The 72,089-nt window shown below is 43.4% G+C and overlaps 2 protein-coding genes across 3 annotated transcripts; one reads left to right on the forward strand and one right to left on the reverse strand.

Moving 5' to 3' along the window:
• The first annotated feature begins 7,210 nt into the window (after nucleotides 1–7,210).
• On the forward strand, nucleotides 7,211–29,636 carry mllt6 (MLLT6, PHD finger containing). Of its 2 annotated transcripts, NM_001016795.3 has the most exon segments (20): nucleotides 7,271–7,455; nucleotides 12,691–12,770; nucleotides 13,074–13,128; nucleotides 13,833–13,942; nucleotides 14,036–14,139; nucleotides 14,407–14,515; nucleotides 14,875–14,973; nucleotides 16,254–16,349; nucleotides 17,637–17,763; nucleotides 19,564–20,007; nucleotides 22,572–22,720; nucleotides 23,587–23,689; nucleotides 23,849–23,915; nucleotides 24,602–24,729; nucleotides 25,136–25,297; nucleotides 25,689–25,765; nucleotides 26,130–26,452; nucleotides 26,575–26,659; nucleotides 26,746–26,955; nucleotides 29,096–29,636. In NM_001016795.3, coding segments are annotated over 20 exon segments (2,679 nt in total). In that variant the 5' UTR covers nucleotides 7,271–7,346; the 3' UTR covers nucleotides 29,138–29,636.
• Nucleotides 29,637–38,581: 8,945 nt separating this feature from the next.
• Nucleotides 38,582–52,195, reverse strand: pcgf2 (polycomb group ring finger 2; the record flags this gene model as incomplete). Its single annotated transcript, NM_001030402.1, is given in 10 exon segments — nucleotides 38,582–39,321; nucleotides 40,061–40,141; nucleotides 40,360–40,458; nucleotides 40,869–40,911; nucleotides 42,373–42,478; nucleotides 43,691–43,741; nucleotides 44,733–44,788; nucleotides 45,600–45,696; nucleotides 46,013–46,155; nucleotides 51,973–52,195. Coding segments are annotated over 9 exon segments (954 nt in total). The 5' UTR covers nucleotides 46,125–46,155; nucleotides 51,973–52,195.
• Between the last annotated feature and the right edge of the window lie 19,894 nt (nucleotides 52,196–72,089).

Genomic DNA, 72,089 nt, shown 5'->3' on the forward strand with positions numbered 1-72,089 from the left:
CAGGACCCCCTCTCTATGCCATTTAATCAGATTTAATTTAGATGTAAATTGATACTTGTAGGAGATCTGGGTCCTAACAGGGACTGGGGCAAGATATTTTGGAAAATGCTCCTTTGATTCATCACGGCAGGCCCCCTGCCTCTTAGGAGAGAGAGGAGGTGTAGGGAACGGGCGATGGGAGGGAGGGCAGGCAGAGGGGGTGGCAGAGGGTGGGGGAGAGGGGCTCTGTCTCCAGCCTAGATTTGGTTTTGTCCTGAACACATACAGGTCAAGTCTACATTAACCTCCATCCCAGTGATTTGCATGAAAATCCCCACAGCCCCTCTCCTGAGTTGAGCTCCTCACAAAACAGTCAGAAAGCAGCATTTCTATGTAACAATGCACATATAGAGAGAGCGGATCCCCTGAGATCAGCCAATGGGCATTCTCCGAAGCACAAAGCCGAGATTTATCTGTGCACCCAGCTGGGCACCTCTGGATTTTATCTGCAAACCTGAAAGCTTTATCACACCCTGTGTTTGTCCCTTTGCTGTAAATAAATTAACATTCCCCCCCACCTTCCTGCTCTGTCCTCCCCCCCCCCCAGCCTATAGAGTAATGAGCTGACCCCCAGATAGCACAGGCATATACACATTCCCATTCATATCCACCCCTATTCAACACCAAACACATGGCATGGGGGGGGGGGGGGACATAGGACTAATCATGTTATCTTATTTGCAACCTTTATTTTTTTTGAACTGCAACTCCTAGAATCCTTTGGCAGTTAGGGGTGCTGGGAGTTGCAGTGCAGCCAGTGGAATTAATGGGGCATGGGGCTTATTATCTGGTATATATATATATATATATATATATATATATGTGTGGCTTGCTCCCTTTGTTCAATAATTGATTCGCCAGTGATTATTTTATTTGGCGACACGGGGAAGTGTTCTCGCAGTCTAACTAGAATGGATGACACTCGGTTAAATAGAAGCCTGAGCTGCTCTAACCCTCGGGCGCCTGACTGTTGTCTTGTGGTTGGAGGAGAAAAAAAAAGAAAAGGAAAAGTTGTGGATTTCTGGCAGCCACGTGTGTGCAGAATTTATATACATGTACAGCCAATAAATCTCCTTGTCACTTGCACAACTCGGCAAGGAATTCCTGAGGCTTTTTTTTTTTGAAAACCCCTTTTCTAACCACTTTCTCCGCCTCCATCTCTGCTCCCCCCAACCCCTTGCACTCACCCCATACTACCACTGCTGGCGTTCTTCCATCCATCCCCATGCCATACTCCATTGCATCTATTCTCTTTGCCGGTCTCGTCCTCCCCCTCACAACAAACTTCTACCCCCAAGCCTCCTCAGTTTCTCCTCTTATCCCCCATCACCCTCTTCTAGCCCTCTGCTCCTGACACAAAGATCAATTTGGCCTTTAATGTCTATCTAGACCCCCCTTCCCACACAAACAGGCAAATTATAGTATTTCCACTTCTAGTTACTCCGATTTTAGTTGAATCCATTATATATATGCTTGCCCCCATGTTATTATATAACATGGGGGGGGGACAAGCAAGCATAACAGTGCCAGGGGGTACATACTATCCCACTCCCTATAAATCTCACTGCCATAGGAAAGTTAGCTGGTCACGGGACCTTTCCAAAAAAAAAGCAAATTTTAGCACCATTTTTCAGCATTTCCTGACAATATAATAATAGAAAGTGTAGAAACAACATACAAAAATACTCTTCACAAGTAAAACAAGAAACATAGAAAAATAAATACTCATTTCTCTGATTGTGAATATGTGGGAATGGGGGGGCTTGGTCAGTTTGTAGTGAAGTTTATAAAGACATATGCCTCCCCCTTTCTTCCTCCTTGGTACACACCACACATACAGAGCCAGTGCAGTTTGTTGGATACATTCCTTGGGGTAGTATCACCATGTGGTATAGTCCGTGTGTAAATATACTATCGTTGCACCCAAGGGTGCACAGGCACGGCAGTAAAAAGGAGCACCGAGCAATGCCTGCTAAAAGGTGTATTATCCTACTCTATAAACGTCAGCAGAACTGCAGACTGCGCTGCATTTATTCACAGTCACCCCAGGGGAAACTTCTGAATTTAAGGCTGGGGGGTAGAGGGATGGCACTGCCTCCAGGATGCCAGTCCCACAGAGGGTGAGACCTGGGGAGGGTTGCAGGGTCCATGGCTTTTAAGGAATAGGCTGGACACAAATCCCCATCTTCTCCTACAACCAAAGAAGCCGGAGAAGGAAAATTGTCCAAGAATCGGAATGGAGGTCTGCAAGGGTGACTGGGGCCACTGTTTACCCGTTTATTGTGATGGACAGACATTTTTCCATCCGATGTCTTTCGCTTGCGGTGCCTGAGCTTTCCATTCTTTTTGGCCCCAGAGGCCACCTTCCCTTTGTGGGATATCCTGGGATGTAGATCCCTCATGTCTGTCCTGAAGCCGCGGGCATAGCACCAGAGCTTGGACTGTCTCACCAGTCTGTCAAATTGCTGGGTACGGGGTTCCACATCTGGAAGTTGGACATTGCAATCGGATCCTGAGGCATCTAAAGCAGCTAGTGGTTCCTCTGATTTTTGGGAATCCTCATCTTCTTCACAGGTTTCTTTTAGCTCTGCTGGACTCTCTTTGTGCGCCTTTTCCTTATGGCAATCCTTGACCACTTCTTGGAGGTGGCTATGGCCATTATTTTGTGGCACAGGCCATTCTTTTTCTAGTTCTGGGTCACATACTGAAAATGACTCCAGGGACTCACCAGACTCTGCCTCCGCGTTCCTACACTGTAAGGCGACCTCTCTAGCCCGACCCCGCGGTACTGATGACTTTCTTTTTGTAGGGATCTTGGCTGCCCGATACCTGCCATTCTGCACAGATACTTCACTACTGTCCGACTCAGTGTCTGATGAACTGCTCTGGTCAGGGTTGGAATCTGAGGGACTGGAATACCCCAGAGAAGATGCGGGGCTGTGCCCAGTGATAAGGTTCCGAGAGGTCCCTGGAAATAAATTGGCCAGACCAGATGGAAAAGTGGCTTTCATCATGGAGGGGAGACATTCCTTCTCGGGGCTCAGCGTTGCTCTCCCATTTTGCCGAATTTCATCCCCTGGAGTAGCAGTTTTAGGGCCCCAAGATGAGGAGCAAAGCACATGTAGATCCTCCAGGGAGATCAAACAGCATTGCACTGCCCGGCTTGGAACGGATCTCAGGGCTTTTAGGGCCCGCAGCTCCCACAAGTCACAGCGCCGAATTTGAATCCTCAGACGCTCCATCCTCCGACAGACCCGCCCACGCGGAACCCCACGTAAGGGTCCGCTCAACACCTGAGCCAGGGCGAAAAGTTGCCTGCCTCCCACCCGCAGGTAACCCAGCCTAGTCCCTGCTACCTCCTCATATCCTGCGGGGGGCTCCATCATGGTCCATGTGGATCAGAAGCACAAACTTGCCATTATTCCATTACCCAGACCTGGGGGCCATTCGATGCTTGGTATGATACAAGGTTTCCGAGCAGGCTAAGCTCAACGATTTGTCCAGTGCAAATGCAGTAGTGCTGCTACTCTCCGAGTTAGTGCCTACAATCAGTACTGGGGGGGGAGCATGGAGGTATGGGGGTTCCCAGCAGAGTCAGTTGTAGAATAGCATCCAGGCTGGGCAGTTGGTCCGGTCTCCTGAATGCAGCCGGTCTCCTGAATGCAGCCGGTCCCCTGAGTGCAAAGTGCTAGCAGGCACTACAAACAAAGTGTCAGCAGCAGCGGCAGCAGCAGCAGCCAGTCCCACGACCCGCCCACACTACTACAGGAGAGCCCTGCCAATCAGCCCCCTGCTCTCTCCCTCCTGCCCCTCCTGCCTGTGACATCATCAGAACTCAAAAAAAGCCCCCCCTCCCCCCCAGCAATATTCTCACAAAGAGAATAAACCACACAGTTGCATGCCGACCCAACAGGACCTATAATAGCGACTGGGAACCTACACACACGCGGTACTCGCCAGCCCCATGTATAGCCCTGAGTATTACATGCCATGGATATACTTGTTCATATTAAGCTCTTTTGGGCAGGGCTCTCTTCACCCCTTGTATCGGTTATTGATTGCTTTATATGTTACTCTGTATGTCCAATGTATGTAACCCACTTATTGTACAGCGCTGCGGAATATGTTGCTGCTTTATAAATAAATGTTAATAATAATATTAGTTATACCACTCACTATGCTACACAGCTATTGTTACCACTGAAGAGGCATAAGATCTCTTCTTTCAGCTGTTGGACTACATCTCCCAGAATCCCACCTTAAACCAAAATGTGTCCAGGGATTTTATTAGGGGTCGCCACTTGAATGCATTTAGGGCTGCACAGAAATCAGTGTAGTCTACATAATTGTAGTGCTCCAAAAATACTTATATATATATATATATATATATCACACTAATATAGTGAACTATAATATCTTTCTTTCTACATGAGGCCACCGACCCCACTGTGCAGCTCTGCACTGGGGGGTGACATGTAAATGACCATGGGGGGATTTAGTTCCCCCTTTCAACAACTTTCAACAACTTTGTGGCCCTCAAGAGGATTCTTATGGCCCCTGTCTGCCCAGAGGCTCCATGGACTTCACTATATGACCGTCATTTTAATTGAATATGGCCCTCCAAAATGCTATATGAGACATAACTGGCCCACTACATGTAATAAGTAGGATAGCACTGTCCTAGGGTGGGAGGTTGTTATACACAGTAATATATGTCGATTAATTGGATCCACTTCTTGCAGCAGTCTATTGCTGGTCAGAAGCTGCCCGGTTGATCCATGTGGCAGGGGTGAGCCACTATGTCCACTTTATTGCAGGGTTGTGTCCTTTTACAAAGGGAGATCATCTAAATGAACTTCAACTTGCCCCCCATGACCTTATGCTCACTTGGCTGCCAGTAGCCACGCTGTAGTGGGTTTATTGCCTGATGGCCAGTGCTAATGGCACTGCTTTTGTTCTTGGGGCAGTTCCAGGCCATGTAGCTTTATGGCAGCTTTTGTACGGGAGATACCATGTCAAATGCTCACTATGTAACGTGTGGGCTAAGTCACTATTCAGTGTGTTTTGGGGCTTATTTCATTGTGTTTAATTACTATAATAGCTTTATGGGTCGTTAAAGGGTAAGTTCACCCCTAGATGCAAAAGGAGGAGAAAACAAAGAATGATGTAGAGGGGTAGGCCTGCCCAGTTCTGGAGTGGGCGATGGGTCAGTGTAGTGAGTACAGCCCTTTTAGCTGGATTCGTCACATGATCTGTTTGTTGTATGCTAAACCAACAGAGTTTATTATCTATTTGCACTGAAAGTGACAGTGGGATTAAACTTGTTTTATTCTAAGGGCTCTGGCACATGGGGGAGATTAGTCGCCCGCGATTAACTCCCTGTTCGCGGGCGACTAATCTCCCCGAGTTGCCTACCCCTGCCATCCCACCGGCGAACATGTAAGCGCAAATCGCCCCGCCGCGTCTGCCATCCCGCCGGCGACTTACATGTTCGCCGGTGGGATGGCAGGGGTAGGCAACTCGGGGAGATTAGTCGCCCGCGAACAGGGAGTTAATCGCAGGCGACTAATCTCCCCCGTGTGCCAGAGCCCTTAAGGTGGCCATACATGGGCAAATTTTAGCTGCCGATTATGACTCAGCAGCTTTTCTGCCCGTGAATGGGGCCCTCCAACAGGCCTCCCCGACCAATACCTAGCCAAAATTGGCCAAATGTCCATCAGACAGGCTTGATTTTTCTCATCAGACAGGCTTGATTTTCCTCGCTCTATTTTCCCCTTAATTGCCCCTTAGGGCCAAATGATCACATTAACATGATATCGTCTACCCAAGGTGGGCATAATGTGGAAAAAGATTTGCTCTTTTGGCAAACTCGCCAAACTAGCAAATCTTACAGTGTATGGCTGCCTTAAGTTCCCATTGAAGGTATAATAAATGTGGGTGGGGGGGGGGGGGGCTAATTAAATTGCTTACCTAATACTCTAGGTTATTGTTCCTGTTAACAGAAATCTGCACTGGCTTGGGGTATTTCTGTTGAAGATGATCTGCAGCAATCTTCTTCTGCTTCTGTCTGGGCAGGGGCATTTGCCCAGTGTTGGACTGAGGTGTCTGGGGCCACTTGGGCTACCACCTCAGGGGCCACCCATGCCAGTTGCCAACTCCTCTACTGCCGCCAGCGTTGACCCTGTGCCCATTGCGTACCTCCTCTATCCAGCCATAATCGAGATGAAGCGCCCAAAGTTCCTGGGAGAGAGCAGAGTAGAGTGTTAAGGGTGGCTTTTGGCTTCTAAGTACAGCTTCCATCCGATTGCGCCTACGTGGAACAAAGAGAAGACATGAAAAAGCTGAGCTACAATGGACACCGGCCTAGGGTATCAGGTATGTGATTATAATCACTGGAGGGGGCCTAACATTTAGCCAGTGATTATATTTTTAATTCTCGTTTTAGCCCTATGTATTGGGTTTATGTTACCTACCAAGTCCACCACCAGAACTCGTGTATGTATAACTTTATTTATAAAGCGCCAAAAGGGTACGCAGCGCTGTACAATCTTACAATATACACAATTACACACAGGGAGGACAAGTATAATAATAAATACAATAAATAAGTATATATACACAGGGAATAAGTGCCATGTGGTATGAGACACAGTAGGAAGGAGGTCCCTGCCCCGTAGAGCTTACAGTCTAAGTGCCCATAGGGCCCCATACTAATTCATTAGCGGAGCCCTCCACTCCAGGAGCCCCCAGTTATTAGTCAACTGCCAACCTGGGCCCCTGGGCAATGGACTTTGGCAACTAAGTAGAATAGGGGTCCAAAAATCAAAGAACAATAACTTTTACACCAGGCTCATACCCAACCTGCCCACTTACCCCCTATTACAAACCCTGAATCTGGCCAAATCCTGTATGGCAAGGGGCATAGTTCAGACTCTATATCTTGGGGGGGGGGGGTGGTCTGTGTAACGTTACACAGAACATGTGGTGGAAGAGAATAGAACGCACTCTGTGGCGCAGGAATGGCGCCATCTGCTGGCAGTTTTATGGATTAGTTTTACCTACACAGCTAAGAACACACGGCGCGGCTGAGTATTCGAAAAGCGCAGGCGTATAAGAAGGGCAGCCGACGCATGCGCAGTCGCATTACTAACGAGGCATGAATCCATTTGCGCATGCGCTGTCGGTCTGTGCTAGTACATGCGCAGTGTCTTTGTTTCCCCAGGTTGAGTGGAGTGGGTCACGCATGCGCAGTGACCCCGGCTGGTCGGCCGCCCGGCCCCGGGAGAGATCGGTGGCTCCATGGGAGGATGAAGGAGATGGTTGGAGGCTGCTGCGTGTGCTCGGATGAGAGGGGCTGGGCCGAGAACCCACTTGTCTACTGCGACGGACACGGGTGTAACGTGGCTGTGCATCAAGGTGAGGGGGGCAAGCCGTGCAGGGGGAGGGGCGCAAACTGACAGGAGGCTACAGGGGAACAAGTGCGGGGCTGGGGGGCAGCTACAAAGCACGGCAGGCGGGGGGGCAGGCTGCTACTCCATCAACTCCAGCGGGACTGCAACTCTCTGCCCCTCACCACATACACGGCGGCCCGGATAGTAACATATGGGCACCAACAGCCCTCACAGCCAGCGGGGCTGGCAATGCGCACACTCAGGGGGAGCAGCATGACATGTATTTCCCCCACTATCCTCCCATTGGCTGGGGCCCCCCTCACTGGCACTAATGGGGTGTCAGGCAGCCTCAGCACCTCTGCCTCATTCTCTGTAACAGTGACTAACAGCTCCTCATTCATCACTGCTCCTAACCAGTCCCTTATGCCAAGGCACACTGCGACCTAGTGTCATCTACAAGCCAGTTGCCAGTGTGAACAGGCCCATAGAGTTTAGTGCTACTTAACTTTCCAGATGTTGTACCTGCTCTTCACCTTCATTGCTTGAGCATAATGGATAATGATATAATGAATATACATTCTTATATGGGAAAAGCACAAGGAAAGTGATCTTTATTATGGGGAGGTGATTAAATATATATATATATATATATATATATATATATATATATATATATATATGTATATCAGGGGAAGCATAGGGGAAATGTTTATATGTAATGTGGCAGGGGAGGCATATAGGAAATAATGATATATGGTGTGAAAGTGCAGGGGAAATGATTATATACAATGGGGAATGAGAAACAACATAGAGGAAATGTTTATATATAATAATGTGAAAGGGGAAGCATAAGGGAAATGATTATATATAATGGGGAAGGAGACGCATAGGGGAAATGATTACATATGGTGGGGAAGCATAGGGGAAACGATTACATATGGTGGGGAAGCATAGGGAAAATGATTACATAAGATGGGGAAGCATAGGGGAAATGATTACATATGGTGGGGAAGCATAGGGGAAATGATTACATATGGTGGGGAAGCATAGGGGAAATGATTACATAAGATGGGGAAGCATAGGGGAAATGATTACATATGGTGGGGAAGCATAGGGGAAATGATTACATAAGATGGGGAAGCATAGGGGAAATGATTACATATGGTGGGGAAGCATAGGGGAAATTATTACATATGGTGGTAAAGCATAGGGGAAATGATTACATATGGTGGGGAAGCATAGGGGAAATGATTATATATAATGGGAAAGGTGAAGCATAGGGGAAATGATTACATATGGTGGGGAAGCATAGGGGAAATGATTACATAAGATGGGGAAGCATAGGGGAAATGATTACATATGGTGGGGAAGCATAGGGGAAATGATTATATATGGTGGGGAAGCATAGGGGAAATGATTACATATGGTGGGGAAGCATAGGGGAAATGATTACATATGGTGGGGAAGCATAGGGGAAATGATTATATATGGTGGGGAAGCATAGGGGAAATTATTGTATATGGTAGTAAAGAAATTATAATGTATAATGGGGAAGGTAAAGCATAGGGGAAAATGATTATATATAATGGGGAAAATGATTATATATAATGGGGAAGGTAAAGCATAGGGGAAAATATTACATATGGTGGTAAAGTATAGGGGAAATAGGTATATGGGGAAAGGGAAGCATAGGGAAAATCCTTATATATGGCTCGGACACGTGTGGAAAATGATTATATGTAATGGGGAAGTGGAAGCACCTTCCTGTTAATTCTCAGATTTAACATAGTAAGTTAGGTTGAAAAAAGACACATGTCCATCAAGTTCAACCATAATGCCTATATATAACCTGCCTAACTACTAGCTGATCCAAAGGAAGGCAAAAAAAACCCATCTGAAGCCTCTCTAATTTGCCTCAGAGGGGAAAAAATTCCTTCCTGACTCAAAATGGCAATCGGACCAGTCCCTGGATCAACTTGTACTAAGAGCTATCCCCTATAACCCTGTATTCCCTCACTTGCTAAAAAGCCATTCAACCCCTTCTTGAAGCTATCTAACGTATCAGCCAGTGAAGAGAAGTCCACAGAATTTCTCTCAGAATATTTGATCGAAACATCCGCCAGTCCGCAAGTGGCAGCACTTCAATAAAATGCCTTTATGTAGCAGTTTAGGGTACAGAATAGCAACATTTCAAGCCTATGTGGCTGGAAACTTCCAGCAGTTGATTTTTGTAGTTGATTAAGTCTTTATCTTGGCAATAGGGATGCACCAAACCCAGGATTCATTTCAGGATTCGGCCAAATCCACGTGTCTGGCCGAATCGAATCGAAATCCTGAAAATCACAGGACTTTTGGTTACATGAACACGGAAGGAAAACATTTTTTAAGCACGCGCTTCTATTTAACCCTTCCATAGCCTACTTTGGCCAAATCTCTCACAAAGGATTCGGGGTTTGCCCGAACCCAAAAATAATGGATTCAGTGCATCCCTACTTGGCAATGACATATACATTGTGCAATTCCAAGTATTCTATCCCCTTTTGTTAGTCTTCATTTAATAGATTCCTGGCCCTGCTGGACAGTGCATCGGCATTCACCGCCCTCTGCTTTCTTTAGAATTTGCAATTTAATTGTCCCTCATTATTCACTTACCTTATTTGTAATAATACTTTTGTATCCGTACTTCTCTATGTCCAGTCACCCTAGCAACCAGACTGTATTTGTATGTATGTATATCTTTATTTATAAAGTGCTACTTATGTATGCAGCACTGTACAGTAGAATACATTAATACAAACGGGGTTATTAAGATAATAATAGATAAATACTAAGTATAACAATAAATACAAGATACAGTTGCAATAAGTTAAGAGTCAAAGAAACAAGAGGATGGAGGTCCCTGCCCCGTAGAGCTTACAATCTAGATTTGGGACAAAAAAATGATAAAAGATTTGTAATAAAAACTAACAGTAAAGATCTAACCCCACAATCAATGTCGTTATGGATCACTTACCCTAGCAACCAGAGAGAATTTCATACACTGGTTCATGGAAAAGCCAATAATCTTAAATGTTTGAAAATGATTGCCCCTTATATTTAGGCAGATAAAATCCATGACAACTTTATCAGTAAAGAGCAATATTAAATTACGTTCTCTTCTAGGGATTATACTACTGAGCATGCATATAGTCTAGAACAGGGGTGGGCAAACTTTTTGGTTTAGGGGCCACATTGACTTTTAAAATTTGACAGCCGGGCCAGAGTTACGCCGTTTCTGCTCATCAGTGCCCAGACGCCAAGTCTCGCGTGATGAGACTTGCGGAGTCGGCGGTCCAGATTAAAAAGACCAACGGGCTGTACGTGGCCCGCGGGCCGTAGTTTGCCCACCCCTGGTCTAGAACAAACACTTTCTAAGAGTTGTACATTTGCCCCCATATGTAATAAAAGGCACTAAGTTTGCCAGGTTCAGTGACTCATAGCAACCAAAAAGATGTTACCTTTAAACAGGTGACCTGTAAATGCTGTCTTTTAATTGGTTGCTATGGGTTACTGCTCCTGGGCAAACGCAGTGCCTTTTATTACATAACCCCCTTACTCTGGGGGTTTTTTTCTTTTTAAGAGTTGCTGTTTGCTTTTGTACATTACATGTATTTCTATATACACAGTTTGTATGTCTATGGGTGAGCATATATAGTCATTTACATTCTTATTACCCTATGGCAAGAGATATCTAACCATGCTGCTGCTGTGGGGCCTGGGTGTATAGAGGGATAGCTTTCTCCATTGGCCCTAGTTCCTTTCTTATAGATTGTTTTTTTGCATAACTTAGATGTATATACCACAGTGCCTATATGGGCCCTATTACTAAGCTTGGGGTTATCTGTAGACAAGGCGTGCACACACGTGTGCTTGTGCGTAAGTGTGAATGGGTGTCGAGATGGGAGATAAGGCTTCTTGTTTGATGTAATGGGTTTCTCTTAAATGCGGATGTGGCCTTTGCCTTTAGCTCTCTCTCTTTCTCTGTGATTCACTTTCATGTGTGAGGAGATAGAGATGACAGGAAACCATGCGTGGGTGTGTGATTTGGGGGGTATGAGGTATCTGTATAAATGAGTTTAGTGGGCCGGTATATGCCACGTACATACAAGTACAGTCACACGCTGAGGGAAGTTTATTTCAGTATTTGTATTTCCCAGCAAGTCAGTGTGCCAATTGTTCTCTTTTTCCCAGAATGGGCATCTCTTTCCTGTAACCAGTCACTCACTCTTGTATAGAATCTGTTATTCTACTATACTTTATATAAATAAGCTGCTGAGTAGCTGCGGGGGGAGCCATTCAAGTTGGAAAGGGTTAAACGGAACAGCTTACATAGCAGCTAACAGAAAAGCTCTGTATATTACAATGGGGTTCTACAGAGCTTATCTGTTATCGGCTATGTAACCTGTACCTTTTTTCCAGCTTGAATGGCTGGGCCCCATAGCTACACAGCAGCTTGTTTATATAAACTATAGTAGGGTTTCTGAAGTGAATAAACAGTTTTTACTAAACATACATCTTGAAGTCTAGAAAAGAATAATATTAATGTCATTGCAAAAGTGCTAAGAAGAGGACTAATTCGTTTCAAGGGTGGGTGTGGCTAAAGTAATTCGGATAAGAGAGGTTAAAGCATAAGTTAGCTCTAAAAACATTGGGGGGGTATTTGATTAGTATAATGTAGACAGGAATGTTCTGAGACAATTTGCAGTTGGTCTTTATTTTTCTTTATTTGTAGTTTTTTAGTTATTTCATATCCAGTTCAGGAGCTCTCCAGTTTGGAGTTTCAGCAGGTATTTGGTTTCTAGGGTCCAAGTTACCTTAGCAACCAGGCAATGGTTTGGATGAGAGACTTGAAAATGATTACGAGAGAGCCTGAATGGAAAAAAGTTACAAAAAGTAACAATTAAACTGTAGCCTCACAGAGCAATAGTTTTTTTGCTGCAGGGGGTCAGCGACCCCCATTTAAAAACTGCAAAGAGTTGGAAGAAGAAGGCAAATAATTCAGAAACTATAACAAATTAATAATGAAGACCGATTGAAAAGTTGCTTAGAATTGGCCATTCTATAACATATTTAAAGTTATTTTAATGGTGATCCACCCGTTTGAGTTTGCATTGAGCTTTTTGTTTGTTTTGTTGTTTGCATTTGAGATATTTAGCTGAATGTTTGAGGCACTAAATAGGAAAATAAGTCTAATTAAAAAGAAATTCTACTTTTCTTTCAGCCTGCTATGGGATTGTACAGGTACCCACTGGTCCCTGGTTCTGCCGCAAGTGTGAGTCCCAGGAGAGGGCCGCCCGGGTGGTAAGTGTGTGTTTTTTAGTACTGCTCATTATCCTGTAAGAGGCCATTTTTAGAGGAGACACCAGATGCAGAGTCTTGAGTCCAGTCAAGGGATGTTATATAAGGTCCTGCTATCAACCATATATGAAAAGGTTGTATGTTGCATGTATGTTGGCCACTCCAGCTTTAAATTATACATATACATCTGAGCGCTCGTGAACATGTGACCATAGCTGAATAAGTGGTACTCAGAGACCCACCTTGTGCAAGGAATCACCCCTACTGTTATCCTCCAGTGACCTAGGCTTTCTCGCTTGCTTCTAGAGATGTGATTTGTGCCCCCATAAAGAGGGGGCACTAAAGAGAACAGACAACGGAGGTAAGTTTTTTACTTTACCTCTTGTATTGGTTGTTTTTGTATGTTATTGTTTACATCCATTAAAGGGGAACTCAACCCAAATTTTTGGGTGAAAAGTAAACATAATTTCAAGAAAGTTTCCTAAGTCCCTGTTTTCCTGCTGATCTGGCTGACTACTTTGAGACTCAAATGAAATGTAACAGTAGCGCCTGTCCCTCAGCCTGCCTTCAGTCTGCATCCTCCCAATCCCACAATTCCCTGCTGCACACGTGATGTCAATAAGGAAAGGAACATCAAAGTGCAACACATTGTAGGTTATGTAGTTATTTCTGTAAGCTGTGGAGAAGTTATTACAATTTGTAACATCAGTGTTTTAGTCCCTCCTCCCCTGCCAGGATTACAAATGATGCAGAAAGAGCAGAACTGTTTTGCAGCTGGATTTCAGCATATAAAAATGGTATTTATTCCTACTTTTCAAAGGAACAGATTACAGTGATAGGTATATTAGGGGTTTCTGTGTGGTGCTCTTTAACACATTTTGGTTTGGAAGCTGGAGTTCCCCTTTAATTTTCCAACACTGTGGAATATGTTGCTGTTTTAAAAATACATGTTAATAGTAATAAGGTTGTCTATGGAGATGAGTGATCAGTTTATCAATGCAGTTCATTATTCTTCAATAGTAACTTATATTTTCTGCCACTTTCTTCTCTTTTTAATGCTCCCAGGTTGGGCACATGTTGTGTGTGCCCTCTATATCCCAGAGGTCCAGTTTGCCAATGTCCTGACCATGGAACCCATTGTGCTGCAATTTGTGCCACACGATCGCTTCAATAAGGTACACCAAGCTTCACTTCAACGTTTCTGTGCCCCCCACTTTATGCCAACCCTAGCAGTAGATACAATGTCTGTCTGTCCTGTGCCTCCTTAGACCTGCTACATCTGCGAGGATCAGGGAAGGGAGAGCAGAGCTGCATCTGGAGCCTGTATGACCTGCAACAAGCATGGCTGTCGGCAAGCATTCCACGTGACATGGTGAGATAAAGGATTTTACTGTGGGGGATTTAGTGGAACCCATGATATGAATGAACTAGTATGGGAATAGTATTTGGTACAAGTGATATAAGGATTTTTATTCTTCTGCATGGGATATATAGTGAGTAATGTAGGGGGAGGAGGAGCCTCATGCTGTGAATTGGCGCTTATGGGTACATTAAAGTGGACAAGTTGCCTTTTGCATGTGAGACTATGAAAGGGGAAGTGTTTCACTGTAACAGGTATCCTCCCTGCTGTCCATGTCAGTGCTCAAATGGCCGGGCTGCTGTGTGAAGAAGAAGCTCAAGAGGTGGATAATGTCAAATATATTGGATACTGCAAATACCATTTCAACAAGATGGTCCGAGACCCACAGGTATGTGCTTCATCCTGACTTGCTGTTTCTAGTTTCTCTTTATAGCTTCTCTTGTAGAACCAGGGGCTTCATGGGAGGTTTTGTACCTTATGACACACAGACTACTTTACCAGTTGCCTATGGGCAAACAACTGGGCAGTGGTTGTGTGTATGGTAGATAACTTACATGCTGTCCATAAATTAAAGATTTGGAATAGCTGTGATAGTGGCTAACACTAGAAATGATTACAGATTGCCAGTCCGGGCCTGATTAAAGCCCTCCCAAGCAATATTTCCCATTTTTTTTCCATTGGTATGTTAATCTATACCTTCTATTTCTTTTTGCTCTCTCTCACATCCTTTTTTTTCCTTTTAATTAGAAGGTCTCCCGCCTTCCTTGTCCATTTGTCCCAGGCCGATGCAGTCGCTCGGGGTCCCCTCTGGATAAATCCCTCCTGTTTAGAGAGCGACAGAAAAAGGTGTGTATGAAAATATTTTCCTGTTCCGGACAAGTGCATTCACCTGTGCACACATGCAAATACACATTTGAGTGTGAACTTGCATACTGATACTGCAGCCTGCATACTGGTGTGTTCTGCGCAATTAGCAATTAAAAGCGTAGTTCACCTTAGAAATTTTAGTATCATGTAGACAAATACTTTCTAAGAATGTTTGCAATTAATCTTCATTTTTTTTTAACTTTAATAATGTAACTTTTTGATCAGCAGCAGATAAAAATTCCACAACTATCTGTTAGCTTGGGTCCAATTTACCCTAGCAACCAGCCAGTGATGTGAATATATATCTTGAACTAAACAGCGCAAACAGGGAAATTGAAGCTCCTCCGTGTTGGGTCCTTGCAAAGTAGATAATTAGATTACAAGTATACAATTGCCTCCCTTTCACCCTTGTTTTGACTGTTTTGTTAGCAGAAGTCCATTATGCAGGGGTATTATTTATGCACCACAAATCTACCTCATAGGGACCAAACATGGAGGAGCTTCAGTCTACCTGTTTGCCCTGTCTAGTGGTACCTTTTGTCTACTGAAAAATCTATGTTCTGCTCAAGCCCTAATGATTGCACTTATGTTGGACATGATGGCCTGGAAAACATTTTTCTCTAAAAACTAAAACACTAAAAAGGAATATGGCTAGAAATTCTAAATTTTATATACTGAACATATTGCACCAGCCTCAAGGTTCAGCATCTCTATAGTAATGATTCAGGTCTTTACAGTTGTCACTGGAGCTCCCCATCTTGGGTTTTGTTAGGAGTGTCAGTGGCACTGCACATACTCAGTGTGCTCTGGGCAGCCAGCGAGAAGCTAAGCTTAGGGGTTGTCGCAAATTATCAAGCAGAAAATGAGGTTTGTTTGTCATAGAGGGTGATGCTACAGGGCTGATTATTACTTTCTGATGGTAATTGCACTGGGTTTCTGAGCAGCACAGAGCAAGTGCAGGGAATCAGCAGGAAAGAAGGTGGGGGGCCACTGGGGGCATCTTTAGGGGCACGGATCTTCCCTGCTAAAGGGCTGTGAGTCCCTTGGGCTGGTACAGAATAAGCAAGTTAAGACTGCCTGCACTTGACTTTAACTGAGCAGTTATGTTTCCTGTCTTATATTCTGAAGCTTCCTGCGCTGTCATTGGCTTCTTCAGTTTCCCTCTAAAAGGGCAGGGATTACCCTTCTGTATTTTTTCTGTTTAGTGGTGTATTCCTTCTGTTTTATTCTTGAATGACATTTTAGTTGCTCTCTTACAGAGTCATAAAGATAAGGAGCGCGTAAAGCACCGCAAGCATCGAGATTCCCCCGGCCACTTAACAGTGCCCTCTCTGCTGCCAGTACCTGCTGAGAAGGTGCCAGTGTTCATTCAGTTGTTTGCTAGTATTACTTAACTCCCTGGCTAATGCTTCTTTCGAATGCATTCAGCTAGTCCTGTTCTTTGTGCAGCATTTCCTTGGGTGCTTAAGAACATTTCATTGGCTGCTCCAGCGCACACCATTTATTGTTTGGCTGCTTCATCGCATGCGCCTTTTTTCTTGGCTTTTCTCTTGGCTTTTTCACATTTCTCTTGGCTGCTCCAATGCATAGCACATTCTCTTGGCTGCTCCTATATACACCATTTTTTCCTCAGAAATAAGAAACCACTTCTTACTGGGCCACTCCAGCACACAACGCTTTGTCTTGAGCTACTCGAACATTTCATCCTGAGCTGATTCAGAACACATTGCATTATCCTGGGCTGATTCAGAACACATTGCATTATCCTGGGCTGATTCAGAACACATTGCATTATCCTGGGCTGATTCAGAACACATTGCTTTATCCTGAGCTGATTCAGAACTCACTGCTTTATCCTGAGCTGATTCAGAACTCACTGCTTTATCCTGAGCTGATTCGGCACTCACTGCTTCATCTTGGGCTGTCCCAGCACTCAGTGCTTTATCTTGGGCTAACCCAACATCCACTGCTTCATCCCAGGCAGACCTAGCACTTACGGCTTCATCCCGGCTTACTTGGCACCCACTGCTTTATTCCGGGCCAAAACAGCACCCACTGCTGCATCCCGGGCTGACCCAGCACCCACTGTTTCATCCCGGGCTGACCCATCACCCACTGCTTCATCCCGGGCTGACCCATCACCCACTGCTTCATCCCAGGCTGACCTAGCACTCACAGCTTCATCCCGGGCTTACCCAGCACCCACTGCTTCATTCCGGGCCAAAACAGCACCCACTGCTTCATCCCGTGCTGACCCAGCACCCACTGCTTCATCCCGTGCTGACCCAGCACCCACTGCTTCATTCCGTGCTGACCCAGCACCCACTGCTTCATCCCATGCTGACCCAGCACCCACTGCTTCATCCCGTGCTGACCCAGCACCCACTGCTTCATCCCGTGCTGACCCAGCACCCACTGCTTCATCTCAGGCTGACCCAGCACCCACTGCTTCATCCCAGGCTGACCCAGCACCCACTGCTTCATCTCCGGCTGACCGAGCACCCACTGCTTCACCTGGTTCCTTCAGTAATCACTCATTATCCTGGGCTGCTCCAGCATTCAGTATCTTCTTCCTTTATTGCTTCTTTCTCAGCTCATATCTGTCTGACTTACTGATCTTTTCTTTAATTATCCCCATGTAGCATGAGACAAGTACAGAGAGTCCAGAGGTCATGAGATCAGAAGTGAAAGCAAAAAAACCATCAAGCCACAGAGGTCGCAAAACAGGTGGCAAAGGGTCAGCTGGAACTGGAGGGTCCCTTCCATCAGGTATCTCCCCAGATATTTTCCTCCCAGTAAAAACGTAACCACGAATGCCTTACTTCCTACTATATCATCTGTCCTGCCAGTTAGGCAATCTGTTTCTTTTCCTCTTCTTTCATATTGGGATACCCTTTGGGATAAAAGAAATTGATTTAGTGCAGAGATAATATTACTGCAGACAGATGCATGTAGCTAAAATTGAAGGGGTGCCATATATGGTTTGTGATTGGTTATTTGGTAGCCCTTATGTGGACTGGCAGCTTACAGGAAGCTTTGTTTGGTAGTAGACCTAATTTTTTATGCAACCAAAACTTGCCTTCAAACCAAGAATTCATAAACAAACTTCTTTGAGGCCACTGGGAGCAACATCCAAGGGTTTGGTAAGAAACATATTGCTCCCAATTCACTGGTTGGGGATCATTGGACTAGAAGGTGGGCAAATGTATTGAGCTTAATGGTAGCAAATGATTTACTGGGATATGTAGTCTTTCTGATGATGGTCTTTCTTTTCCTGTAACAATCATTCTAAAGAAATGGCTTTTAGGCTTCAGGCCCCCCTCTAATTAGCAATAAGTGAAATATTTCACCAGGAGCGCAAAAACACGCCATAGTCACTAAGGAGCCATGAAAAAATGCCCATTGACTTCAGTGCATTGTGCAAGTGTTTGCCTTTTTGGAAACATTTCAGCGAAGCAAAACAGGACAGATTCCCTCATCACTAGTTATCATTTGTTCAGGATTCCCCCTGTACTCATAATGTTACTGATTCATTCAGCCCTATATTTCCAAGAATATCAGTAAAAAGAAAATAAATGTTTACCTCAAATCTTAACCTAAATGGCCTTTAGGCTGATATCCCATCGAGTGAGTTAGTCAGCCATGATAGATCTACCCTGGGAGACTAACCGCTCCAAAATGCCTTTCGACCTCTGGAGTTGTGGTGGAAAGGCCAATGCATGTATTCGTGCAAAAATTCCTCCTGCAACAGGAGGCCTTTCCAACGGCGACTCTTATGGTTGCCAGTGGAAAGGCATTTTGGAGCGGTTAGTCATCCGCGGTAGCAGAGGTCTATCACAGACGACTAACTTGCTCCTTGGAACATTAGCCTTAAGATAGGTTTTCAGATGTATGTACAAGTGCAAATAGGCTTTCTCCCCAAATCTCACCCAAACTGTTCCTCAGGCTGGGCACTCTGGGCCTAGGGAGGCTACCACACCATGTGGGAGCCCCTGCTTTTAGGCAGCCACTATGCTTATTGACAGCCCGCTATTAATAACCAACCCCTGCAGAAGTGTTATTGTTTTAGTTGGACATTTGGTTGTTGGACAAGATCTGTGACCCACTCCACACAGCCACACCACAACAAGCACACTGCTGCTCCTAAAATAACATTTCTCCTTCCTTATAACTATACTGTATGCATAATAAAACATTTCTAGAGCCAATATAAGTTATAGATAAAGCTTTATATTTATTAATATTGGTTGTTGATCATACTAGACAGTTTTTTTCATTTTGTGTTTTCTGTTCTTATATCATTCTCGGCGTAGGCACATTTCCTCCCCCTACATATTAGGTACCCAAGGCTATGTGGATTCTGGCAGATGCCAGAGGGGGTGCTGTAAGATGCCATAGGCAGTCACTATTTATTGGGCCTGTTTGGAGCTCTATATACTTAAAATGCCAGAGCCTATTTTGAATCCCTGTCCGGTACTGCCCATGACTCTTGCTTACAACCCCTTGTGCATATCTTCTGACAAACATCTTTCTTCAGTTTCTAACATGAATTTTTCCCTTTACCCACAGGTAGTGCGTCCTCTCCTCCAGACCTGATCACCTTTCCTAAACTAGAGGAACAGGATGAGGAAGAAGATGAAGAGGAAGACAATGATGACGAAGAAAGAGGAGGTCCTTCCAAACCAACACCCACATCCCCACCAGAGCTGACTTTCTCCAGCTTTGGGTCCATAATGCGTTTCTCCACTGACCCCAGCCCAAACTCTCGGACGTGGGATCCATCTCCTGGGGAACATCGACCGCAGAAGTGGGGCAGGGAAGCAGCAGAAGGACCGCGGGAGAAAAAACACAAGGGAAACAAGAAGAGCAGACATGGACCTGGTCGGCCTCGAGGGAGCAAAAATAATCCTTCTCATAGCACTGCACCCCCCACACTAACTGCGCCACCTCGGCACTATACCCATCATTCCTCTCTGCACAGTGTCAGCCTTGAATCCCCTCTGCTCTCCTCCGGTAAAGGACAGCTCTGTGTATGTGTGCCTGCATACGCCGTGGGGTATATGTGCATATTCCTGAGTGCATTTCTCATTTTCCTCTCTCTCATTGTCTGAGGGGCTGGGATTGCTGTTTGATACGTCCTGCTATGTCTGTATTCAAACTGTGTCTCTTGTCTTTGGTTCTGTTGTCTACAACACTTTATGTCTTTATATAATATGCTTGTACAAATATATATCACACACCTACATGCCCAGGGAGTAGGGATCTAGTACTGTGTATATTGGGCTTAAAAATGATCCCACATAGCATAACCCAGAGTGGTGCAGGCTTGCTAGGGTATGAGGAAATTCACCTGTGGACCTGCCCATCCACTTTAATGAGACCAGGCATTTAAGAATAATAAAGAAAAACCCCATCTCACCTTCTGTACAAGGTCCAAAGGACAAACCTTTTAGTGTTCTGTGAAGTTCCCTGGTGTAATGAGCTAAGGTGGCAGTTGCTCATTGGTTAGAGGTAAAAGCAGAGGTAGAAAAGGGCAAGGGCAGAAAAGGCATTTCCCTCTTTTCTGGGGAGTCCCGGCCACAGTCTGAGAAATGTTGGAATTCAGATAACGTCTGGGGAGAGCAAAAGAAGAAGACTTAATTAGGAGTTGCTGGGGGATGGAGAATGTGGAAGGCAGGTTATTTTTTTTTTTAACAGAAATTCTTTTTATTGCTTTTATCAGTATATAAGGGTGGGGATACAGAAAGGAAAAAGGAAGGGGGGAGAGGGGTTACAGCCATAGTTGAGTTTTCCATATTATCATTCAATAACATACAAGAATGCTCGCATATATAGTTCAAGGTAAATCAAACAGGTGAGTATCCAGCCAGCCTCCCCAGACTCTGTCAAATTTGTTCGGCTGGCCTCTGGATTCATATGTAAGCTTAATTAGCAGGAGCATTTTATTGACCAATTCTACCCATTCCGTCTTCCGAGGGGGGAGGGGGGCCATCCAATGCATGATTAACACTTTTTTGGCATAGTATAGTAGTGATCTTACCAAAATTCTAGCGTGATTGGTTGGAACAAGGTCATCCACTAGGCCCAATAGACATATTTCTGGTTGCAATAGTGGTGGGAGGGCTAAAATGTCTATCATATATCTGGTGATTTTAACCCAGTACCTACTGATGATAGGACATGTCCATATCATGCGCCAGAATGACCCATCCACTTCTCCACATCTTTTGCAAATAGGGGCTGGTATTTGGCCCATGCAAAATAGTCTATTTGGGGTATAATAAGTACTAAGCGTAAATTTATGCTGGATCAAGTCTGTCCCTGGAACAAATAAGGAATTTATATAGATTCTCAGTAATTTCTTCCCACTGGTCGGGCCCTAAGCCCGGTATGTTCTCTCGATATCTATTTTAGGCTGTTTGGAATGGGGCTGGGCCACTAGATAATATTTGTGTATAGATGTGGGAGATCATTTTGCTAGGGTCTTCTCTTCTTAGCAGAGAAAGTAGTGGTGGTTCTTTAAGGGTCAGGTCTGTTGCCCCGAACTGGGCTCTAAGTGTATGCCTCATCTGCAAATATCTATACATGGGCAGCTGTGGCATGTTTATTTTCTCCCTAAGTTCCACCATGTTGATAAATTTAGAGTTTGTAAGTATGTCTCCTAGATATTTAATTTTCTTTGATGCCCAGAACCATATAGCTTCCGAATGGTAGAAATGTTGCAAATTTGAGTTTTTCCACAACGGTAGAGAGGGAGACAATATTGGGAAAGCCACTTTTGCAAGCTTTGTTGCTTCTTGCCAGGCGGCTACCGGTGCCTTCATACATGGGGGCAGAGTTGGATGGTCTTTGGGTTTCCTAAATAAATAGTTTCCCAGTGCTTCCAGGGATCCTAGGGTGTTGGCCTGAAGTACCACATTTTGATTTTCCAACTCCTGAGTGAACCACCAATTTATATAACTGAGTTGGGCTGCTAAATAGTAGAAGAGGTTTGGGAGGCTCAGTCCTCCTTTATCGTAGGGGGCTGTTAGCGTAGTAAATGAGACCCTTGGTACTTTATTCCCCCAGAGAAATGGGCGCAGGAAGGCAGGTTATTTACTTGCCTTATACCCTATGGGGATGTAAACCACAAAACAATATTTTCATAATTTTTTGCGCCATATAGTGCCACTTTACATAACTTCTGGTTCTCACTATTGAAACAGTGTATCGGAAGCCAGCACCAGAGTCCAGTTCCCATAAATCTTTGTTTCAAGAGCCAGAAGCATTCCTACCAGATATAAAGCTTGAGTAGGGGGGATCTAGCCGACACTGGAAGAGTAAAACTACATATGAACCCGTAACCATAGGCCTCTGGGGAGGCTCTCACTTTGCTATTAATTTTAGGCTCTTTACCGTTGCACAGGCGCCCCTATATCAGATAAATGTATGGATTAGGATTGACACATGGTGGCCCTAGCCACTCAATAGAATGCAGTTCATTACGCATCGGGCATTGTACAAACTCAAATTATATGATAACTACACTGATTTATTTTTTTTATTCTTCCTTTAACCCTGTCCTGTGCTCTTCTCAGGTATCTACACCAGTAATAAGGACCCTATTTCTGTCAGAGCAGCCTGCAGCACCCCTCTGCCCTCAAGCCTTCTGTCTCACCAGAGTTCCCTCTCACCGTATAGCAGGGGCTGCTCCATTACTCCATCTTCCTCAGCCTCAACTACGCAGGTCGGTATTAGGGAGACGGAGAATGTGCTGCGGGAACCCTGTGTGCCATGAAACATGTTTGACAGATAGTGGATAGTATATGGGTTGGCAGACAGAGGCTATAAAGCAAACTAATAGGTAGGACTAGGATCTGTACTTGTATGTAGAACAGAGGGTACATTATTATTATTATTATGCACAGACATATTGGGCCACTATACTGTTATTAATGTAATATTAATGTACATATATATATTTATTTTATTTTTTTTATTCTGTTCTCCAGTATTTTAAGGTATTGTTGGCTCAGCTTGCACACTTGTTAGCCATGCCTAATTTGCCTGGGTGGGGGGGGGGGGTGGTCACTTTCAGGTTAACTTTTAGTAGATTATAGAATGGACAATTCCTAGAAACGTGTCAACTGGTCTTCATTTTTTATAGTTTTTGAATGATTTGCCTTTATCTTCTGACTCTCTCCATCTTTTAAATGGGGGTCACTGACCCCAAAAGCCAGAAAACTGTTGCTCTGTCAAGCTACCATTTTTTTGTTACTTTTCATTACTTATCTTCATATTTATGCCCTCTCCTAGTCATATTCCTGTGTCTCTTTCAAACCACTGCCTGGTTGCTAGGTTAAATTGGACCCTAGCAACCAGATAGCTGCTGAAATTCCAAACTGGAGAGCTGCTGATCAAAAATCTAGATAATTCAAATACTGCAAATAATAGAAAATAAAGACCAATTACAAATAGTCTCAGAAGAGCACTCTCTACATCATACTAAAATTTAATCAAAAGGTGAACAACCCCTTTAAGGAAGATTTGATTGCACAGTGCCCATTAAAATATTTTTTCCTGTTTAAAAAAAACTCTTCTTTTTCTCGACAGGTATTTTCTCTGCCTGGTTCCACATTCAGTATTCCCTCCTCTCACATATTTGGAAGCCCTCTTTCTATGCCTCCTCTTCTCAGCCAAGCTGAGAGCCGCACAGGTAATGCCAGACATTAGCACAGAAGTAAAAACACGACCTTCAGCTGCTATTGGTCAGTTTTTTGTTTTTTGTTCAGCACCAATCATAAACAGCATCACTTATATTAACATTCTCACCTTTCAATTTGTAACTTATAGTACATTTTCTCTCTTATTTTAGAACCTGAGCTGGAAGACTGCAGCTTTGTCTGTAGGGGGAGTTCCCCCCGGGAAAGCCTGTCCTCTATGTAAGTTGTAGGCATTGAATTAAAGATACTAGATCACTAGATTTACACTGTGCAAAGGCACACTTTTCATTGATTGGTCCCAAACGCCATATATTATTATACATTGGGGTAGATGGTATTATGGGCACTCCTGCAATATATCTTATTTACTAATATATTCCTAAGGAGTTACGGGCCATAGAGCAGTTCCCATATTAAGGCAACATATGTGCTGTTAGGGTGAAGACACACGGAGCTACTAGTAGCAGCTACGTGTCATGGCTACTGAAATAGACAATGCTGATCATTTACTAGTAATTGTCTCTATGTGAGTTTTAGCAGAGGCAATTCTCAGTATTGTCTATGGCAGGGGATTTTCTGGTGTTTAGTAGTCATGACATGTAGCCGCTACTAAGTAGCTTCATGTGTCTTCACCCTAAATGACAAATATGTCTCCTCCTGAAATGAGAGAGTTTTTCATGGTTAAGGGGTTAATTGTTTACAAACATCAGATTATATTGTACCAAGTTGCCTTTTTTCCCCAAAAAACATTTTTATTGTCTAAAGGAGATAACAGAATGTTATACTAGATATGAGAGAGGACAGTCAGGCATATATATGGCAAAACCCCTCCTTTATGATAAAGTACCCTGCCATAGATGCTTCAGTTGCCCATTTAAAGTTCTGCTACCTTTTCTTTTCTACAGGTCACCCATCAGCAGCCTGCCACCTCTCTTTGACCCAAGTGTCCCCAGCAATCAGAATGAGAGTGTTCCGCATGCAACAGCCAATCTTGAGCAGCTACTGGAAAAGCATGGCGAGGCAGGGGTTAACAGTAAGATCTAAATTAAACCGAAAAAGGGATTATACCACAAGTCAGAAGGGTGATAATGGGCCATAGCACAATGTTTAGGTGGGACAGATGCCCACAATGTTTAGGTAGGGCAGATTAGAGGCATTGGGTTATGCTTACAGCCATTGCCTGTCATAATAATGTTTATTATTGCAATGATGTTCCCTTTGTTTTGGGTTGACTTTTTAATCTTGAGCATTAGTCACATGGTTTCCATCTGCTGCCTTTCTGTATCCGCCATCTTGCTTGTAATTGTGTTTGTCAGTTTTAACGGAGATGTCAACATTGTTAGCATGTAGGGACTCTGTATGATACATAGCTACTATGTGCTTCAGTGTGTGCTGTTTGTCACAGAGAAATGGTGCATGAGAGTCTCATTGTATCACAGTTGTAGACATGCTCCAGGCCCTGCACGCTCTGCAGAAGGAGAACCGCTCTCTTCAGGATCAGATAATGACGCTCACGGCTCGCAAGGAAAAGCTCCAGCTGCTCAATGTTCAGCTCTCGTGCCCGTTTCCCCCAACGCTACCACACGTCAGCACACACCTAGGTAAGCGTGTCTGCAGCTCCTCTGTTCTCCATGCTGCTATGGATTCTTCCTTGCAATGCCATACCTATGTCTTTACACAGTTGGAGGTTGCCCTCTATGCTGTACCCTTCTGTACAGTTGGGGTTGCCCTCTATGCTGTACCCTTCCCTCTTTCCACAGATGCCCTCTCGCTTTGTACTATAACCCCCTCTCCCCTTGTTGTAACTCTATTCATATGTATTACTGCCCATGCTATAACTGTATTCTCCACTGAAACCTTTCCTCCTCACTGGAGTATCTGTCACAGCCCCCCAAGAACACACAAACCGCTTTTCTGTCTTTTCACCTGTGTCTTGTACTACTTATTGTTCATATTACCCATATACATTTTCCTTTACCCATTATTTTTCAGTGGGCTCCCAAGAGTCTCTCTGCAGTAAAAGTCCAACTTCCAAGGGAAGCTTCCGTGCCGAGAACTCTTCTTCTGAGGTGAGGTGGAGAATGGTCAATACTTTGCTGCATAATTCTGTATAATTGTTTTCTTCCATAGACAAAGGCATAGATTAGTGTGAGTGTAGAGCTTTTTGTTTTTCTCTACATTTTCATTTACCCATGGGAATTGGAGCTTCCATATTACTTGTTATCCTAAGGCATTTTTCATACAACAGCACCTCTAGTGGTCAGATATTGCAGTTCCTATGGAAGCTTCGATTCCTTCAAATCTCTTATGTAAACTATTCCATAACCCTTGTTATTAAAGGATATGTAAACATTTAAAATAAATGAATTAAGTTAAGTGCCTTTTCCTCACCATTTCTCAGTCTAAGTTTCTTCTTCATCTTTACCTCTATAGGATCCACATTCAGGCTGCCCCAGCAGAAGTAGCTCCTGTCTGTCTTTGCACAGCACTCCTCCCCCAGGTCCTCTCACTCAGACGGGGACCCAGCTTTCGTCTCTAGGGGCAGAGCAGCTAATGAACGGGCTGGTACGAGCTTCTGCCAGTGGGGGCCCTTCCACACTAGCAGCCTTTCCATTCTTAGGGGCATTGTCAGGCAACCCAGGAACTCTCTCGCTGAATGGCATTCTGGGAGCTGTAAATGGAGGTCTACAGGCGTCCTCGGGGCAGTCCCAGAATCCTCTACTCAGCAGCACCACCAGTGCACAGATACCGGCCAGGTAAGCATTGCAGAATATAAGACTACATAAGGAAGTGGGAAAGAGGAATGGATTGACCCCACCCATCTTGCTATGTTTGCACCCCACTGAGTCACCCCAATATTCTCGTTTGTCTCCTGCAGTTTTGCCAACCTGAACACACTCTCAGAGCAGCAGAGACACCTTGTCCAGCAGTTACAGCAGATCACATCTGCACATCTTTCTACGGTAATTCCACAAAAGTTATCCATATCCCATCAGTAGCTACAGCGTGTATCTTCCCATATGGTAAAGCTCTTTGTCTGTCTTTATAGGAACAACAGAGCATTTTGTTTCAGCTGGTCCAGCACATCCAGCAGAGGAGGGACTTGCAGCGCCTAATGACATCACCGCCTGCCCCGCCTTTGCTTCCCGTGACATCCACTTGCACTGCAATGTCATCATCACCTGCTCCGCCTGTTCTCACTGCACAGGCCCCCCCCTTCCTGGGGTCCCCAGTAGAGGGGGGGGTATCGAAAACAGCAGTAAGTTTTCAGCAGTTGAGACATATGCAGAACCTTTCTCTTTCAATATCTGCTGGTCATTATGTTGATTTATGGATTTATGTCTTTGTCATCATGTGACCTGTGCATGCTTCCTTCCTGTTTTCAGGTATGGGATCCATTATCCAGAAACCTATCATCCAGAAAGTTTTGAATTACAGGAAGGTCATCTCCCATAGACTTAATTTTACCCAAATAATTCAAATTTTTCAAAAAGATTTCCCTTTTCTCTGTAATAATAAAACAGTACCTGTACTTGATCCCAACTAAGATATAATTACCCCTTATTGGGGGCAGAACAGCCCTATTGGGTTTATTTCATGGTTAAATGATTCCCTTTTCTCTGTAATAATAAAACAGTACCTGTACTTGATCCCAACTAAGATATAATTACCCCTTATTGGGGGCAGAACAGCCCTATTGGGTTTATTTAATGTTTAAATGATTCCCTTTTCTCTGTAATAATAAAACAGTACCTGTACTTGATCCCAACTAAGATATAATTACCCCTTATTGGGGGCAGAACAGCCCTATTGGGTTTATTTAATGTTTAAATGATTCCCTTTTCTCTGTAATAATAAAACAGTACCTGTACTTGATCCCAACTAAGATATAATTACCCCTTATTGGGGGCAGAACAGCCCTATTGGGTTTATTTAATGGTTAAATGATTCCCTTTCTCTGTAATAATAAAACAGTACCTGTACTTGATCCCAACTAAGATATAATTACCCCTTATTAGGGGCAGAATAGCCCTGTTGGGTTTATTTAATGGTTAAATGATTTCCTTTTCTCTGTAATAATAAAACAATACCTGTACTTGATCCCAACTAAGATATAATTAATCCTTACTGTGGGCAAAACAATCCTATTGGGTTGAGATCCATATTGCAGAAAGACCCCTTATCTGGAAAACCCCAGGTCCTGAGCATTCTGGATAATGGATCCCATATCTGTATTTATAAATAGGTCAGGATCAGTTGGAGAACAAAAGCTGGCCATACATTGAAAGAAACTCTTATTTGTCGAGGCTGGCAAACGAGCAGATCTTTTCCCGATATGCCCACGTTGAGGTGGTCGATATTTGATTGATCTGATTGATGCAATTGATTGATCATGTTGATGGGATAAAGGCCATAAGGACCGCATTAACCGATCCTGATGTGATTTTTAAACCTGCCCAATTGATATCAGTGCGATTTTCAGCCGGATATCAGTCAGGTAGGCCCGTCTGAGGGCCACATACACAACATGATTTGCTGCCAACTTGGACCGTCGGCAACTCTTATCACCCCGTGTATGGCCACCTTAAAGTGCATCTGTCACCCCTATATTGTTTCCCCCAATAGTGCGGGCCCTAATAACCTGCCCCTCTGGTGGGGAAAACATTATGGGGTGACAGGTGCCCTTTGCGAGGCCAAACGCATTAGGCAAAGTAAGCCTACCTCCCTGGCCATCATGGCACAATGCATTACACCAAAACTAGGTCTCACTAGGTATGGCCATCTTTCCAAACTCCTAATTTCACTATGGGGCAAATTACATTTCCGTGTGTTTACCTATTCTGTGTTTATTGACCTCTATACTAGTGCTGGGCGGTATACCGGTATATACTGAACACCGTTTTTTTTTTAAAAAAATGATAAAAATTTTTAACTTACCGGCATACCGGTGTGGGCGCCTCCTGGCAATTTTTCTTACTATTTCCGGGTTGTGCGCGCTGACGTTACGTGCGCGCTGACGTCACGCGCGCAACCCGGAAATAGTAAGAAAAATTGCCAGGAGGCTCTGTGAGCTGTCGGGGGTGCCTGCGGCTGCCTGGCCAGTAAGTTATATTTATGTGAAGGGGATGGGGGGGTGTTTGGGGTTGGATGGGGGGGTGTTTGGGGTTGGATGGGGGGGTGTTTGGGGTTGGATGGGGGGTGTTTGGGGTTGGATGGGGGGTGTTTGGGGTTGGGGGGGGGTGGTTGGGGGGGGTGTGTTTGGGGTGGTCACCTAATCATGCATGGGGAAAAAAAAATACCGTCAAATACCGTGATACCGATATAATAAAAAAAATACTGTGATATAAATTTTTGGTCATACCGCCCAGCACTACTCTATACTCCATTTTGTTTTGCAGAGAGCGGCTGAGAAGACTCCGACAAACCACGAAAAAAGCTAAACCAAAGTCCCCGGCACTCGCCGACATCCCTAGGACACTGTTGTACATCCGCTGTAGGAGAGCGGAGCTCTGCCCATGGCTTGTCACCAGGAGGGGGACACACGGCAACTCAGCAGGAAGCATCTGCCACAGAATACATGCCAGAGAGTATCCTGCCGAGAAATCCGTGTGTATAAACCGTGTGTATATATTTGTGTGTTTTTACTTAGGTTTCATGCTGAGCAATGTGTCATTCCCTTCTAAAGGATTTTACAGTGCAGAGCACTTTGTTCCCGTATACACGCTGAGCATACAGCGAAGCGCTCCGCCTCTGTGTGTATATCATTGAGAATAGTGTATGTGTTATATATATATATATATATATATATATATATATATATATATATATATGTAATACATGCAAACCAGGCAGACTGTTGTGACTCTGGCCTTTCTTGTTACCCACAAGGGGGTCACAGCCGCCCTATACTTTTTAATAAATCTGGCACTTTGAGGTAAATCTGTGTGCGTCCGTTCCACCCTTCCTCACTGGTACTTTTGTTACTGACTCCACCACCTGATCTTTTTCCGTTCTCCGGGGTGGAGCCTAAAGCACCTTTTTGATACTCAGTCTGAATGAAGGAAGAGCGCTGGTGCGTTCAGCTCTCTTTTTTTGCACTGTCTTTGTGTTTCTTTATGTACACAAGACCCCTACTCATTTTTTGTTTTAATGTTCCCTGCCTGACCCATAGGGTTCTGTGTAGGGTAGTGGTGTATAGAGTCCAAAGCTTTCACCATAGGAATGAATTTGAGTTCAGTGATTGTACCTTCAGCTTATGTTGAACAGAACTTCAGCAGGGGATGCTGGGAATTGTAGTGTAACACCATCTGTAGCGCTAGAGGATAATAATACAGGTATGGGACCTGTTATCCAGAATGCTCAGGACGCGGGGTTTTCCAGATAAGGGGTCTTCCCATAATTTGGATCTCCATACCTTAGGACTGTTAAAAATGTATTTGAACAATACATAAGCCAAATAGGATTGTTTTGTCCCCAATAAGAATTAAAAAATAAGTACAAGGTACTGTTTTATTATTATAGAGAAAAAGGAAATCAATTTTAAAAATTGGTATCATTTGCTTATATTGGAGTCTATGGAAGGTCTTCCCACAATTCGGAACTTTCTGGATAATGGGTTTCCAGGTAACCGATCCGATACCTGTACTCCCAGAGGGCACCTATTTATTATCTTGCATCTAGTTATCTTAAAGGGAAAATATACCCTTATTCTTATGGTTTACATTCTATTTATTCTGCCATTGCAGACAGCAGAGTATGATTGTTCAGGCATGGGCAACCAGTAGCCCTCCAGATGTTGATGATCTACACTGAACTGCTAGTGGTATGCTGAAAGTTGTAGTTCATAGGCTTTTGAGGGGGGGAGGGGCTGCTGATATGTGTGGCCTAGCTTATTGTGACGTCTGTGAGTGCAAGCCGCCATATTTGTTTTCACTAAGGTATTTGCCATAGGAAAGTGCAATCTTTACCAGTAAGGGAGCTGATATTATTGTTATCACCAAGAAATATGGCAGCAAGGGTGCAGAAAAAGCTGCATCTTTCTTAGTTTAAAATAAATGGAAAAACATTTTGCCAGTAGATAGGGCATTTTCCCTTTAAGACTAAATGGCTGACATATTTGGGTGACTGGATATAGGAAAAGGCTTTGGACAAAAATACGCAGTAGGAGAACCAAATCGTACCACTTTAAGCACCTTCCAAAAGTCGCTTTGCGCATTGAAATGACTGTTCTGTACAGATGTAGCATCCCCTGTCCTGTACCTGCCACAACCTCTCCCATCCCCATAAGCATATCCGTAAGGCTTAGGCACCTTCTTTCTCTTCTAATAACCCCTGGGAGTGATGGTCTAGCTATAGGTGCCATGCTATGGGTGGCCAGAGCCCAGGGGGCACCTATTTATTATCTGGCATCTAATTATCTGCCATTGATTGGCAGCCGTAGGGGAGATTAAGGGCATCACCTTATAGTGTTAGTAGCAATGAGAAATATTCTGGGTAGCTTGGTGCAGCCCTTCATCTTTCCCCAGCCCTGCTTGTGTAGGTAGTGCAGCAGTGTTTATCATTCTGCAGCTGTGCCCATATCTGGCTGTGCCCATATCTGGCGGTGCCAATCTCATCATGGCAAGAGCAAATAATCTGTGCCACCTGTCATTGATGCTGCTGGTGTCAGGGTTCCTCTAGCCTAAAAAACAGCATGTGTGCCTAAAGGTGGCCATACATGGTAAGATTTAAGCTTATCTGCCCGAGTATGGGGCCCACCCTGACCAATATCTGGGCGAAAATCAGGATCTCGATCGGACAGGCTTGATGTTTCTGTCAGTTCAAGGACCGTTTTGGCTTATTGATGCGGCCCTCACTCTTACGGCTCCTATCCCCTTCATTGTAATGCGATCCTTTGGCCCTAGAGCCAAACGGACTAGAAGGACATCGCCCCACCTTAGGTGGGCATATCAGGAGAAGGACCTCACCAAATGAGCAAATCTTAGAGTGTATGGCCACCTTATGTCCTGCATCTTCATGTAAAGCCAGAGTTTGGCCAGATTTGTTTGATCATTCCAATATAAGGCATGAGTATATTCAACTGGTTCCCTTGTTTAAAGGGCCAGTAACACAAAAACAATAAAAAGGCTTGTACTGTTATCCATCAGCAGTAAATATTGTTGGTTTGTGTGCTTCAGAATCTTTGTAAAGCCATTTTAGGGCTCACGTTTGCATTACAGATACATTGTTTGGAATACAATGGCTTTTAGTGCTGAAATGATTCATATCAGATGTCATTCTCCATTCTCTTAACACCATGTTATAGTATAAAAACCTTTATCATACAACTCTTCCTGCCAAGCAATATTGTATGTGCAGGGGCTGGCCCTTTAAAGCTCTTCACCAACTGCCCCAGGTGGATGCTGGGACCTTACTAGTGTCCAGTGCTTGCCAGTAACTGAAGGGGTGACTCCATATCCATATTTATATATATATTTTCTGAAGCTGGCCCTGGGCATCAGACAAGGAGTTCTGCCCACATAAGCCAGTCTTTATTCAGATAATATTAGATTATTTCTGAAAATGATGTTTTAGAAGACAGAAAACATCCCATAGATGACTGAGAGTATTGGAGCTAAGGATTTATTTCAGGCTAGACCCACAAACAAGCCAACTAAGACAATATGTCATGGTCACAGCAGCGATTAACTGCCCCTCGTGCAATTTACTCCCAGAGAATGAGCTGCCCGGGGTATCACTGGTGATGCTCTGGGGGCTTCTGTCTTGCAGCCGTTCCCCCCATGGCTCGTGCTGGGGCTGCAGGCACAGTGACCACCCACTACTAATCTCACTAGCCTGGCTATTACCTTATATCATTTCAGGGCCTTCTATGTTTTCTTCTGGGTCCCAGCTCTCCATGAGCAGCACTGAGTGTGGGCAATAACAGTGATAACATATCAGTTGTACATTTCATAGCACCGTGTACCATAATATGGATGGGGATGGAAGTGTGGTCCTTACCATTTCATAGACTGACTCTGACTTCAGCTACTAACACCCCTACCTGCAAACAGAAGGTTGGCCCTTCCTATTAAGCACTGGGCAGGGAAGGAGTTAGTAATCATTGAAACAATCAGGGACTATTCTAATAAATGCAAGTTGCTGGGCTCTGCTGACTGGGGCTTATTTATAAACAATGGGCAGTAACCAGGGTTGGACTGGCCCACTGGGTTTTGGGAAGAATCCCAAGGGGCCCTGCCAATTACCCACAAGCCAGTGGCCCCCGGTTACCACCGATCCCTGCCCCACTGCGCTGTTAAAAATGAAAGATGGCTGTATGTTCCACAGTGGAATGCACAGCCATTTTGAATGTTTAACAGCGAGTAAGTAGTACAGCAGAAGGGGAATGGTAATGGCTGCAGGGGGAGTGGCAGCAGCTGGTTGGTGGGCACTTAGGTGGCTGGGTGGTAGGTCCTTGCGTGAGGTACCTAGTGGGCCCTGGGAACCCCAGTCTGTCAGTAACCCATAGCAACCAATCAGTGATTGTCTTTTTCAGCCAGTTGCAGGTTAAACAATGAAAGCAAACACTGGATTGGTTGCCATTGGTTACTGCCCAGTGTTTATAAATGAGCCCCTGATTATGCCCATGCAGGGAGGATAAGAAAATACAGTGTGATTCTGTTTTTTACCTTTTATAACCAGGACGTGTCTGGCCGTGGCCCCCGCTGATCCTGAGCCCTCTGTGAGCTGTTCCAGTTTGCATGTGGGGGAACCTCTTGCCAACATTGCCCTTTGGGTAGATGCTTAGAGGAAAGTCGAGTCCTTCCTTTTCTTTTTTTCATTTGTTGTTTTCATACTTTTTTTATTTTCTCTTTCTTAAAAAAAGTAGCAAAACTTAAAAAATAAAAAAACTGCTGACAAAAGTGAACCCCCAAAGTATTGGTTGGGTCCGAGCATCAGTCTGGCAATAGCTATGTACAGCAAGCAGCGCTGCAGGGACTGTAGCTGGGTGTGCGGCACACTCGGGGGCATTTCTTGGGTGGGGACTTTGCTCCGCCTCCACATTAAGGGGCACATTTACTAAAACTCATCATTTTTCATTTTTTTTTTTTTTTAATTTTCAAACTCAACTAAACTCATTTACTAAACATCTGCTAAAAAAATCCGATAGGAGAAGTAAATTTACTCAAAACAGCTCCCCAGAATTGCCTACCTTTGTCCCTCTGTTCTTTCTGACCTGGTTCCTCAGTTACAAGCTGCTCCATTCCTCTCCTTCCTTGTTCAGAGTGAAGCCCCGCCCCCACTTCCTGTTCAGGTCTCTCATCAAGGAAAAAAAAACCTTGCTAATGCACAGACTGGCTCCTGCTGCCTCCAGGCATGTGCAGAAGGCTCTCCACTTCAGCTACAGGTAGTCAAGGTAATGAGAGAACTGAACAGGAAGTGGGGGCGGAGCTTCACTCTGAACAAGGAAGGAGAGGAATCGAGCATCTTGTAACTGAGGAACCAGGTCAGAAAAGGCAATTCTGGGAGGCTGTTTAGAGTAATTTTATTAATAGAAAAAAAAGTTTTACTTATTCTTTAACTCGGCAAGTTTAACCTGGCGAATTGTCGGATTCGGATTGTCAGAGGTTTAGTAAATCTCGAAAAAAGTTGCATCGTTTTTTCCCTGTGACTTTAAGAGCTAAAAATCAGAATCAAGTAAAAAAAAAAAAATCCAGTGGTTGGTAAATGGTAAATGGGCCCCTTAGTGTAGATTTCATTTCAGCCACTGGGTCCCTTGGGGCAAATCGGGGAGCAGTCATAAAGGACCTGACACCCTGAAATCGGGGCAAATTCCATCCAGTGACAATGAAACTGAATATTGCCCCAAATATACTCCAGCAAAACTAACATGGCTGACAGCGCCCCCCCACCACATTTTATAATTAATTATGGGCAAGGGGAACATTGGCCTCATTCCTCACACCATTTAAATACATTACTTTGCTGCTCTGTATTGATAAATGCCTCTAGCTCAGGGGTGGGCAAACTTTTTGGCTCACGGGCCACATTTACTTACCCCCGGGGCAGGGCCAGGCCAGCGTTACGCCCCCTTAGTCTGTTTAATTCCGGCCCGCCAATGACACCAAGTCTCGCGTGATGAGACTTGGCGTCGGCGGCGGGCCGGATTAAAAAGGCCAAGGGGCAGGATGTGGCCCGCGGGCCGTACTTTGCCCACCCCTGCTCTAGCTGACCAATAGGGATTGTCCGACTGATCCAGGCGCTTCCGCACACCTGTGTGCTCACATCCGATCCTCTAAACGCCAGCTTTTTGTATGGTTCAGCCAATGAACGGCTTTATTTTATATCCGGAACTTACTGTACTAACATGGAGGTTCAGCAGCCCCACAGTGACCCAGGCCTTCAGATTTGTCCCCAGAAGCTCTCCATCTTGGATCATGTGCCAGTGGCACTGCACATGCTCAGTGTGTTCTAGTCTGCTGCTGTGACGCTAAGGGCTCATTAGATATATACAGTATATTGTGAGTGGGTCCCTAAGCTCAGGTAAGTGCCAGCAGCACAGAGTATGTGCAGGGAATCAGCAGAAAAGAAGATGGGGGGGCTACTGGGGCATCTTTGGGGGCACAGATCTTTCCTGCTAAAGGGCTGTGGGTTGGTACAGTATGGGAAGGAGGGGAACCTGGGAAAAGGTTGAGCAAAGATATACCAAGGCCCTAATATGTGTGTTTAAAGTTAAAGGGGCAGTGCACCATCAGGTTAACTTTTAGTATGTTATACAAGGCCCTGTTCTCTCAGTTGGTCTTTATTTTTTTTTATAGTTTTTGAAATATTTGCATCTATCTTCCGACTCTTTGCAGCTTTCAAATGGGGGGTCACTGACCCCAGCAGCCAAAAACTATTGCTCTGTGAGGCTACATTTATATTGTTGTTACTTTTTATAACTTTTTCTATTGATGCCCTCTTTTATTCCTATTCCCACGTCTCTTTCAAACCACTGTTTGGTTACTAGGTTATATTGGACCCTAGCAACCAGACAGCTGCTGAAATCCCAAACTGGAGCGCTGCTGAACAAAAAGCTAAATAATTCAAAAACCGCAAATAATAAAAAATGAAGACCAATTGCAAGTTTTCTCAGAATAGCACGCTCTACATTCTCTTTGGGGAATGTGGCAAATTCTCTGATGTGTAGGGGCCCCGGGACCTGCCATTTTGTTTTAATTAAGGTGACAGAATTCCCACTACTTTCTCAGTGTTTTTAACCACTTACTCTCCTGTTCCAATCATGCCCCACACCATATTAAAGGCATATGTTTAGGCTCTCTTCTCTTTTGGGGTTTTGTTTTATTTTTTACTATTCCAGCTAATTTATGTGAAATCCTTTTACTGTATGATAAATACATGTAGCAAACATGGAAGCAAAATCAGGTTTTACATTTCTCTTTAGAGCGAGACTTCTGTATGTTCTTAGGTATTTGCTTCTCTCTGCGCCCCGCGCTCCCTACGTGCCCCCTACGTGCCCATCCTTGTTCCTGTCAATCAATAGAGGCTGTATGTGACCGGATAGTTTTTTTTTTTTTTTTCTATTTTCATGTTTGTTTTAAATAAACTGTCCAGTTTTGTTGAAGATTGCCTCATTGCTTGGTGTTTTTATTTCAGATTTTTGGGCCGAGAAGAGAAGGAAATAAGAATGTAGAGAAGTGGGGCTCATTTCTCATGGGTAGGTGCAAGTTCTAGGTGTGTTGGAGGCAGAGGGATGGGGATTGTGCACAGGACTAAAGGTAGCCATACAAGCTAAGATCCACTCCCTCGGTAAGGTCGCCAAGCGAGCAGATCTTCTCCCGCTATCCTCACCTACAGGTGGGTGATATCGGGGTAATTCAGGCTAATTTGGTCGTTTGGCCCTGGGGCCAAGCAATCGAATTAGAACGACAGGTATAGGTGCAGTCAGTTCAGGGGCCGCATCAACGAGTCGATGCGGTCCACGATCCGACAAAATTTTTAAACCTGCCTGATTGATATCTGGCCAATTTCAGGGCAGCTGTCGGTCAGGCAGGCCCGTCGGTAGTGCCCATACATGGGCCGATTTACTGCCGAGCCGGTCTAAGGGGCCGAAATTGGCAGCTAGGATCAGCCTGTGTATGGGCACCTTAAGGGTAGATAGAAAGAGGTACAGGACTAGCTACCCCACCCCCACTGGTGTGACTGGTATGTGCCTTTTCTGCCTACCCCTAGTTAGGGGTTCCCCTGGCTAAATGGGCAGCTGCAGTAGAAATGAACTCCATACCCCCATGTTAGTTGCACCCTTGTTAGAGCAGATGGCAGCACTGTGGGGGCGCAAGGGAACCCCGTACTTAACCCCTGCTTTGGGCAGGCAGTATGTATTTGCGCTAACCCATAGGTGCTACTACCATTGGCCTGTGGGGTGACATCCCAGCCTGTGTGCATGGTGCCTCCTTATGGTGGCCGTAAATGGGAAGATCTGCTCCTTTTGTGAGGTTTCCAAACAAGTGAATCTTTCACTGATTGGTGGGTGATACTGGACAACATTAACAAGATGCAGGCCATAGGGGACGAGGACCACACTGATGCACTTCTTGCTCCTGCCTGATCTACATCTGCCTGAGTTAGGCCAGATATCAGTTGGACAGGCTCATCCAAGGGCCCCATACACAAGCCAATAAGCTGCCAGCTCATCAGCCACCTTTATACTTGAATGGGGCCAACAAATTTGCATCTGACAGAAGTGGGAATGGGCAAAAAACATGGTGTTTTGCAACATTTGTTGCTAGCCTGATTTTGAAATAAGCCCTTATCTGTCCACGTGGAACCAACTAGTAATACAGGTATAGGACCCCATATCCGGAAACCCATTATCCAGAAGGTTCCGAATTACAGAAAGGCCATCTCCCATAGACTAAATTTTAATCAAATAATTCACATTTTTAAAAATTATTCCCTTTTTCTCTGTAATAATAAAACAGTACCTGTACTTGATCCCAACTAAGATATAATTACCCCTTATTGGGGGCAGAACAGCCCTATTGGGTTTATTTCATGGTTAAATGATTCCCTTTTCTCTGTAATAATAAAACAGTACCTGTAATTGATCCCAACTAAGATATAATTACCCCTTATTGGGGGCAGAACAGCCCTATTGGGTTTATTTCATGGTTAAATGATTCCCTTTTCTCTGTAATAATAAAACAGTACCTGCACTTGATCCCAACTAAGATATAATTACCCCTTATTGGGGGCAGAACAGCCCTATTGGGTTTATTTAATGGTTAAATGATTCCCTTTTCTCTGTAATAATAAAACAGTACCTGTACTTGATCCCAACTAAGATATAATTACCCCTTATTAGAGGCAAAACAATCCTATTGGATTTAATTACTGTTTAAATAATGTTATTAGACTTTAGGTTGGAGATCTGAATTACGGAAAGACTCCTTATCTGAAAAACCCTATTCTGGATAATGGGTCCCATACATGTACTGGGAATGATCATAACGTGCCTGCCAAAAAGCACTTCTATTCACATTCAGTGGGGACAGAACCTATGTGGGCAAGAATATTAGCCTGGGGTATTGAGGAAAGTTACATTAATGGAAAACCAAACGTTATATATACACATTTACCCCCATTATAGTAAAACCAAGGTCCTAATCTTTCCTGTCTTCCCTGCTACAACATCATGTGATGTGATTGGCTTGCATGTGTTAGCACTCATACCTTATTATGGCAGCCTGTAATAGAATCACTTTCCTCCCTGCGTAACTCAGAACTTGGCCCTGCCCTACAGGAACAAGATGAACATATAAAATAAACCCTGTGTATACATTCTGGAGGGTGCACTTCCCCTTTAATCATCACAGCTGGAACACAACAATTCCTATAGCAAGATAAAAGGAAAAACACTTTGTATCTCTTTATTTGGATACACAGGAAGACACCCCAAAAATCCCACCCACATCAGGGGAACAAACTATTAGAGAGGGCGAAGGTTAGTATGTAGAAGGGAATACTGCCGTGGCACTTACTTGCCCTGCAAATTCCACCCATCCGTTAACCTTCCCAAGGAGGAGGGGGTCATGTGACCACTGTGCTGTGCCATGTGTCCAAGCTTTCCAAGCCTCCATCTGAAGAGGAGACTGACAAGCAGGAAGGGGGATTGCCTCCACACCCCCTTTTATTTATAAATTATGAAACAAACAAAAAAAAAAAAGAATTCTGTAATGGCCAGGATTAAATTACTCTTGTTTTGTCCATAGAAAATAACCAAGTCCTTCTGTCTATGTACATATGTATAAAAACCCGCAGAGGAGCTACAAGGCTTTCAGGTGAGGGGAGGCCCGGGAACACCGTTGAGGGCAACCTTGCGGCCTCGGCTGGCAGAATGGCCGTTCTGAAGGACAGAGGATGGGGGGAGCTCAGTGTTGGGGTTAGGGGAGCCCTGGCACGGGGTTGCTGGGCTGGGCAGAGAGGATGATGTAGAAGGAACAGGAGCGGGGCTGCTAGCCTTGTCGCTGGTGGATTCCCCCTCGGAGGTTGTTCCGCGATTAAAATCCAGGAGGCTTCGTGGACGACTGAACCTCAACCTCTTGCACGTGGGCTGGACCCGATACTTCAGCGGGAGAGGACCTGTCTGTTAGTGAGAAAAGGCTGGTCAGCAAATAGGCACGTTGCAATGAAGTCTGAGTGCACCCCAGGGGGAGGTAATACAATGAAACCTCAATTCTTCATACCCTGATTTTACGTTTTCCCTCATTTTTTGTTGTCCCAAAAGACTCCCCCCACCCCCCCCATTCTTCAGACACACAAGTTAGGGGGCACAGGCTACAAAGATGCCCTGTACTTCCTGCCAGCTCTATTGCATAGAAGGCCATACAAGCGGATCTGGGCCTGACTTGACAACCCATGTATTGGCCCAAATCGGGCTGATGCATTCATTGGTCCTAGGGCCAAGGATCGAATCATCCATGGGGCATACAGAGACCAGTCAGACAAGGACAGGATGAACGACTGATGCAAGACTTATTTGAAGGGCTATCCCACTGACATCTGCCCAATTTTTGTCCATATATCAGGCTGACGGGCCCCATACACTGGCCAATAGGTCTCCAGACTCAGTCTGGAAGGACCAGTTCAGAATCCAGAAGAAGCATTAGGCTCACGTGTCAGCAGGTTGACTTGACCAGGGTAATGCCATGTTGCTACACAGCCCCTATAAGGGCCAAAACGTGGCATTTTTTTATATGACTGTATTGTTGTATCGCTCAATGGTATAAAGAGGGTAAGGGTTATTAGTAGTAATCGTTACATGGTTACATTAATAACATGCAAAATGGGCAAAATAAAGACCCATGTGACTTCCAGCTACTTACCCGTCCCCAAGGGTAAATATATGCAATGTCCATAAGTGTGTAATAGTCCTTTAGCGGCTCCTCCTCGTACAGAATTTCAACCTGAAATGAGCAATGCCATAACTTAGAAGAGTGCAGTCACTTGGGACAGAGATAGCTAACCTTGTCAGTCCCGCTATTACTGAACTACAGCTCTCAGCGCCACTGCCTTGGAGCACAACTAGTACTTCAGACCCTCAGTATAGTTAACCCTAAGTGGGAAAGAGTATATATATATAGTGCTGCTGTATCCCACAGCCAAGCATAATCTCTGCTCCTACCTTGTATTTGCTGGGAACATCCATCTTGTTCCGTAAAAATTTGGCAAGATGTGTAATGGTCATGGCAGCTGGGCAGCGCAGGAATCGCAGACTGTTCCTCTGATTGAGAAAGAGCGTTGGTAACAGTGTTATGTACTGGCTGGGGTCTAACCCACAACTATGTCCCCTCAGACCCCAGAACATTGGGCCATAGCCATCTCAAGGGCAAGGCAACTGAAGCAGTGTCATTGGGCCATAAGTTTTAGAGGGCCCAAACCTGCCATGTTTGTGCAAGTCTGGGGTAATTGCAATGTTCTGAAATCCATTTTCTGCAGTGATCTTAATGGCATTCCTGGGCCAGTCTGGCTAATGAGAGTGACAAAGGAAGGAGAGAAGAGAGGTGCATAATAAAGTTGTACAACCTAATACATTTCCAGCATTAGGCCAAACTCGTCATATTTTTTTTGGAGAAAATGGGTAAATATATACTTATATTTTTCACCCCTTGCATTAAATTCTGCCTTTCTTACCTTTTCTAAGTCTTCACTGTCCACAAGATCTTGTATCTCATCCCTGACAAAGGAAACAAAACACGAAATACATGAGCTCTTCCACTATGATCTCTTCATCTTAACATCTATACAGTAAGGGTGAAGACACACAGAGCTACTAGTAGCGGCTACAGAAATAGACAATGCTGATCATTTACTGATAATTGTCTCTACGAGTGTTTTAGCAGAGGCAATTCTCTGTATTGTCTATGGACAATACTGAGAATTGCCTCTGCTAAAACACACGTAGAGACAATTATCAGTAAATGATCAGCATTGTCTGTTTTAGTAGCCGTGCCAAGTAGCTGCTACTAGTAGCTCTGTGTGTCTTCACCCTAAGGGCACTTGCTTAGCCAATTTGACATCTCCCCCACCCCCAGCTAACAACAACAAGGACAGAGATATACGACAGCCATTTCCAGTCTCACCCCAAACAACATCCAGGCTGGTATTTAAGGAGTATGTAGGAGGGTAGAGACATTTTGTCAAATTTCTCCAGAACTGGCTCTCACTGCCCTACCTGCCTGTTACCCACTGCCCAGATCTGACAAATTTAAACCCTGCAAAGTTGCTCAGGTCATCCAATAGAAACCCTTCTATTATCTGAATTCAATTTTATTTGTAGGTTGTAAGCTCTTTTGGGCAGGGCTCTGTTCCCCTCTTGTATCGGTTATTGATTGCTTTATATGTTACTCTGTATGTCCAATGTATGTAACCCACTTATTGTACAGCGCTGTGGGATATGTTGGCGCTTTATAAATAAATGTTAATAATAATAATTTAATACACCACAGCACCATTGTATGGTACCCAGGCTACTCAAAGGCTCCACAGCATACCTAGCTGTATAATCCGGCTTAGCAGCATATGGTATGGCAGGTAATCTTCCCACTAACTAAATACAGTTGGACGCACTGCTTATTGCTAGCTATAAATGTAAATATCTGCTCATTTGGGAAAGTGTCCAAGGTCTCAGGTGGAAGCCCAAATTGGATCAATATGTTCTGCTCCACAGGCCAATGACTGGATCACAGTAGACACCGATGCAGAACCATCTGTAACGCATACCCGTGACCCAATGTGGTCCTCTCCCAACAGAATTTTTAAAACCACATATATGTTTGGCCGATATTGATCAGCTGTCGATATGATCTGGCCAATGATATCGGCTTGTGTATAGCTATGCACTGGCACTTATCTTGCTTAAATGCATCTTAGGGAGATAATAAAATCAGCTTGTTTCTCTTAAATCAAAGTTATCCCATGGAGTTTGCTTGGAGACACTAAAAATCAAACCATTTTGCTGAACTTTTATGGAGAAAGTTTTGGTCTCCAAACAAAGGCTATAGGAACACTGGCACCTACCACCTGTAACATGCCTTGATTCAGATATTATTCCCATAACACCAGAGTGCAGTCATTATATCATTTAATTAATAAGGGAGCTTATGGTTTGGTCTATGGCCCCATCGCCCCTCCTTACCGGGCATCCTCAGAAAACTGGATGGACAGGCTGATGTTTTCCTCTTCCTGCACTGGGGCCTCTCCGGCCTCTGATACCTTCTGCCCTTGCTCTGCGCTTGAACTGTCTGTGGATCAATTGGGTTTGGTGGATCAGTAGGTTTAGCATTCTGAGAATTTGTATTCATTTTTAGTGAATGACCAGCTGCAAAGCCGCTTAGTTTCTTAATTTAATTTCTTAAATTACTCTGTACAGCCATGAGAATAACATACCTTTCTCCCTGCATCCAGATTTATTTTGTTTCTCTATTACAGCCAGTTCAACTGCAGCTCTTTTACTGATTTCCTTGTCTAGTGTGAAGCTCCGCCCCCTTTTGCTTTTTGAGCCCTCCTTCTCTCTGACTATGATGACTGCAAAGAGGTGCCTACTGGACATGCTCACTGGCTCTGCTCCAATTCAAATCAATCAGGCATGCACAGTAGGCACCTCTTTGAGGTCATCATAGTCGGAGAGAGAAGAAGGTCTCAGAAAGCAAAATGGGGCGGAGCTTCACACTAGACAAGGAAGGCAGTAAAAGAGCTGCAGTTGAACTGGCTGTAATAGAGAAACTAAATAAAGCTGCATGCAGGGAGAAAGGTATGTTATTCTGGAGGCTGTGCAGAGGAATTTTAAGAGATTTAAAAAATAAAAAAAAAAGGTTTACTTATTCTTTAAGTAGGGATGCACTAAATCCACTATTTTCAGATTTGGCGAACCCCTAATCCTTTAAAAAAGATTCAGCCGAATACCGAACTGAATCCAAATTGTAATGTGTAAATTAGTATATGGAAGGGATAAAGAGCGCAGTGAAAAATTTTCAACTTCCGTGTTTATGTAACAAAAAGTCACATGATTTTAAGGATTCATTTCAGCCAGGAGCGTGGATTTGGCCGAATCCTGCTAAAAATGGCTGAATCTTGGCCAAACTGAATCCTGGATCAGGTGCATCCCTATCTTTAAGCATATTAGAAGATCCAGGGTCAGACCGGGGGGTGCAAGGCCCACTGGGGCTGCCGCCCCAGGGGCCACGCACCCCCCCAAGGTGCCCTGTCGATCGCACCCCCCCCCAACCCCATGCAGGGGCACCCGCCCCACATCCCCTGAACGCATGTAATAAGACGCGTCAGGGGAGGACACCAGTGGCCAGGGAAGCGGTAACAGGGATCGGGTCTGGGCCACCGGGGCCCACTTGGTTTTTTCCCGGTATCCCGGCGGCCCAGTCCAACCCTGGCAAGAACAATTATCACTAGCTTGTAAGGAGAGTAGCGGAGAGACCCCCAGGGTCTGTAACATAACTTACCCTTTGAACGTGAGTAGGAAGCGTAAAAATCCCGCCGCCTCTTCATCTCGTCTGCATAAGAGAGAAATCAGGGAAGGAACAATGAAGCAAATATGGCTCCCAGGCTAATAAGGTAACAGAGCGCTCTGGCACTTTTTCTATCACAATTCCCATTTAGGCTCAGTGGGCGGGGCAGTGGGAATACTGAGATATATTCTGTAACAACTGTATAGTACTGCGTACATAGGTAGCGCTTTATAAATAAAAATATACATACAGAAAGAGTCCCACCGCGGGGTAAACCCATGATAAAGAACACATCTCAGTACTTTATAAGCCAGGTAGAAAAAGTTAAAAAGACAATTTCCCATTAAAACACCCAAAATAGAGGTAACAGGACAATAATATATATAGGACAAGCATATAATAATAAATCAATTAAATGGAGGGAGGTAGCAGACAAAGCAGATGAAGTAATACAGCGTTTTTGTTGAAATGATCAAAAAGAGAGAAAACAGGTAGTAAAGATAAATAAATAGCAATATACTTGCTTCTCATTAGATGCCTTTTTAAGGTTAACACCAGCCCTGTTACCCGAAGGCCAGGACTATGTTCCTGGATGGATGATACCCCCACGAGTAGTTTTGTACAGAATTTAGTTTCCCTACAGCACTGGGTTACCTTTTTGGCTCCTCCTACTACTATTCTTGCCACCAGTGGTGTAACTACCATACAGCAGACCCTGCAGCCATAGGGGGGGGGTCCTGCTGTTTGCTGTTTGCCTACGGCAAATGAACAATAATGGGCTGCTGAACTGAATTCTGCCAGCTGGGCCCCGCCATTGCTAGTTACACCACTTGTTCCACAACTCTTGAACTTGAATTTCAGCTGCTATCTGGTTGCTAGGGCTGTATTACCCTGTTAACCAGGCAGCCAGAATAGATAATCAGTCCTGTGAGACATCTGCTTTACTGTGCATCAGTTTGACACTAAGCATAGCCCTCTATACTGTAAATAATTACCTTTATACATATACAGCACACATTTACCTCTCACTACTCACCTCTAAAGAGTCCGGGGACAAGCTTATACACAATGTCCTGCAATGTTTTGTCTGACCTGAAGGAATAAATAGAAAATTGCACATATCTATAATACAAAAGTGTAACCAAAAATATATTCTTATAACGGTGTCATTTGTGTCACATGACTCACGGAATGTGGCAAATCATAAAAAAAGATGAGTAGTAAGATAAAAGTTAACAAAAAGGCATTTAAGAGTTCCATGACCTATATTAAAGGAAAACTATACCCCCAGAATGAATACGTAACCAACAGATAGTTTATATTATGTTAAGTGACCTATTAAAGAATCTCGCCAATCTGGAATATATATATCAGTAAATATTGCCCTTTTACATCCTTTCCCTTGAGCCGCCATTTAGTGCTGGTCTGAGTGCTCCCTGAGAGATCAGCTGACAGGAAGTGATGCAGCTCTAACTGTAACAGGAAGTAGTGTGGGAGCAAAAGACAGAACTCTGCCCCTTAATTGGCTGACGGGGCCTAACATGTATGTGTGCCTTGGTTTGTTTGTATGCACTGTGAATCCTATGATCCCTGGAGGCGGCCCTTAGTACTTAAAATGGCAGTTTTCTATTTAGGATTACCCAATGGCACATACTACTAAAAAAGTATGTTTTTATGAAAATGGTTTATTTAGAAGAGCTTATTCATGCAATATATTTTGTTGGGGGTATAGTTTTCCCTTTAACATGCTAGGCCTGTGGCTTTGTATCTTTATACGGTCATGGATTTCCTCCTTGACTTCTATAACCTTTACATTACAATACAGGAATATTATTCTCTATATAAGCCTCTCATCTTGTTCAGATTGCGCTAGCTGCTCTGCCACTCATTAGATATTGCTCACCTAATACTGAGAAGGGGTCGTCCTTTATGGACCTGCGAGTCACACATCGGGCAGAACTTGTGCGCTTCCAGGTATCGCAGGATACAGGTCTTGCAGACTGCAGGGGAAGAGAGTATAATGATGCACTTAGTGGAAAAAGCCCACAGATCCTTAATGGCAATGGGGTGGTTCTAAGCTTTCTAGCTCAGTGATGGGCAACAATACACTTGGAAACGCTAGAATGGCCCATTTGCCATTACTGTTAGAACATAACAAAAATAGCAGTAGATGAGGGGCTTCCTTAGCAGGGGCAGGAGATGGGTAGGGTGCTACTTGGACAACCCAAGGAAGGAGGGGCAGAGACATGGAGTTGCCGTGGGACCAGTATAGCATCAAGAGACAAGAGCAAGAGAACTATGGAAGATCAGACTTACAGGAATGCAGACATTCTACGATCGTTGCCGCATCAATGAAGTAGCCTCCGCAGAGAGCGCACATCAAGTGCGGATTCAGCTCTGTCATCTTGATCCGCATCGTACGATGCATCTTGCTGGGGGGAGATGGTGCAGGGAAGACCCTGGATTTTACAAACAGGAGGATTTAGGATTTAGTAAGACCACTAGAACAAAGCCATGGAGGAGAAATGCAGTTGGGAATGTGTGCCACGATCTACTGTCATGCTAACATATTTACTGTATGTATGTACTGTGCTCCATGTTTCCTGACTGGGATACAATGCCCCCTATATCTCTCTTATATAACAAATACACTGGGAGCAAAGCCTACAGCTGCCCTACGCCTACAGATATCCATAGTTTTATAAAGTCAACCTCTCTTTCAATAGGACAAATACCTAAATAAATCCTCTACTTTGAGAGAATTTGACAGAACTAGAGATACTGAATATATCTAATGTGGCCATAACATTGTCAGTGATCTTCCTGTAGCTACTGAGTAGATCCCAACATTACAGCCACACACAGATCCACTGGCTCACCCTTCTAGGTGCCTGCACAATTAGTAAAACCCCAAACCATGTCTGGGTACCTTGGGCAGATTCAGAAGATTCCTTTCCTGGTTCCTTATCACTGCTTTTGGGTGGTTGGTGAAGTTAAGGGGAAATCCAACCTAATTATAAGTAGGGTGTGCATTCCCTTACAACCAATAATCACTAAGAATGATATAACCATATGAACACAAGTTATTCCCCATAGGCAGAGTGCTCTCAAGTATATATCAATGATCCCTGTTGGATCAGACAATCCGTATTTCCCCAAGAGAAACTCACTGTGGTTCCGACTGCCCCTTGTGCCACCGGCCTTTCATTTTGAACAATACGCTATTCAAATACAAAAAAGAAGCCTGTACTCTGGGAATTGCCCTCTTTCTGTCCCCAACAACTAGCCCAGTCGTACGAGAGATAATTCGTTTCAATTACTGGAAGGGTTCCATTCCCCGCGCAGCCCTGCCAGAAACTGAAAAGAATTCTTCCAGGAAGCAGTTCTTGTATAGAGATTAAAAAACTTGGCTCAGCCAAAATAAAAACATTATTAGTGATATATGATAGCATGTCTGGACTTAGATTCAGAACAGGCCCTGGCAATTCCCATACACAAAGGACCAAAGACTACCAAGAACGGCCCAATATAAAGCCAGCGTTTTATGTAGCATTGCCATCTGTGTTTGCCACCCACTGACCAACTAACCTTCTTCCCTGGACCTGTTGGCCTCTCCTATTAGAAGATACACGTGGCTGGGAAGCACCACACCGCCATCTTTATTCATCTTCCAGGTAGTCCCTATGCATGGGTTGGAGCCATGCCCAGTAGCAAGTCCTACCATAATGTATGTGCCAACCACAAGCCAGAGCAATGACTGTGTCACCACTGGGCACCCCCCTGTGATTTCACCTTGCACCTACTGGCAAATGTTATAGCTAGTCTTCAGTTACCCTTTAAAGAAGTCGATTTCCAAATCTGTTTTAGAGCAGTTTATTTCCCCCTATTGATTTTATTTTGTTTACCATTCTTACTGCTTCCTCTCTATTAAATTACCCAGCTGAATGCCTTATCTAACAGCACTAATAAAGGCAAGTGAAAATCTTCCCTACGGAGATCCATTAGCTGCACCGCAAGGACTCAAGTCTCTGTAGGGGAAACTGGTGGCATAAACAAGCCAGATGCTATTGTTCTTGGGGAAGCGGCTACACATTACGTGACTAAGCAAGGGCCAAGCCCCCTATAATAGAATAGGCTTCGACTAGTGTTTTTATACACATCATTAACTATATATTTATTCTGAATTCGGCGTTATCTTCAATGGTTATCTTCTTCTTCTTACCCCATAGGAGCAGTAAAGTATTGGAGCCTCGAGCTGACTGTGTACAGTACCTATGAGACAAGCCACAAAAACTACGAAAAGTAACAGTCTTTGCCTCCCCATAGGAAAAAGCTAAGGTCATTTGAGGATTTGATAATAAATGGCAACACTGGCCTCTGTTTGTAGCCACAAGAGGTTCTAATAGTATTGATGTCTATGGAGAGGAAACATCTGGCCAAGGTCGTAGAGGAGATGATCTGGAAATGCTCATGGACAGCTTTGCAACTGTGGCAAAAAGTACCAGATGTCTATGGATAGGAAAGGCAATATGTCATCCTGTTGTTAGTGGAGTCCAGGTAAAGAAACACCTGAGCCGAGTGGATCTAGTTCTGGCCAAACAGAAGTAGATCCACTTTATTGGTGGGCTGACAAACAAATAGATCTTTGCCATGTTTGGCCTCAATGGAATTATCCAACCTTCCAATCTGATACCTGTAAGAGTTATAATTATATATTGATTGGGGTGACCCTGCTCCTGGCTCCATACATGGGCCAATAAGCTGCACACCCTTAGCCTGTGGCCAATAGCAGCCAATCAATAGCCAGCTTGAGGCCTAAATCACACTTAAGATCTATATTAGGGATTCACCAAATCCACAATTAGCAAAGGTTACGGGCAAAAACCTTTTGGGCAAATTAGTATAAGGTTGGGGTGCATGTTGCATGCAAACATTTTCTATGTTTATTTGACACAAAGTCACATGATTTAAGGATTTCAGTTTGGTCAGAGGCATGGATTTGGTGCATCCCTAATCTTTATGGAGCGCCATTAAAGGGACCACTGCTTGTGCAGCTCATCACCACCATATTCCTCCTTCTGCCAGGCATCCTCTCTGGTGATTCTGTACTGCCCATACGCCAGCCTGGACTAAGGAGAATGCATCACATTGCTCCTCAAACAGCAGAAAGTACCCTGGGCAGGCACATTTTTTGAAGAGGAGGAGCCCCAGTATAGGCATAACAGGTAAGCAAATGGAGTGGGTGCCTTATAGCTTGTCACCCCCCAGTTATTTTCCTTTCCTTGTGCTTTAATAGATTACACAGGTATAGGGCCCATTTTCCACAATGCTCGGGACCTGGTGCTTTCCATAATTTCAATCTCCATACCTTAAGTCTATTGAAAGATCATTAAAGCCTTATTGCCCCCAATAAGGGGTAATAATATTTTAGTTGGGATCAAGTACAGGTACTGTTTTATTATTACAGAGAAAAGGGAATCATTTAACCATTAAATAAACCCAATAGGGCTGTTCTGTCCCCAATAAGGGGTAATTATATCTTAGTTGGGATCAAGTACAGGTACTGTTTTATTATTACAGAGAAAAGGGAATCATTTAACCATGAAATAAACCCAATAGGGCTGTTCTGCCCCCAATAAGGGGTAATTATATCTTAGTTGGGATCAAGTACAGGTACTGTTTTATTATTACAGGGAAAAGGGAATCATTTAACCATGAAATAAACCCAATAGGGCTGTTCTGCCCCCAATAAGGGGTAATTATATCTTAGTTGGGATCAAGTACAGGTACTGTTTTATTATTACAGAGAAAAGGGAATCATTTAACCATTAAATAAACCCAATAGGGCTGTTCTGCCCCCAATAAGGGGTAATTATATCTTAGTTGGGATCAAGTACAGGTACTGTTTTATTATTACAGGGAAAAGGGAATCATTTAACCATGAAATAAACCCAATAGGGCTGTTCTGTCCCCAATAAGGGGTAATTATATCTTAGTTGGGATCAAGTACAGGTACTGTTTTATTATTACAGAGAAAAGGGAATCATTTAACCATGAAATAAACCCAATAGGGCTGTTCTGCCCCCAATAAGGGGTAATTATATCTTAGTTGGGATCAATTTGAATAAAATGAAGTCTATGGGAGATTGCCATCCAGTAATTCTGAACTTTCTGGGTAATGGAATTCAAGAAAATGGATCCCATACCTGTACAGCATACAGTATAATAAAGTACAGGTATGGGATCCGTTATGCAGAAAGCGCCGAATTACTGAAAGCCCATCTCCCATTTCAATAAAATAATTAAAATTTTTAAAACAGTATTTTGTACTTGATCCCAACTAAGGTATAATTAATCCTTATTGGAGAACCAATCCTACTGGGTTTAATTAATGTTTAATTGATATTTTAGTAGACAAGGTATGTAGATCTAAATTACAGCAAGACCCCTTATCTGCAATACCCTTGGTCCCAAGCATTCTGGATAATGGGGCTGTAATCTGTAATATAAAATATAGTACAGGTATGGGATCCCTTATCTGGAAACCCTTTATCCAAAAAGTTCCAAATTACGGAATGGCCATCTCCCATAGACTCCATTATAAGAAAATAATTCTAATTCTTAAAAATGATTTCCTTTTTCTGTGTAATAATAAAACAGTACCTGTACTTGATCCCAACTAAGATATAATTACCCCTTATTGGGGGCAGAACAGCCCTATTGGGTTTATTTCATGGTTAAATGATTCCCTTTTCTCTGTAATAATAAAACAGTACCTGTACTTGATCCCAACTAAGATATAATTACCCCTTATTGGGGGCAGAACAGCCCTATTGGGTTTATTTAATGGTTAAATGATTCCCTTTTCTCTGTAATAATAAAACAGTACCTGTACTTGATCCCAACTAAGATATAATTACCCCTTATTGGGGGCAGAACAGCCCTATTGGGTTTATTTCATGGTTAAATGATTCCCTTTTCTCTGTAATAATAAAACAGTACCTGTACTTGATCCCAACTAAGATATAATTACCCCTTATTGGGGGCAGAACAGCCCTATTGGGTTTATTTAATGGTTAAATGATTCCCTTTTCTCTGTAATAATAAAACAGTACCTGTACTTGATCCCAACTAAGATATAATTACACCTTATTGGGGCAGAACAGTCCTATTGGGTTTATTTAATGGTTAAATGATTCCCTTTTCTCTGTAATAATAAAACAGTACCTGTACTTGATCCCAACTAAGATATAATTACCCCTTATTGGGGGCAGAACAGCCCTATTGGGTTTATTTAATGGTTAAATGATTCCCTTTTCTCTGTAATAATAAAACAGTACCTGTACTTGATCCCAACTAAGATATAATTACCCCTTATTGGGGGCAGAACAGTCCTATTGGGTTTATTTAATGGTTAAATGATTCCCTTTTCTCTGTAATAATAAAACAGTACCTGTACTTGATCCCAACTAAGATATAATTACCCCTTATTGGGGGCAGAACAGCCCTATTGGGTTTATTTAATGGTTAAATGATTCCCTTTTCCCCTTGCTATCAGCACAAAGGCCAGAATACAAATGGGACTATATATAACAGACACTTCATATTAATCCTCTCCCAGACAGGTTTTTTTTTTTTTAAATCCTTTTAACCGTATCTGGGGGGGGGGCACTACCTGGTCAGGCCTACAGTAGCCACAGGCTAGTAAATCTAGAGCATAAATAAGTGCAAAAATAAAGATATTGTAATATGGATAGTGATAGTGAGCTGATAGTGAACCCCTAATGAAGTGATAGTGAACTGTTCCCTTGCACTGCTGGTGTACATGGAGGGAGCAGAGAATGTAAATAGAGGAGGCGGGGGATCCTCAGTGAATGGTTTTACTATCTGTTAGTAGCCTATAAAGCAGTTTCCATGAGAGGGCAGTTACTAATGTGACAGATGTCACCTCCTTGGAGTCATGCCCTCTGTCTGCACTGACTGGCACCCCCCCCCCCCAGAGAGTGGTACATGCCACCATTACCCCCACAACACAGGCCAGAGAGCAAACCACAGGAGACAAGAGGGGGTGTTGGGAACGTACAACATCCTCCTTATTGGTGCAAGTGTTTGCTATACAGACAGGCACAGGGGTTACTCACCCAAACACACTATCTTAAAGGTACAGGCATCCACACTCCATTACAAATATATACACATAAAAAGATTCCTTGTAGACAAATCCAAGCCCCCTCTCCTTCCCACACACATAGGAAACATCAATGCTGAGCCCTTACCTGCTGATGTAGGTTCCGCTGCTTCCTCTGTGTCTGTGATTATTTCTCCAAATGCTTCACTCACCCCTCTCTCCCCCCCTTTTTTTTTTTTGCTTCCTTTCCGTGCTCTCCTACCGCTGCCTCAGCCCCTTCTTCTTCTTCCCTTTGTTTTACACTGTCTCGCCTTCCTCCTTTCTCCCCATGTGTATATACATTTATATATATATAAATACGTTGCTTTTTTTCTCTCTCTCTCTCTCTCAAAATGGCTTTTTTTTTTTTTTTTTTGGCAGACAAGGGCGGTCCCCGCCCCCTAACACGTGACCTCCTCCCTGGGGGTAAGAATGGGAGGGGGGAGGAATGGAGAACTGGAGATGGGATAGAGGAGGACAAAGAGTGAGAGGCTGCCAGACAGTGTGTGTTTGTGTGTGGGGCAGGGACTGTACTACACAGGCTGTGTGTGGGGTATAGACTATACCACAGACAGACTGTGTTTGTGAGTGGGGGGGGAGGGACTGTACCTAAGCAGTGTGTTTGTGTGGGGTAGGGACTGTACCACAAGCCATTAGTGTGTTTGTGTGTGGCAGGGACTGTACCACACAGGCTGTGTGCTTGTGTGGAGTATAGACTATACCACAGACAGACTGTGTTTGTGAGTGGGGGGGGAGGGACTGGACCTAAGCAGTGTGTTTGTGTGGGGTAGGGACTGTACCACAAGCCATTTGTGTGTGTGTGTGTGTGTGTGTGTGTGTGTGGCAGGGACTGTACCACACAGGCTGTGTGCTTGTGTGGGGTATAGACTGTACCACAGACAGACTGTGTTTGTGAGTGGGGGGGAGGGACTGTACCTAAAGCAGTGTGTTTGTGTGGGGTAGGAACTGTATTGCAGACTGTGAGCTTATGTTGGGTTACAGATTATACTAATTTTTCCTGTTATAGTGACAGTACCACAGGCTATGGGTTTTGTGCAATATGGACAGTACCACAGGCTGCTTATTTAGTGGCATAGGCTCTGCACAGCAGGCTGTGTAATTATGTGTGATAGAATGACCACAGGCTGTGTGTTTGTGTGGGATAGTGACAGTACCACAGGCTGCGTGTTTGTGTGGGATAGTGACAGTACCACAGGCTGTGTGTTTGTGTGGGATAGTGACAGTAACACAGGCTGTGTGTTTGTGTGGGATAGTGACAGTACCACAGGCTGCGTGTTTGTGTGGGATAGTGACAGTACCACAGGCTGCGTGTTTGTGTGGGATAGTGACAGTACCACAGGCTGTGTGTTTGTGTGGGATAGTGACAGTAACACAGGCTGTGTGTTTGTGTGGGATAGTGACAGTACCACAGGCTGCGTGTTTGTGTGGGATAGTGACAGTGCCACGGGCTGCGTGTTTGTGTAGGATAGTGACAGTACCACAGGCTGCGTGTTTGTGTGGGATAGTGACAGTACCACAGGCTGTGTGTTTGTGTGGGATAGTGACAGTATCACAGGCTGTGTGTTTGTGTGGGATAGTGACAGTAACACAGGCTGTGTGTTTGTGTGGGATAGTGACAGTACCACAGGCTGCGTGTTTGTGTGGGATAGTGACAGTGCCACGGGCTGCGTGTTTGTGTAGGATAGTGACAGTACCACAGGCTGCGTGTTTGTGTGGGATAGTGACCGTACCACAGGCTGTGTGTTTGTGTGGGATAGTGACAGTATCACAGGCTGCGTGTTTGTGTGAGATAGTGACAGTACCACAGGCTGCGTGTTTGTGTGGGATAGTGACAGTAACACAGACTGCGTGTTTGTGTGGGATAGTGACAGTATCACAGGCTGCGTGTTTGTGTGGGATAGTGACAGTACCACAGGCTGTGTGTTTGTGTGGGATAGTGACAGTACCACTGTGAGGCTGGAAGTGTGTTTGTGTGGGATAGTGACAGTATCACAGGCTGCGTGTTTGTGTGGGATAGTGACAGTACCACTGTGAGGCTGGAAGTGTGTTAGTGTGGGATAGTGACAGTACCACTGTGAGGCTGGAAGTGTGTTAGTGTGGGATAGTGACAGTACCACTGTGAGGCTGGAAGTGTGTTAGTGTGGGATAGTTCAACAGACTGTGTTTATGTGGAATAGGGACAGTACCACAGGCTCTGTGTCTGTGGGATAGCGACAGTAAAATAAGGGTCCAAGGGTGGTGTTTGTGTGTGGGGTAGGGACTGTACCCTGTACCACACAGGTATTTGTGTGGTGTTCAGATTGTACCACGAGTTGCATTTTTGTGTGGCATAGGGACTGTACCACAGGCTGCATGTTTGTGTGGAAAATGTGGACTATACCACTGGCTGTGTGTGTGGGGTAGAGACTGCATTACAAGCTCCATTTTGGTGTGGCTGTCCAGGGTTTGAGTTATAAAAGATGGGGCCTCTGGCGATGTAGGAACGCTTGAGGCCCCATGTGATGGGGAGGTAATTACATAAATCTGGGATGTCCAAGCTGCAGATGTTGTTTACCTACAGCTCCCCCCCATCCCCCCAAGAGCTGAGGGTTGCCCTGAGCTGCAGTTCAAAAACAGCTGCAGGGCTGCAAGTTTCACATCACTGATGTACATATTGTATTTACTTTCCCCTATTGTGTAATATATGCCATTTGTATTTTCAGCTATGCTTTCCTCCAAGGTGTGTCTTGTGATACCTGGGACCCAGGGAAAATGCCCTCTCTGTTGTATCCTAAAGCTGGTGTGTCTTGTGATACAAAGCTGGTCCTATAGCTTTAAAACCTTTGATAAGGTGAGAAAGGGAACCTATCAGCGTAAATTTGCTTCTCCCACCAAAGGTGAGGGCTAATAGTGCCTGCAGTATGGTTGGGGGAAACAATAGGGTGCTGCTAGGCCACCCGCACCAGTAGGGAGCTCCCGGTGCAGGCAGCCATGTTATTTAGCACACATGTATAATGAGCGTGACTCCCGGCTCATGCAAATGCATGTGACCTTGGAACGGTGGATGTGACACAACCTTAACGTCACACATATGCGCCAAATGAGTTCTGTTACCTACTTTATTCGAATGTGAGTGCCACAACATGGCTGCCTGAACTAGGAGTTAAAAATGGTACTTGATACCAGTGTTAAAGGGGAACTCACCCAAACACAATTTAATCTTTTTGAAAAATAAACATAATTTCAAGGAACTTTGCAATATACATCAATGTAAAAAAATGCAGTCTTTGTATTATTTTTAATATAATAATATGGTTTGGAACAGTTCCCTAAGCCCCGCCCCCTGTTCCCCTGCTGATCTGGCTGACTACTTTGACTCTCAGATAAAATGTAACAGTAGTCACCTGTCCTCAGCCTGCCTTCAGCCTGCATCCTCCCAATCCCACACTTCCCTGCTGCACACGTGATTTCAATAAGGAAAGGAACATCCCAGTGCAATGCATTGTGGGTTATGTAGCTCCTGCATGCTGTCTGTAAATTGTGGAGAAGTTGTTACAATTTGTAACATCAAAGTTTTAGTCCCTCCTCCCCTTCCAGGATTTCAGATAATGCAGAAAGAGTAGAACTGTTTTGCTGCTGGATTGTATTTAGTCATACTTTTTGAAGCAGATTACAGTGTAGGTATGTTAGGGGCTTCTGTGTTGGTTTGGAAGCCGGAGTTCCCCTTTAATAAGACATAGCAGACACAGCGTTAGCCCTTTTATATTTCTGGAAGCCCCAGCAACCTCCACAACTGGCAGGGAACTCTTACATCGCTAAGAAGTGCAGTCTAAATCCTTTGATACATTTAGGCCACACCGCGATGCAATATGGCCACACCCATTCACATCCGGTTTCTTCAAGAAAATGACTCCGGGCCATGCAGTCTGGATGTTGTCATGCTTGGACACATCATGTGATCTCATCGGGATTTCTGCACATCTTGTGATGCCCCCAGCAGTCAAACGACAGTATTGTTTAAACTGTTACAAGGGTCTAAAGTGTATACAAAGATAATAAGGCCAATATCAGTAAAGGGGCATGATAATATTGTTCTGGACATGGCCACTATAGAATCCAGGTATACACATCAGCAGTGGGTGCTAGAATAATAGCGCATAGAGAGTGTGTGCTGCGAATCAGCAGAAAAGAGGCTGGAGGCATCTTTGGAGGCACAGATCATTAGGGCTTCATTTGCTTCTTGATATTCTGTGTGATGCTTTAAGTATATATGTTGTTTTATGCACATCTTAGCTTTCAGGGTAATACACATACATACAGGTATGGGACCTGTTATCCAGAATGCCTGGGACCTGGGGTATTCTGGATTTTTGCGTAATTTGGATCTCCATACCTAAGTCTACTAAAAAAAACTATTTAACATTTAATAAACTCAAGAGGATTGTTTTGCCTCCAATACGAATTATATCTTAGAACGGTACTTTGTACTTGATCCCAACTATTATTACAGAGAAAAATGTAATTATTTGATTAAAATGGAGTCAATGGGAGATGGCCATCCTGAAACTGGGAGCTCTCTGAATAATGGGTTTCCGGATAATGGATCCCACACTTGTATTTTACTTTATGTTAAAAAAAATTCCCTGTTCTCTGACTAAGGCAGGCTATTAAATATTAATCTGCCAGAATTCAAGTTTCCCATAGAGGTTGTTCTTAAATCATAAATGCCATTTCAGTTTATAATGCTGAAGTAGGGAATAGAGAATGTCCCATTTCTCATTAGTTCATTATGATAAAAGAACACTACTCTGTGTCCTGGAATAGGCTTATCTGGCCGCTTGCAGCTTTATTAATACAATGTTATGGGAATTGTGAATTGAGTTTGTGGTTGGCTCCGCCTTTGGAATCAGCTAAACATATTATTTTCTAGTGCCCAATCAATGCTGTTAAGGTGCCTTTTTAAATATTATTTTTCTTTATTTACAGTATATGGCCCGATATAGTCCACATCGCTTTACAGAGATTATACATCATCCACATCAGTCACTGCTCCAGTGGAAAGTTCCCACCCAGTGCCATGCCAAAGGTAAGGAGCACCCTGGGAAAGCCCTTGTTTGCCCCCCCCCACAGTGATGTGATGTGGTGACAGAGGGGGGCGGGGGAGACAAGAAGGAGCACATATGCTATGCATGTTAGGGCATAGCGGGGAGCCCCTTGATAGCTCACTTCATCAATGGGAACGGTGATTCAACAAACAATAGTGTCACACAGGTATAAAACTGAAATAAGAGAGCAGAAGAGGTGTGTGCCTAGTGGCCCCTTTTCTGTTGAAACCTAGGAACGTGCCTCTTCTTCCTACACCTAGTTCTAGCCCTGTCCCCACCAGTATTTGACCAGTCTTAGTCCATACTTTGTAGTTCCCCATCCTTCCCTGAACCTTTCTGTTGGCGAAACCACTATTGATGTCACTGCCCAAACTAGGTCTAGATTGAGATGTAAAATAGCCCCCGGTATTTCAGGTAGCCAAAGGCTCAAACAGCCCCCACATGCCCAATAAATAGTCACTGTCTATGGGTGGGATCCCCAACCTTTTATACCTGTGAGCCACATTCAAATGGCAAAAGTTTTGGAGAGCAACACAAGCATGAAAAAAGTTCCTGGAGGTGCTAATGAGAGCTATAATTGGCTATTTGGTAGCCCCTATGTTGACTGGCAGCCTATAGAAGGCTCTGTTTGGCAATTAGACTGGGTTTTTATGCAATTAAAACTTGCCTCATAACCAGAAATTCAAAAATAAGCACCTGCTTTGAGGCCACTGGAGCAACAACCAAAGGGTTGGGGAGCAACATGTTGCTCACAAGCCACTGGTTGGGGATCACTGGTCTATAGCATCTTACAGTTTCACATCGGGAATTTGCCAGAATCTACAGCTTTCCTGTCCGGGTCTGGCCCACACCCTCCTCCTACAGGCTGGTAAGGTAAGCCCAGAAAGGTGTCAACCCTATTGGAGGACCATATTAAAGGAGAAGGAAAGGCTAATAAAGAGTTAATCTTAAGCTGTGGGCATACCTTCAGTTGTCTCAATAGTGCCCTTAAGTCTCCCCATATATCACCTGTTGAGAAGATCTGAAGACAAACAGGAAGAAAAAACGCTGAGCTGTGTAAAGAAAATTCCCATAACGCCTCACTTCTGCACAGACCTGCAGACCAAGTGAACATGCTCCATTAGTAAGACTATGGGGCTGATTTACTAAGACACGAATTCGAATCCGAATTGGAAAAATTCCGATTGGAAAAAGAACATTTTGTGACTTTTTCGTATTTTTTGCGATTTTTTCGTCGCCTTCACAACTTTTCGGAAATTGTCGCAACTTTTTCGTTACCAATACGATTTTCGCGAAAAAACGCAAGTTTTTCGTAGCCATTACGATTCGCTCGTATCTTGTCGCGACTTTTTCGTATTGAGCGCTCGTAAGCGTCGGGCGAAACTTTCAGACTTAGCATGATTTTGGAAGCCTCCCATAGGACTCAATGGCACCCTGCAGCTCCAACCTGGCCCAAGAAAAGTCACCATACTAAAGCTTGAATGAATCCGAACGCTACGAAAAAATCGCAACATTTTGCGCAACTTTCGGAATGGCTACGAAAAAGTTGCAATAGTTTTACGAAAAAATCGCCAATTACCGATCATTACGAAAAAAACGCAATCGGACACATTCGGCCGGTTCGTGAGTAAATAAATGGGCCCCTATGGGTCAGCTTCCTGCTGATTGGCTCAGATCCACATTCCTAAGGGGGGGAGTGAGTTCTTAGCATTCTTGAGGTAGGGGAGCTGGAAAGAGCAGAGAACAGAAAGCTGCATGTCTCTGGCACAGGAATTACAGACACAACTAAATTTTTTGTATTTCTGTGAGTGCTTATGGCTGTATTTACATAGACCTTTCTGATAAAGCTTACTTAGTTTTTACCTTTCTTTCTCCTTTAAATGCTGAAATGGAGAAAGTGAGCACTACAGCAAGATTTCCATCTTCCCCATACTAGCCAATAGTTTTATTTTGTGACAAATTATACTTGAATTGTACCCAATACTGAAATTGTGCTTGCATCACCCAAAACAGTGCTGTAATTAGAAGTTACAGTGCGCTACAGCAAAATTGTTTTATGGCCAAACAAGCCCTCAGATGATTTGTTTTTCTATTTAAATTGTGCATCAGGAGTGTCCTCCCTCCTCTAGGGTCTGCTACCCCTATTTCCAAAGTACATTGATGCTTCTGCATTGCTGGGTATAGTAGTAGTCATTTAGTACAGAAAGTTAATGCTTACGTCAGTCTGGTTGTCCATCTGAGTTAAGGTTTCCATACATGTTAAGATCTTCTCCACCTAAGATTTTGAATTAAAATGGCGGGTATGGGGGCCATTGGACCGAGAACTGCATCAACGAGCCAATGCTATCCCTGATCTGATGGGAAAATCAAACTTCACAGATCCATTGTAGATAGCAGGGGCATTACAAAAGGTGAATTCATTTTATGGTATGGCACATTATAAGGATTTTAATGGGGTAACATATTTATTACAGGTATGGGATCCCTTATCCGGAAACCCGTTATCCAGAAAGCACCGAATTACGGAAAACCCGTCACCCATAGACTCAATTTTAATCAAATAATTCAGAATCCTGTTTTCTCTGTAGTAATACAACAGTACCTTGTAATTGATCCCAAATAAGATAAAAATAATCAGTATTGGATACAAAACAATCCTGTTGGATTTAATTAATGTTTTATTGATTTTTTAGTAGACTTAAGGTATGGTGATCCTTATCCAGAATACCCTTGGTTCTGAGTATTCTGGATAATGGGTCCTATACCTGTACTAAAATTTATTTTACTGGTGGTCTTTGATTTGGGATTCATACCTTTCACCTAAAACATTATTATACATGTTTATTATATCTGTAGCTTACAGTTTAAACCTCACTTTGATCCCATTCTTGCCTCTCCATCACCCCAGCAGGGGCAGGCCAAGCAACTCAGTTGCCGTTGCGGGGGTCATTGCCCCACCGCGCAATGACAAACAGCAGGGTCAATGACAAGAGAGCGCAGAGTAGGGGTAGGCAGGAAAGGTACCTGCCTAGTGCCCCCCCCATTGTTGTGCCCTAGGCGGGTACCTTTCTGTGCTCCAGACACAGTATTGTCACTTGGAATATATCTTGCTGTAATTCGGCTAAACAGGACAGCAACAGGGCTTATTTACAAACATAGGCACAGTTATCCATTATTACAACCAATCAGTAAATAGCTTTGGTCAGTTACCACTTGTTATAAAATGAAACCAAATATCTGAATGCTAACTGTGTGCAAATGCACTGGTGCTGTTTAGCCCCTATGCTCTTAAATGAGCCCTGGGTCATTTCCTTGATGTGCAGAGGTGCTGTCCAATTTCTGGTGGAGGGACGAATAATAAAATAATAATAAACGAAGCCTGTTTTGACCACTCCCTTTTATTAAACCACACCCATGTTATCAGAAGAGCTTTTTAGACCATACCCACATTAATGGTGGCAGCAAACCAAAAATAAAAGGTTGGTACTCACTGCAAGGATATCACCCATCACTTATATGTGAAAGAAGTGTATTATACCCTTAAATCCATCTGCCTCCTCCACCCCTGTGGGTAGCACAGCAACCCCAGCATTTAATGCCACACCTTAGGGACCCTCTACCAACTATTTCCAGATGCTAACAAACTCAGATTCACCTCCCATAGGGTAGGCAGAGTATAGCACACACAGGCAGCATAGGGCAGGCAGAGTATAGCACACACAGGTTGCATAGGGCAGGCAGAGGATGGCACACACAGGCAGCATAGGGCAGGCAGAGGATGGCACACACAGGCAGCATAGGGCAGGCAGAGTATGGCGCACACACAGGCAGCATAGGGCAGGCAGAGTATGGCGCACACACAGGCAGCATAGGGCAGGCAGAGTATGGCGCACACACAGGCAGCATAGGGCAGGCAGAGGATGGCACACAGAGGCAGCATAGGGTAGAGTATGGCACACACAGGTAGAGTAGGGAAGAAAATAGAGAAACCTATTATGACTACGGAAGTAACTGATCATGACCACTTCAAGATGAACAGTTTGTCCTACAGTACGTACAGTGACAATGCCGGTACTGCTCCTACAGTCTGTCTGAGGTTTTAGCAGGTTAACATTGTAGGCACTTACTGTCTGAGGTGTGAACAATGCAGGGGGCCAGTTGATCTCTGTACTGATACTATTTAAAGCTTACACAAAGATACAGTCACAGCAGCCAGACAAATAGAGGGCCACACAAATGGGGGGGGGGGGGGGTGGCTGCAGGCGGATGCCGCTTGTGGGCCTCCAGTTGGTCAGCACTGATGTACAGTACACTGAGACCCAATAAGTCATCCTCCTGTAGAGTTCAATGTACGCATTTATACAGTGGCTGTGTCCATCACTCTGAAATGCACAGTGCAGTTATGGCTAAACTATGTATATTTCCCAAACACAGGGAAGTCTTTGCCACTTTAAAAGCAGAAGAGACTTTCCCATAGATACAGCGTATTGTAAACCAACCAGGAGATGTCAGTGTTGTCATGCAGACGCCTGTTAGGCAAGGAAAAGATTCCAGTGGCAAGGATTAACGGGACATTCACTAGGAAGATAAGAACAATTTTGGGAAATAGAACAATGACTTTGTGATTAGCAGGCTAGATTAAATAAACTGAAACTGCCTGAAAGTCTAAGGGCTCTGGCACACGGGGAGATTAGTCGCCCGCGACAAATCTCCCTGTTCGCGGGCGACTAATCTCCCCGAGTTGCCATCAGATGCCATGCCACCGGAAACAATAGGAGTCTCTGGTGGAAAGGGCGACGCATCGCTTTGGCTTTCCGAAGTTGTGTGAAGTTGCCTGCAGGAGGAAACTCTGCGTGACTTCAGGAAGCCCTTTCCACTGGCAACTTCTTTTGTTGCTGGCGGAAAGGCATTTTGGAGTGGTTAGTTGCCTGCGGTAGCAGTGATCTATTGTGGCTGACTAACTCGCTCTGTGGGTCCTTAGCCTAACAACGCATAAGTGATCTAATGGGCAGACTAGGGGGTGCTAACTAATTTCTCAGTGGTGAGATACTGCAAAAATATCCCAGCTGAGCCCACTGCCCTGAACCAACAGCAGCTGAAGTGGCCAGGCAGCAATACAATAAACTTGGTAGAGTAAATGAGTAAAGCTTAAAGGAGAAAGAAAGATAAAAACTAAGTAAGCTTTATCAGAAAGGTCTGTAAATGTAAATACAGCCATAAGCACTCACATAAATGCTGCACTGAGTCCTCTGTCAAAAGGAAATCAACAGGATTTCTTGTCTCCTTTGTAAACATGATCTTTGGGTGTCTGACTTCCTCTCTCAGAAAAATCCTTAATTCCCTGGGCCAGAGTGGGCACAGCTCTCTCCTCTCTCCCATCTCCTGCTCCCCCCTCCCACAAGAATTCCAAGAACTCCCTCCCCCCTCCCTTAGGAAAGTGTGGTCTGAGCGTCCCTTGGGCTAACAGTGTGCTACCTGCATAGTCTTAGTCAGAAGTGGTCGTTAATTCTTAATGAACAAGAATAACCTCCCCAAGTTGCGAGGATACACACTATAATGAGAGAAAACCACACTTGCAATGACAGATATTTAGCAAGAAGATGGGCCACAGGACAATCTTTCCAATCAGTTCATCACCATGCATATATATTGTTTTTATTAGTGATTACTGTGTCAGTAAACATGGCCACAAAATATCAATCCCTGTACTTTTGTGTTCATAGGTGCATTTGTTTCATTTTTATATTTCTTCTCTAAAACCTGCTAACAATCTTAACAATAATTGTTGCCACTAGATGGCGAGTGTGACCAATTAAAAACAACGCAGACTTTTGCACATCAGTCTCTGTAAAAGACTACACAGGTGTGGGATCTGTTTTGTGGAAAACGCACAGAAAAACAACACACTGACTTATTACAGGCAATGCCTATAAAAGAAGTTATTTACTAACTGTTATTGAAATAGAATGTCACTGATGTTAGTGGCAAGAGACCTGTGCCAAATAATAGGCGTTTTAACTTGAACAATGTTAATATTTTGTGTGGCGAATAACTTTTAAGCATCTAGTAAATAATCCACAGCTCACTTATAATATAGCTCACCAACCCACAGTAAATTAGCTACAGCTTTATGTGCTCCCCATATAATGCCTCAGATAACCTACCTACCCAAAATAATGTATAGCTCACTGTGCTACAATAAATCCCATCACATAGTTCACTTACCCAAAGTGAATGAAGCTCCATTCCCTATCCCTCCAACAATGTGCATGGCATCCCATTATATTCATATATACACATTAAGGGGGCCATTTACTAACCTTCAGATTTTTTTCTCCGATTTGGATTTTTAGTGCTACAGAAAATTATCCACATTTCACTGTGGTCCAAGTTATTCCATACTTGACACAAAGCTCAGTTTTCCCCAATAAAAATTTCAGCTGCTGATTTAAGTCCTTCAGACCAATTCAGCAGCTTCCCCGATGGGCCTACCCAACCAACATCTGGCTTAAAATTGGCCAGATCTTGATCGGGCAGGTTTGATTTTCCATCAGATCGGGAACCACATCAGCTAGTTGATGTGGTCCTTGGTTCGACAGCGCCTATGCTGTAATTTGTTCGTTTGGCCCTAGGGGCAATGAGTTCCTTTGTACCTGTAACAATAAAACCATAATCATATTGGATTAATTTAATGTTTAAATAATTTATTAGACTTAAGGTATGGTGGTCTAAATTAAAGAAAGACCCCTTATCTGGAAAACCCAACAGGCCCCATAGATTTACCTTTTTAAAGAGTGTGTATAGTAATATAATAATACCACCAGCAGAGGGTGCTAAGTGACAGAGCAGTATTACACAAATGACTAATAAAAGAGATAAAGAGGGCATGCATATGTTATAATCTGTATATTATAATGTAATTTTAGATGTTTATAACATTGAAAATATGGAGGTAAACCGGCCCCATATAAAAATGCAGTTGTAACTGCAACTTTAAATTCTAAATGAAGTTTCTCCAGTGAAATGACTTGGCCTTCTGACTACCTCAGAACTCCAAGGACTTGTCTGTAGTACATCACTATTCTCTAAATCAAAGACATGGTAAATAATATACTGCAGAAAAAATTATGGTGCCCTAATGGGTTAAGCAGGTCCCTGGAAGGAAAGCGATTTGTTCACCGTCAAATTAACTTTTAGTATGATGTAGAGAGTGCTGCTCTGAGACAATTTGCAACTGGTCTTCATTTTTTTACTATATGTGTTTTTTTTTAATTATTTGGCTTTTTATGTAGCAGCTGTCAAGTTTGGAATTTCAGCAGCTATCTGGTGCTGGGGTTCAACTTACCCTAGCAACTAGGCTTGGATTTAAATGAGAGACTAGAATATTAATAGAAGATGGCATGAACAGGAAGGTAAGTACTAAAAAGTAACCAGAACAACAAAATTGTCGCCTCACAGTTTTTTTTGGATTCCAGAGTCCATGACCCCCATTTAAAAGCTGGAAAGAGGTAGAAGACGAAGGCAAATATTTCAAAAACTATAAAAAATTAAGACCAATTAAAAACATATTAAAAGTTAGCTTAAATTTGAACCTTTCCTGTGCAAAAGATCCATACAATAATTCACATCCTCTCACATTAATATTTGTAGAAGTGTCTAGGAAAAAGGTCCTGCTTGGACTGCTTGAAGCCTCTTGTTTGAGAAAAGTTTTACATTTCATTTTATGAAATCTTTATTAATTCATACCACCTAACACTCTGGATATTAAACCCTCCCCAGTCTGCCCCTTCACACTAAATAGTACTATAGCAATAATAATAAGGAATTAAAAAAAAAAGCACCTGCTTTGAGGCCACTGGGAGCAACATCCAAGGGGTTTGGTGAAGAACATGTTGCTCTTAGGCCACTAGTTGGGGATCACTGTTCTGAGATGCAGGAGAGTTCAAAATACAGAATTGTTCAGAATGTTCTAATATGCACTATAATGATTTGGTTTACTGTCAGTATTTTAAAAATTGTGTGGTTTTAGCATATGCATTTTCCAAAAATTGAAATACACGCTTGTAATACACGCTTTTAATGTACCTGTCTTAGATGGTAAGGCAACCGTAGAAAGTGACATTTTACTTACTGTATGTTCTGATTTATTGCTAGGTCTCATGTGAAATGAGCAAATTCAGCTATTCGTGTCTCCCCTTTTGTCCAGTGAGGACACTGCAGATAAAAGGTAACCCTTTTACAATAGATTGTCAGCTTTTTTAACACAAAACCACTTCTGATTACAAGAGAAAGTTATTTCCTGCCAGCCCCCTCATCTCTTATTTATTAGAACTTATTTCACAGCGGGGAGGAGAGGTGTGAAATGAAAAGCGACAAAATGTTTGTATAGTGGGCCTTTGATTACTAAAAAAAAAAATAAAGTGCAGGGACCCACACATCAGAGAGGTGATCTGAACCTACACAATGAGAGTTTCTACATGAAATGCAAGAGAGCAGTGTCCAGGCACTACACAGACAGCACAGAATACAGGCACAGGTAGGTGTATACAAGTGTGTGCCTGCTGCGCGCAACATGGACAGCTAAAAATAAAAATGCCTTTTTTTGTTACACTGTGAATACACAGTATAGCGTGAAGTAACGTCCTGTATTTTCTTGCAATTGTAGTCTAGCTGTAGTGTAACACACACTACAGCCAAACATACTTGTGTTACAGGCCACATGAATGCAATATAAATGAAGTGGGCCATAAAAGCATCAGCCCTTTTGTCCTGCCAAATAAGTTACATTTTGTGTGCAGCAAACACTTTATATTATTGTATTTCTCACACACACACACACACACACAAATAATTATATTTAAATATACCAAACAATGTAAAAACCGCTGCCCAGGTGCAAAAAAAAATGAATTTTATTGCACCATAACTGTGTATCCAACCAAATTTCAGTAGTTTTGTCACTGAGGAAGGTCACGTTGTGTGACCAAAAACCTTGGATTTTCAAATAAAACATGTCTTGTGTGAAAGACCTGCGAGTATGATAACGTTTTTATCTTCTATTGCTTCAACTTCCTCTCCATTTCTCTCTTATTTTTTTCGGGATAAACCAACTGCCCAGGAATATTTTCATTGATTGCCAGGAATATGTTTTAACAAATGTATCAAAATGTCTTATTGATATATATGTATATATATATATATATATATACATTTGAAGATATATGTCAATTTCTTAGAATGTGTTCAACTGCTTAGAGTGCTTTGATGTTAGAGCACTAACACCAATCTAAGCCATTATTCCCTGATAGGAATTGTATGCAAGGATTAATATTTTTTTTTTTTACAAGTGGTAAACCTGAACTAAATATGAACACACAGGGCAGAAATATCAAAATTCAAGCTTGCCTTGTGTTCTTGAATTGGCAAAAAATGTGAGTACATGCTAGAATATTTTTTACAACCTCATATAGTCACAATTTATTTATCAAAGGGAAAAAAAATGTAAAAGCTCCATAAAAAAACTCGAGTAAAAACACGAGTAAAAGCTGCCAAGTTTCTATAGAAGCCAAACTTTATATAATTTTCTCCCCCTAATTTATTACACCATTTAAGATTTCCAGCCTTGTTGAAAATGAATGGAACAATGCGAGATTCACTTGTGTGTGAAAAAAATCCGTCGCACTCAAGTTTTACTATGTAGGCGAGTGCTAAAAAAAAAAAAAATAAGACACAGTTGCATAAGCAAAATTCCATGCCTTTGCAATGTCAAATCATCTTAGTGGGGTTGTTCACCCTTGAGTTAACTTTTAGTATGATGTAGAGATTATATTCGAGATAGTTTGCAGTTTGTCTTTATTTAGTATTTGTAGTTTTTTAGTTATTTCATTTTCAGTTCAGGAGCTCTCCAGTCATTTATTTGGAGTTATTTGCAGTAAGCTGAGCAACCAGGGAGAGGTTTGGATGAGAGACTGGTAGATGAATAGGAGAGGGCCTAATTAGAAAAGAAAGTTACAAAAAGTAACAATAACATTAAAACTAACCTCAGAGCAATAGTTTTTTGGCTGTGGGGTCAGTGACCCCCGTTTGAAAGCTGCAAAATTTGGAAGAAGAAGGCAAATAATTGAAAAACTATAACAAAAAATAAAGACAATTGAAAATTTGCTCAGAATTGGTAATTCTATAACATACTAAAGAAGGTAAACTACCTCTTTAAAGCTAAGAACAACTGCAAGTGACAATCGCTTGTTCAAAGACAGAAAAAATTTAAAAATGTTCTCAGATCTGAGAGTGCCGAGCTTCTTGTCTGTATGTGTAGAATTTTTTTTGATATACTCAATAAACTGTACATAGAATTAGAAACCTAACAATAAAATTAATTTTACTCTCCTATTTCTTAAATTGCTTAGTTTTTTTTAAACTGCATTTTATATTTATGTAAACTCTTGAAAGTGTGGTGCTTTTTGCCTGTACACAATGAGCTGCAATGATTATTAGATATCTAGCAGTAGAAAAATAAAAGGTCACTCTCCTATTTACCAACTTGTAATAAAAACCAGACAAGTAGGCAGTTTTCGTCTGAAGTTGGCACCTACCAGTCAGAGTGGGTGCTGCCAGGGCACACAGAAGTGTAGATTATTACCACTCAACACTCAAGGGACACGTGGAAAAAGCAAATAAGACTTTATTTGTATATAGGAGTTTCAGTCCACGCCTGCCCTAAAATAAATCAAATCCCAGGAGTATTTTGATGTTTCTTTTTATATTGCGAGGGAGCTTTTAAATGACAAGGCAACCCAGAATATATTTTTTTTTTTTGCCTTATAAAAGAAGGCAAAATTCTAAGCAAGTTTGCAATATAGATTTTGTACAAATTTGTACTTGAGTTATTTGTATATATAACTGCTATTAATTGTCCTTTATAATTAATATTAATAATATTCCATTTCTATTCTCTGCACTGGGGGCTCTGGCTTTTGAAACAATGTAACACAAGGCAGCAGATTGACAGACCTGACTTGCTGGAGGAGACTGGCTTTTGAAACATTGTTTAAATAAAAACAACCAAGAGTTCAAATGCTGCTTTCAATAGCAATCATATTGTTAATACATTCATATTGAAAAGTTGCTTAGAATTATGTTTTCTATTATTAGGCAAAAAACTTATTTATGGGGTTTAAAGGCATTACTTTATGGTATGGAAAAATAGCTTTGTGCCATTTTATAAGGTAAAATGGAGGCTGTACATTCCCTATGTGCCCTCAAGATTCTGTAATATAATATACAAACTAGCCACAGTGGAAATAAAAACTATCTGCTTTCTATTTGCAGCATACAGCAATTTTCTGATAGACTGTGAATTGTGCATTTATATTTACAAAGAGCTGATTGAGATATATATACTCACACAAACATATGTATACAAAGAGAATACGGGAAGGTCTAATATGTATATATTTTTATATTGTTTCCAGATATAACCACAGGCTTCCATCCTACTGCAGCCCGTCTCGCTCGTGAACTCAGCTACAGTACTTCTGCTGCAGAACGGCTTTGTATGTATACATCTAAATATACACCCATGCAGAGAAATGACTCAGTTAGCATTTGGGCTAAGTGCGCTGGATGACTCCAAGCAGTTACACCTAAGTATATATAGACATAGGCAGATATAGGGATCGGTGAGGAGCTCCAATATCGTTTTTAAGAAGGCAATAAAATGTATCTCTTAACCACATTTGTACACCATCACCACACTTACATTTACAAGACTGAAATCTAAACAGATGTATCTGTGATGGCTACAATAACATGGGATTAAAACTCAAAAGGGCTTATTTGGGGGCAGATTTACTAAAACCCTAACATTGTTTTTTGTATTTTAAAATTTGAATGCACTCGTTTTCATGAATGTCTTACATTTACTAGAATATGTAAGGTTAGGTGATACCTTTTTATTGGCTAACTGAGTAAGTAAAAATTGCAAGCTTTCCAAGCACCCAGGCCCCTTCGTCAGGCAAAATACAAACAAAAGCTGGAAAGGCACATCATATATACTGTTAGAACATTGAAAAAGGTTCATGGCCATTGTTTATCAATTGGGACTCCTTCCTTCCTTCCTTCTTTCTTTCTTTTTTCCCTTTTCTCTTAGGATCAGGGGTGGGCCAAGCTGACCGGGCGCCCTAGGCAACCCGGTCGGCCACTCCCCCCCCCCCGAACGGCGCATACGCGCCAAAGCACAAGGGAGGTGGGGGAGAGGTGCGGGGGGGCGCGATCCGAACGGTCATTGCCTCCACCGCTAATGATAAGCGGCGGGGGCAATGACAGAGGAAGAAGACTAGGGGTAGGTAGGAGAGGCTGCCTGGCGCCCTCCCAATCATTGCGCCCTAGGCAGCTGCCTCTTCTGCCTACCCCTAGTTCTGGCCCTGCTTAGGATATAAGCCGTTCATTATGAAAATGTTTTATTCTGATATCCAATCTGTAAAAGTTAAAAAAGCAAATAAAAATTATTGAAAGAAAAAGGTTCATGGCAATAAATTAGGAAGTTACAGATAGAGATAACTTGTAGAGATCATAAAAGTATTTAGGTTGGGTTGTAAATAGTTCAGGAGTCTGGATTCAGTCAAGTCACAGTGTGATATAAACCAAGACAGAATAGATTGGAGTTAACAAGAGAGTGCACAAGTAGGAATCGGACAAGAAAAAAGTGAAAATACAGGGCCCATTGGATGGGATAACGAATGGATTACATTTACTAAAAAGTCTGAACTGAATCTGAAGTCACGAAAATTCCGAATTTTTCAACTTATTGTGTGAAAACTGACTTTTTCCAATTGTCGCAAAAGCAGGAAGGGAAGGGGCATCTGCCATTGACTTCTACATGATCTCACCATGGTTTACCTGGCGAAGGCAAGGTTAGATGTCACCTGGTTAGATGCACATCAGCGTGCTGCATTTTATTCCTCATGCACCAGGTTTCAAATAGGTGCAATTATAGAGGAGCACAAGAAGAAACAAGTGAATTGTGCAGTTCTTCACCCATTTTGGCAACTCACAGTAGAAAATAAGCCATCAAATATTAGAGATACAGTAATAAGAGTTTCTTACACCAGTATTTTTTTGATCATTTATATAATTTCCTTTTCTGTTCAGAATCCACTACTATCAATCTTCCAGTCTGCCATTCAAACCAAGCTGTTTGATAGGGTAAGCACTGATTTCCCCCACCAGAGGTGCAGGCTAATAGGGCCCACACTCTGGTTGGGGGGAAACAATAGCCTTTTTTGAAAAAAAAAAAATAGCCCCCACCAGCGCTAGACTGCCCACACCAGGAGGGAGCTCACAGTGCAGGCAACCATGTTGTGACATTCACATGTGCATAATGAGTGAGTGGGAAAACATGCTCATTATGTGCATTTGCAGCAAACAACATGGCTACCCACACCTCCTCCTAGCAGTGGCAGGGCTGCATTTCTTTTTTTAAAAAACTATTGTTTTCCGCAACTGGAATGCAGGCCCTAATAGCCCGCGCCTCTTGTGGGGAAACCAATTATAGCGTGATAGGTGCACTTTAAGTCAAGGAGGTATGGAAGAAATTCTTTATTATTTTGGGCCACATATTCTGTGTGCATTCTAGTGCAAAGACTCACTTGCACTATATAAAAGTAAAGTGAAGATAATACATTACATTACATTACATTAACATTTATTTATAAAGCGCCAACATATTCCGCAGCGCTGTACAATAAGTGGGTTACATACATTGGACATACAGAGTAACATATAAAGCAATCAATAACCGATACAAGAGGTGAAGAGGGCCCTGCCCAAAAGAGCTTACAATCTACAAGGAGAAAGGGTTGCGACACAAGGTGTGGGAATGGGCATGACCAGAGTTGTGAGAGGTGGGGCACAGGGTATTGCTAAACTAGATTAGGGTAAGCCTCTCTAAATAAATGTGTTTTTAGAGATTTCTTGAAGGCAGAGAGATTGGGAGAAAGTCTGACAGTTTGTGGGAGCGAATTCCAGAGAAGGGGGGCAGCCCTTGCAAAGTCTTGAATGCGAGCGTGTGAGGAGGGAATGAGAGAGGAGTTGAGGAGCAGGTCAGTAGAGGAGCGTAACAAGCGGGTTGGATGGTACCTAGAGATGAGTTCAGAGATGTAGGGTGGGGCAGAGTTATGGGCTGCTTTAAATGTGAGGGTCAATAGCTTGAATTTTATCCTGGATGGTAGGGGAAGCCAGTGCAGGGATTGGCAGAGCGGCATGGCAGAGGAGGAGCGGTTGGAGAGGTGTATGAGCCGGGCAGCAGTATTCATTATGGACTGGAGAGGGGACAGTCTTTGGAGGGGAAGGCCAATTAATAGGGAGTTACAGTAGTCCAGGCGAGATATTATAAGAGAGTGAATAAGAATTTTGGCAGCATCTTGGGTGATAAATGATCGGATTTTGGAGATATTTCTTAGGTGAAAGTGACGTGATTTGATAAGTGATTGGATATGAGGGGTGAAGGACAGGGCAGAATCAAGGATAACCCCAAGGCACCGGGCCTGGGAAGATGGGGTGATGGTAGAATTGTTAACCGTTATAGATACCTCGGGAACAATGTGGGCGTTGGATGGGGGAAAGAGAACCAGTTCAGTTTTAGAGAGGTTTAATTTCAGGTAATGTTGGGACATCCAAGTGGAGATAGCGGACAGGCAGGAAGAGACGCGAGTTAGAAGCTCTGGGTTGAGATCAGGAGAGGAAAGATAGATCTGAGTATCGTCAGCATAGAGGTGGTACTGAAAGCCAAAAGAACTGATTAGTTTGCCAAGTGAGGAGGTATAGAGAGAAAATAGTAAGGGGCCCAGGACAGAGCCTTGAGGAACCCCAACAGAAAGAGGCAGGGGAGAAGATGATTCCCCATTGTAAGAGACACTGAAGGATCGATCTGAGAGATAAGATGAAAACCAGGATATGGCAGTGTCACGAAGGCCAAGAGAGCGGAGAGTCTGGAGGAGAAGAGGGTGATCCACAGTGTCAAAAGCAGCAGAGAGATCGAGAAGTATTAGTAGCGAGTAGTGTTTTTTGGCTTTAGCCGAAAGGAGGTCATTTGTTAGTCGGGTTAGAGCAGTTTCTGTGGAGT

The sequence above is a fragment of the Xenopus tropicalis genome, chromosome 10, assembly GCF_000004195.4.
Source record: "Xenopus tropicalis strain Nigerian chromosome 10, UCB_Xtro_10.0, whole genome shotgun sequence".
NCBI classification, from domain to species: Eukaryota; Metazoa; Chordata; class Amphibia; order Anura; family Pipidae; genus Xenopus; species Xenopus tropicalis.

Excerpts from the sequence above, each read along its gene's own strand:
- mllt6 (XM_012971793.3), top strand. The coding sequence starts at position 7,212 with ATGCGCTGTCGGTCTGTGCTAGTACATGCGCAGTGTCTTTGTTTCCCC. Across the intron at positions 7,456-12,690 it reads TAACGTGGCTGTGCATCAAG|CCTGCTATGGGATTGTACAG; the intron begins GTGAGGGGGGCA and ends CTTTTCTTTCAG. Across the intron at positions 24,730-25,135 it reads TGGCGAGGCAGGGGTTAACA|TTGTAGACATGCTCCAGGCC; the intron begins GTAAGATCTAAA and ends ATTGTATCACAG.